Source organism: Triticum urartu, chromosome 2 (genome assembly GCF_003073215.2).
Source record: "Triticum urartu cultivar G1812 chromosome 2, Tu2.1, whole genome shotgun sequence".
Lineage (NCBI taxonomy): Eukaryota > Viridiplantae > Streptophyta > Magnoliopsida > Poales > Poaceae > Triticum > Triticum urartu.
Window position 1 is genome coordinate 17,684,853 of NC_053023.1, and position 72,089 is coordinate 17,756,941.

At 44.5% G+C, this 72,089-nt stretch overlaps 3 protein-coding genes across 4 annotated transcripts; all 3 read left to right on the forward strand.

Moving 5' to 3' along the window:
• Positions 1–19,090: 19,090 nt before the first annotated feature.
• Positions 19,091–53,832, forward strand: LOC125535201 (putative disease resistance protein RGA3). Its single transcript, XM_048698242.1, has 5 exons — positions 19,091–19,240; positions 19,391–19,531; positions 48,431–48,567; positions 50,243–53,240; positions 53,352–53,832. Exon 4 carries the CDS (start codon positions 50,244–50,246, stop codon positions 53,235–53,237), a length of 2,994 nt encoding a protein of 997 aa, XP_048554199.1. The 5' UTR covers positions 19,091–19,240; positions 19,391–19,531; positions 48,431–48,567; position 50,243; the 3' UTR covers positions 53,238–53,240; positions 53,352–53,832.
• A 6,942-nt stretch (positions 53,833–60,774) lies between these two features.
• Positions 60,775–63,590, forward strand: LOC125535202 (rhomboid-like protein 19). The gene is made up of 8 exons (XM_048698243.1): positions 60,775–61,040; positions 61,412–61,530; positions 61,630–61,690; positions 61,981–62,147; positions 62,420–62,534; positions 62,668–62,870; positions 62,961–63,071; positions 63,207–63,590. Exons 1-8 carry the CDS (start codon positions 60,945–60,947, stop codon positions 63,292–63,294), a joined length of 960 nt encoding a protein of 319 aa, XP_048554200.1. The 5' UTR covers positions 60,775–60,944; the 3' UTR covers positions 63,295–63,590.
• A 4,458-nt stretch (positions 63,591–68,048) lies between these two features.
• On the forward strand, positions 68,049–70,967 carry LOC125535203 (eukaryotic translation initiation factor 3 subunit M-like). 2 transcript variants are annotated; one of them, XM_048698245.1, is made up of 9 exons: positions 68,049–68,392; positions 68,523–68,661; positions 68,784–68,996; positions 69,115–69,259; positions 69,767–69,917; positions 69,994–70,103; positions 70,180–70,277; positions 70,366–70,435; positions 70,618–70,967. In XM_048698245.1, the coding sequence occupies exons 1-9, from the start codon at positions 68,164–68,166 to the stop codon at positions 70,705–70,707; spliced, it is 1,245 nt and encodes a 414-aa protein (XP_048554202.1). In that variant the 5' UTR covers positions 68,049–68,163; the 3' UTR covers positions 70,708–70,967. The 2 variants fall into 2 exon arrangements, with proteins under 2 accessions (XP_048554202.1, XP_048554201.1); XM_048698244.1 differs by having other exon boundaries at positions 68,050–68,392; positions 68,514–68,661.
• The last annotated feature ends 1,122 nt before the right edge of the window (positions 70,968–72,089 follow it).

Genomic DNA, 72,089 nt, shown 5'->3' on the forward strand with positions numbered 1-72,089 from the left:
AGACTTCAAATGCAAGTGTGTATTGAAGCATTTCTGACGGGACCAGTACATTCTTAGTCACCAGGATCAGGTATGTTATGTTTGTTGTATATGGTATGTTATGTTTGCTTGCCCTGGTAAATCTGCAGTTAGAGTCTTGGTAACATCATGTTAATATTTAGTACTTTTATCTTTTTTACCCTGACATTGTTTGTTATTCATGTCATGATAAGCTCTATCCTGCACACTGGCAACTCTGACCTTTATGCCCTGATAGTTTTTTTCTAGTTGCCTCCCATGTGAATTTCATGACCATTTGTTATCTTGGTAATTTTGTTTCTTTCTCTCCTTCCATGCTTACTGCATTTTAATTTTTTGCAGCTGATATTCCCTGCTTTGCAAAAGTTGGGCCTTGGTCCAAATGACGGGCATTGGTATGTGTTGTCACTAAATCTCAGGGCGAAGCGGTTCGAAGTTCTAGATTCATTGCATGAACAAGATAGTCCTTCTCTTCTCGAGCATGCGACAAGATACATGAACGCTATAAAGAAGGCTTGGTTGATAAATTACAAGGACTCACATAAGCAGATTCAGGACTATGAATTGTGTACATTGATGTGTTGAAACGGGATAATGGGTTAGTTGTGGATTATTCACTCTCTTTTTAACACCCCACTATATGTTCTTATCCCTGTTTATTGACCCGGTCGCAAACTCCAATTAAACTGATTGTGTGTTGTTTTTTTCATCACAAATGTTTCAGCATTGATTGTGGATTTTTTTGCCTGCACGTACCTTGAGGTCTGAGATGGCAAAAATGTTCCGGCCTTAACTAAAGATCAAATTCCAGCTCTCCGGGAAATTTTGAAATTGAGGTGGTTAGATCATGATCAAAACAAATGCAAGCAGTGGTGTTATCATCTGTTTGGCAGTGGGTGATGAGGTGATATTTTTTTTACGACAGTTTGTTAACTTCTACCAAAATGTGCTGATAACTTTTTTTCATGAATCTGTCATGACAATGTCATGGAGCAAAGTGTTGACATGTTGTTTTACTATAGTACACACAGTCCAAAGTCACTGACCAGATGATAAATTCACTGTTGTGATTATAATTTGTATCACATTTGATTTGATAACTGCAATCATCTTCTGGTTAAAGACCAAGATTACTTGATTCTAATTTTTAGAAGGGCAAGCAGGCCTCATTTTTTGTTCATAAGTAATACAATGCAGTGCTAGTAGCCTTCAAGAAATGTAGATATAAAAATTTTGGATTTACAAATCTATGTCAATTCCATCATACATTGCTGGTAACTAGCATAATAGGGTACTGATAGCTTGCATAATAGGGTACTGATAACTGGCATAATAGGGTACTGATACATTGCTGGTAACTGGCATAATAGGGTACTGATAGCTTGCATAATAGGGTACTGATAACTGGCATAATAGGGTACTGATACATTGCTGGTAACTGGCATAATAGGGTACTGATACATTGCTGGTAACTGGCATAATAGGGTATTGATAGCTTGCATAAAATATAAACTATACACTTTTTTGCATTACAAAGCCATGATACAACGCTAATAACTGGAATGTTATGGGGCTTGTAACTTGCACATTATGGTCCATGAAAAGAATGTAGCCACCATCTTCCCTTTTAATAGCACCTTCTTCATTTATCTTGCTAGGGGAGATTTGCATTTGCGTTTGTCATGGTCCATACTCCCGCACACACCACATTTCCTTTTTGGCTTGGGTTTTGCAATCTCAAAACCTGACTGCTTTCTTTTTGACTTTGGCCGCCCCTTCGTTGTAGTATTGGGTGGGTCTAGTATCAACTTTGTGTTTGAGGATGGAACTGCATCATGATGTGGGGGCTGTATGATAAAAGCATGATTGTTTTTGCTAGCATGTATCGTCACACGCACACTTTCTTGCTGTGTGGCAGGGTTACCCTGTCGCTACACATTAGTAGCACTTTCTTGTTGTGTGGCGGGGTTCTCCTGTCGCTGCACATTAGTGGCACTTGTTTGCTGTGTGGCTGGGTTCTCCGGATGTCTTGCATCGGGGGCGTTTTGGTGCTGTGTGATGGAGTTGTCTTCATTCACCCGCCCCATAGGTATGGAGCAGGGATCCGGCTGTCCTTGAAATGATCCTTTTGCTTCTTCCTTTTCTTTCTTGCTTTTTTAAGTTGATTGTTCTTCAGGGTTTCAAGCTCCTCCTTGAAATTATACAGGTGTTTTCTTGCCAATCTTTCCCCGTCATCTGTTAGGCAAGCTTCTTTGGCTGATGCCTTAAATTCTTTAAGAATTGACGTGTATCACATGACGCTTTTCCCCTCCTCTAGCATCAACTTCTTAACTGTTGGCTGTTCCAAATCAGGTTGAATAAGATCCTCCTCTAGATCCCAGGTCCACCTCTTTAGGATGTACTTCTCAGGTATCTCGTATACCCCAATTTGGTCCATGACTCGTAATACGTGTGCGCACAGTAGCCTGTCACGATCAAACTTGCAGCAAGTACAAGAGTATGTCTCTTCATCCATGTTTGCTTGCACATGGTAGTCCCTGTCTCCATATTTTGGTATTATCCCCCGCACTGAGCTGACCTTGAAAGTACCATCATCCAATGCGTCGCATCTGTAGGCTGATTTCACCTTCATCTCCACCTGGAACTTGCAAAACAAGTTATGTGTGTACAGCCCCTGCACCTACATCTCCAGCGGGTTCATCGAGTACATTTCAGTTTCTTTGTACACTGTTTCCAACTGCTCTTTTGACACGCTAGCCATCACCTTATCCTGTATCGCAGTGTATTCTCGTGCGAATTCGACCAGTGAGTTGTTTGGGTTGACATACTTCTTGAGCACAGAGTTAAAACTCTCGCTTCTTGCCGTGGTCTGCACGAACGGGGAAAAATCATGCATATAGTATACTGGGACCCAGCACTTCCTGTTCTCCCACAGCCATTGGAAATGCTTGTCATCGGTCTGGCCATACGCTTCCATCATCACCCACCACTTGTGCTCAAACTCCTGAACTTCATTCATAACATAAACATGGTAACATCAAGTATTGAAGGATGGTAACATTGGTTCAAACATATTGGTAACTAGGAACACCACTGCTGTTGATAAATCTGTCACACGCACCTGGTTACTTTAGTTCAAGCATCATGGTAAGTACTTTGCACACAGAATGATTTTTTTTCCACAGCGAATACCACTCTGTGTGTGTAGTACAAGCAACATTTTTAACTAGCAACAAGAAAGATATTCCTATCAATCAGCACTAGCTGGTGATTGAAAAGTTTTGTTGTAACTTGTGGGGTGAACAAATGAATTGTATTCAACAAACATGAACATGATAGGGGTAGTACAGAAAATAATTAATGTAGGAAATTTTGTTATAATCCTTTGGTAACTTGTCACCTTATTACATGGCAACTGTTGATATCATGCATGTAAACCCATTTCTTTGTGTTTTAAGTTAGTGAGGGTGGGAAGTAAAATACCAGTCAGGCTGTTGTCAACACAATCCTTGAATGCATTGTTTAGTGGCTCATCGTCAGCCATCAGCTTCCCAAGCTTCTCCTGTGCTTTTTTCATTATATGCCAACGGCAATTCCTGTGTACTATCCTAATGAACACCTCATCAATAGCACTCCTCATTGCAAAATCTTGATCCATTATTATGTTCTTTGGCGCAATTCCACCCATTGCATGCAAGAATGCATTAAACAGCCACACAAAGTTACCAGATAGTTCGTTTCGAACAAACCCACAACCAAACTGGATTGACTGCCCATGGTTATTAATGCCAATGAAGGGCGCACAGGGCATTTTGTACATGTTTGTCATGTATGTTGTGTCGAATGAGATGACATCATTGTATCTAGCATATGCCCTGCGTGACGCACCATCCATCCAGAACAAATTTTCCACTCTGTCCTCATCATCAAGCTTAATTCTCCAATAGAAATCTGGATCTTGTGCCTTCGTATCTTGGAAGTATGAGATTGTGCTCCCCACATCAGCATGGCGGTACTCCATCCAAAATTTAGCTCGCTGGTTTGCGATGTCCTTTGTTGTGTATGATACATCTTTAGGATTCCCGTAGAACCATGACATTAGTTGCATCTGTCTTGCTGTCTCTATGTTGCATCCGTGCAATATCTTCAAGAAGTCCTGCTCATCTTTTGGAATGTTCCTATGTGATGATAGGAACTTTGTCAAGGACGGCTTTCTTATTAGAGGGTGGTTGTGGTCATCGTTGAAGCGTTTGACTCTCCACCATGCATCCGTGTGGGTGATGTAAAGGTGGGCCGGACATCCCGACCTCACAACCTTCCCTCTTTTCCTCTTCTTCACGATGCCTTTTGGGTCCTGCACATCCTCTGTCTCCTCCTTGTTTGTTTTTGGCTTGCCGTATTTTCCACAGACCAAGAGGACTCTGCTTACAGTATTGTCTTTAATTGTTTTCTGTATTCCAGTCTCATTCCAAACCCATGTCTGAGTGCATATTGCTTGTAGTGATCATAAGCTTCCTCAAAAGTATCAAACTTCATAGTTTCATCAGGAGGCTCCGGTGTGGAGTATGCCTCGGTGTTTTTGTCTCCCTGTTCAGCATTCTCTCCTCCTGTTTCTAGACTCGCTGGCTCGCTAACTGAATGATCAAAGAAGCTTTCTCTCCCCCCTATGCTGCTAGTAGTCGGTTCTTTGTTTGTCTCTCGGACCATCGGGTTGCTTCTAGATGTAGCACCTGTAATGTTTTTTAAGTCATTTATTTGTGTTATATTTCTGCATGCCAAAACTAGTGGTAACTTCTACTCCAATTGTTTGGTAAAGTTTGCATGCATTAAGATGTTTTTGCAGCTGTAAAGTGAAAGCATGTAGTTCCAATTGTAATACAGATTGCATTGATAATTCGTATGCAGTAAGAGTGGTAATTCTACCTAACTTCATGGTAAAAAAAATTGTGCATTAAGCTTGGTGAATTGTGAACTGATTCATGGTGAATGTGGTAGTTCTAAATAACATAGGTGGTAGTTGCAATTCAAGTATGATGGTAACAAGTCTGTGTATAAAAATGTAGTAGCATGGTAAATGTTTTTACCTTCATCTGTTTTGTTGTTGTTGGCAGAACCAAAGCTTGCGGTGTGTGCATATTCACACTGTTGGTTTGTCCCCACACCACACATCATGATATCCACATTACCCCCGTTGTCATGCGCCATTTTTTGTGTTGCAGCACCTGCTAGCACATACAATTGCATCTATCAATTCCACACTTACAAGCACTTTTGATTTTTTTTTTGCAACAACTATATTTTTTTCTTTTTCTGCACTGATTACTTCTTTTTTATAACAGGTATCATTTTGGGAGTAACCAGCGTATGGGAGTATGACAGCGATAGTTCCTATCAACCTCATTTAATCAACATCATTTCTTTATCAAAAAATTCTAGTTGCAACAATGTAAATTAGCACATGGTATTATTGTTGTGTTTTAGCACCTTTGGTTACACTAGTAGAAAAGGGGGCAAAGGTTCAGGCCGAGTAAGCCCATTAGTCCCGGTTCAGTCTAGAACCGGGACCAATGGGTGCATTGGACCCGGTTCGTGAGCCCAGGGGGCCGGCCGGGCCACGTGGGCCATTGGTCCCGGTTCGTCTGGACCTTTTGGTCCCGGTTGGTGGGACGAACCGGGACCAATGGGCCTGGCTCCTGGCCCACCACCATTGGTCCCGGTTGGTGACATGAACCGGGACCAAAGGCCCCCCTTTAGTCTCGGTTCATGCCACCAACCGGTGCCAATGGTGGTGCCTATATATACCCCCTCGCGCAAGAGCAGAGCACACTGGTCTTTTTTTTCTTGCCGAGGGGGAGAGGGCTTGGTGGTGCTCTAGCTCACCTCCTATGCACGCAAGGTGTTCGATGGAATGCCCGAGCCACACTACTTAAGCTTTCTCCTCTCCAAGCTCGACCTCCAAGCTCCATTTTCCTCAATATTTGTCTAGGTTTAGCGGTCTGTCACGCCCCACCCCCGTCTTCACCGCCGTCGATCACCCGCGCCGATCTCATCACCGGCACCACCGTGGTGAGCCTCTTGTTCTTATCTTCTTTCTGAAAGGAAAAATGTTCTTACTTGTATGTTTAGATAGATACTTGTATCATTTTCTTACTTTTATTATTGCATCTTATATAGTGCGATGGTTTTGGTATCCGCCCCCGTCGGCCCTTGTCCTGTCTATGATTCGGATGTGGTATGTATTATCTTTATAACTATTGGTTCATTTATTGTTTATGAAAATTATGCCGACCAACGTGACATAGATTTTATTTATCTAGGAGGTATGTGAACCGGAAATTCCAACCGACCCTATTATTGAGAGGTTAAATTTAGTTGAAGAAGAAAATAATTTCTTGAAGGAAAAAATAAAAAAATTGAGGAGGAGAAGATGATATTGGAGTTGCATGTTGCGGATGTCGTCGATGATCACAAGATCAAGATGGATGCAATGCGCTTGAAGATTAGAAAGATTAGAAAATATGCCGTTCATACCGACGCTTGCTATCATTATGCCGTTGGATCAATTGTTACCTTGGTTGCGATTATGATCGCGTTTGTTTTCACATTGAAATGTTTTACATAGTTTCAATGTATGGTTTAATTAATTAGATGCTCTGGAGAGCTATATGTTGTTAGATGAGAACTATGTATGTACTTTGGTTTTAATGTGATGATGAACTTATATTAATTTGGTCACTTAATTATCTATTCATGATGTTCTGTAATGGTTTTTGACACACTTAATTATATATAACGCACGCAGATGAACCGGCAATGGATAAGGATGGCAATTTTGTCCATGGACATGGATATCCATGGATATCTGACCCGAATGGATAGGGTTTGGATATGCTTTTGTGTCCATGGGCGGCGCCCAAACCCGAGCCGATTGTTCGTGGGTAGGGCATGGATATAATCTTGTACCCATGGATATACCCAAACCCGACCCGATAGTATGACTTAATGGGAAAAAAATCTGCCATCCCTGCCCCATGGTCACATGTCCCACGACAATTTTACACTTTTTTATCTAAAACATGCATAAGAAATCACACAATCCCCATCATAACTTTTATAAGTTGACAGTAAATCCCCTCTATAACATACTCCAACACCCCTTCCCTAATTTTTATGTCCTTCTTAAATGACTCGTCATTCTTATCTATTAGAAAAATACTAAATGATCTTAGGTTATTATTGGATGTTGATTTACCATAAGTGAAGCCTAGCCTGCCATGAGGTGAATAATGGAAGAGTTTATGTTAATATTGTGTTAAGTTTTATTTATATGTCTCGAGAGGACCCAATGGATATCCAGTGGATATGGGTATCCATCGGATTTGGACATGGACACAATTTTTCACCCATGGATTTTTTCATGGGCGGGCAAAGACTGTCTTCATGTATATGGATATGGATTTGATATTGTTCAACCCGATCCAAATACGACCCATTGCCATCCTTAGCAATGGATGTACGGTGACAGACACACCTCCGAGTACATTAAGGGCGTGCATGAATTTCTCGAAGCGGCTGAGGCAAACAAGCAGAATGGTTTTATGTGTTGTCCATGCCCTAATTGTGGGAATACGAAGTCTTACTCTGACCGGAAAATCCTTCACACCCACCTGCTTTACAAGGGTTTCATGCCACACTATAATGTTTGGACAAGGCACGGAGAAATAGGGGTTATGATGGAAGACGGCGAAGAAGAAGAGTACGATGACAACTATGTGCCCCCTGAATACGGTGATGCTGCAACGGGGGGAGCTGGTGAAGATCAAGAGGAACCAGACGATGTGCCCAATGATGCTGCAATGGGTGAAGCTGCTGAAGATCAAGAGGAACCAGACGATGTGCCCGATGATGATGTTCTCCGCCGGGTCATTGTCGATGCAAGGACGCAATGCGAAAGTCAAAAGGAAAAGTTGAAGTTCGGTCGCATGTTAGAGGATCACAAAAAAGGGTTGTACCCCAATTGCGAAGATGGCAACACAAAGCTCGGTACCATACTGGAATTGCTGCAGTGGAAGGCAGAGAATGTTGTGCCTCACAAAGGATTTGAGAAGCTACTGAAAATATTGAAGAAGAAGCTTCCAAAGGATAACGAATTGCCCGACAGTACATACGCAGCAAAGAAGGTCGTATGCCCTCTAGGATTGGAGGTGCAGAAGATACATGCATGCCCTAATGACTGCATCCTCTACCGCGGTGCATACAAGGATCTGAACGCATGCCCGGTATGCGGTGCATTGCGGTATAAGATCAGACGAGATGACCCTGGTGATGTTGACGGCGAGCCCCCCAGGAAGAGGGTTCCTGCGAAGGTGATGTGGTATGCTCCTATAATACCACAGTTGAAACGTCTGTTCAGAAACGGAGAGCATGCCAAGTTGATGCGATGGCACAGTGAGGACCGTAAGAAAGATGGGAAGTTGAGAGCACCCGCTGACGGGTCGCAGTGGAGAAAAATCGAGAGAAAGTACTGGGATGAGTTTGCAAAGGACCCAAGGAACGTATGGTTTGCTTTAAGCGCGGATGGCATTAATCCTTTCGGGGAGCAGAGCAGCAATCACAGCACCTGGCCCATGACTCTATGTATGTATAACCTTCCTCCTTGGATGTGCATGAAGCGGAAGTTCATTATGATGCCAGTTCTTATCCAAGGCCCTAAGCAACCCGGCAACGACATTGATGTGTACCTAAGGCCATTAGTTGAAGAACTTTTACAGCTGTGGAATGGAAACGGTGTACGTATGTGGGATGAGCACAAACAAGAGGAATTTAACCTAAAGGCGTTGTTGTTCGTGACCATAAACGATTGGCCCGCTCTCAGTAACCTTTCAGGACAGACAAACAAGGGATACCACGCATGCACGCACTGTTTGGATGACACCGAAAGTATATACCTGGACAGATGCAGGAAGAATGTGTACGTGGGCCATCGTCAATTTCTCCCGACCAACCATCAATGTCGAAAGAAAGGCAAGCATTTCAAAGGCGAGGCAGATCACCGAAAGAAGCCCGCCATGCGTACCGGTGATCACGTACTTGCTATGGTCAATGATTTACACGTAATCTTTGGAAAGGGTCCCGGCGGACTAGCTGTTCCGAATGACGCTGAGGGACGCGCACCCATGTGGAAGAAGAAATCTATATTCTTTGACCTACCCTACTGGAAAGACCTAGAGGTCCGCTCTTCAATCAACGTGATGCACGTGACGAAGAACCTTTGCGTGAACCTGTTAGGCTTCTTGGGCGTGTATGGGAAGACAAAAGATACACCTGAGGCACGGGAGGACCTGCAACGTTTGCACGAAAAAGATGGCATGCCTCCGAAGCAGTATGAAGGTCCTGCCAGCTACGCTCTTACGAAAGAAGAGAAAGAAATTTTCTTTGAATGCCTGCTCAGTATGAAGGTCCCGACTGGCTTCTCGTCGAATATAAAGGGAATAATAAATATGGCAGAGAAAAAGTTCCAGAACCTAAAGTCTCATGACTGCCACGTGATTATGACGCAACTGCTTCCGGTTGCATTGAGGGGGCTTCTACCGGAAAATGTCCGATTAGCCATTGTGAAGCTATGTGCATTCCTCAATGCAATCTCTCAGAAGGTGATCGATCCAGAAATCATACCAAGGCTAAGGAGTGATGTGGCGCAATGTCTTGTCAGTTTCGAGCTGGTGTTCCCACCATCCTTCTTCAATATCATGACGCACGTCCTAGTTCATCTAGTCGACGAGATTGTCATTCTGGGGCCCGTATTTCTACACAATATGTTCCCCTTTGAGAGGTTCATGGGAGTCCTAAAGAAATATGTTCGTAACCGCGCTAGGCCAGAAGGAAGCATCTCCATGGGCCATCAAACAGAGGATGTCATCGGGTTTTGTGTTGACTTCATTCCTGGCCTTAAGAAGATAGGTCTCCCAAAATCCCGGTATGAGGGGAGACTGACTGGAAAAGGCACGCTAGGAGCGGACTCAATAATATGTAGGGACGGGCATTCTTGGTCTAAAGCACACTACACAGTTTTACAGAACTCTACCTTGGTGACCCCGTATGTCGATGAACACAAGAATAGTCTGTGCTCCAAACACCCGGAGCAGTGCGACGACTGGATTACATGTGAACACATCAGGACTTTCAGCAGTTGGTTGGAAAAACGTCTCAGAGGTGACAACACTATTTGTGATGAGTTGTACTTGTTGTCCAGGGGACCATCTTTGACTGTATTGATTTACAAAGGATATGAGATAAATGGGAATACATTTTACACGATTGAACCAGATCAAAAGAGCACCAACCAAAACAGCGGTGTCCGCTTTGATGCAACAACTGAGAAGGGAAAGGACACATATTATGGTTACATAGTGGACATATGGGAACTTGACTACGGACATGATTTTAAGGTCCCTTTGTTTAAGTGCAAATGGGTCAATCTGTCAGGAGGTGGGGTACAGGTAGACCCACAGTACGGAATGACAACAGTGGATCTGAAAAATCTTGGGTACACTGACGAACCGTTCGTCCTAGCCAATGATGTGGCACAGGTTATCTATGTGAAGGATATGTCTACTAGACCGAGAAAAAGAAAAGATAAGGAAGCGAATACATCATACGATGAGCCAAAGTGCCACATAGTTCTTTCAGGAAAAAGGGACATCGTGGGAGTGGAGGGCAAGACAGACATGTCTGAAGATTATGAAAAGTTTCATGAAATTCCTCCCTTCAAAGTCAAGGCTGACCCAAGCATCCTGATAAACGATGAAGATTATCCATGGTTACGGCGCAATAAGCAAATGACACAAGCGAAGAAAAAGTGAAGACTTTCTCCCACAACTATTATGATGATACCATGCTAACTTTGTAACAGACGAGTATGATACCATTCTCCGTTTTGTACATGCACATGCTATGCCAACTTTTTCAGAGTTCATTTCAAATGCTTTAATGTCTTATCGTTTGGCCCTCGTAATACCATTAATCCCGGTTCACTCTTGTCAACAATGTTCTCACCAAGAACTCTCTCAAGAGGGCAACAAACTTGTGATTCACACAAATTTCAAAGAATTCAAATTTTAACTATTCTAATTTGAAAACTAATGGCACTAACAGAAAGTTTATAATTTTTCTAAAACTAAAAGCAAAAAGAATTAAAAAATAAAGCAAAAAACAAAAGAAAATAAATAATGCAGAAAACAAAACAAAAAAACTGAAATAAAAATAAAAATAGCAACAATAAGTATTTTGTTGTAAGTATAAACAAAATAAAATAAATAAAGCAACAAAGAAAACAAAAAAAGTGTTTTCAAATTTGAAAACTAATGGCAATAACAAAAAGTTTATAATTTTTCTAAAACTAAAAGCATATGGAATTAAAAAATAAAGCAAAAAACAAAATAAAATAAAATAAATAAAGCAACAAAAAAACAAAAAAGTGCCACCTACTGGGCCCCCACAGCCTGAATACGACTAGAAACCCATCCATGGGCCAGGATTCAGGCCCGCAGGAGGCCCAGTAGGCCCACAAGCATAGCAGTGACAATTAGGCCCGAAAGCCTGCAATGGAGAGAAGCTCGAGAGGGGTGCGGCAGTGGGGCTTATAAACCACTGCGCACCCCTCTCAACTAGCGAGGTGGGACTAAACTTTCAATGCGGGCGCAGCAGCACAAGGCCTTTGGTCCCGGTTGGTGGCACCAACCGGGACTAATGCCCCCCTTTAGTCCCGGTTGCTGCCACGAACCGGGACTAAAGGCTCTGCTATATAAGTCCACGCTTAGGAGATTTTAACTCTCATCTTGCAGTTGCCGCCCCCGACGACGCCGACGCAGCCAGGCTGCCCCGACGCCGCCCGCCCCGGCCCGCCCCCGTCGTCGCCGTCGCCCGCGCCCCTGCCCCGACACGCGCCGCAACGGCCCGCCCCCGTCGCCGTCACCCGCGTCCCTGCCCCGACGCGCGCCGCCCCGGCCCGCACTCGTCGTCGCCCGCGCCGGCCCCTTCCCCGACGCGCGCCGCCCCGGCCCGCCGTCGCCCGCGCCCCCTACCCCGAGCGCGCGCCCACTGCCCCGTTGCCATCCTCGCCGCCGACCCCGCGGTCCTCCTGGTCCGGCCGGCGCCCTCCCCTAGCTAGCATTTTTTTCATATATATGCTTGTTTTATATATATGTATATATGTTCTCTCTGTATATATATGTTCATGTATATATGCAAAAGATAGTTTTTTAGAAAAATTAGGATTTTTTTCTGTTCATAGATTTTTTTGGTGATATTAATTATTGTAAATATGCAAATGTTTGTATATTCATATGAACAATGAATTAGGCAATACTACTTCATGTATTTTTAAGAAGGAAGAAGAAGAAAAAGAATGAGAGGAAAAAGGAAATAAGAAGAGGAAGAAAGGAGAAGAAGAGGGGAGAGGAAGAAGAGGAGAAATAAATAAGAAGAAGAAAAAAAAAGAAGAAAAAGAAGAGAAGAAGAAGAAAGGAATAGAGGAGAAGAAGAGAAAATAGAATATTCTCTTTTTCTCCTCTATTCCTTTCTTCTTCTCCTCTTTTTTTCTTCTTTTTTTTCTTCGATCTTCTCCTCTAGCTATTCCTTTCTTCTTCTCCTCTTTTTATTTCTTCTTCGTTTTCTTATGTTTTATCGGGTCTGTCATCGTCGATATACGTACCCCTCCCGATAACTTCAACATGTGGGGGGGGGTCGATATACCCCCTCCCCGATAACATTATTTTCCCGTGTATGTATCTCATCGTTGTCGATATTACCCCCTCCCGGTAACTTCAACACGAGGGGGGTCGATATATATACCCCCTCCCGATAACTTCAACATGTGGGGGGTCGATATTACCCCCTCCGGGTAACTTCAACACGAGGGGGGTCGATATATATACCCCCTCCCGATAACTTCAACATGTGGGGGGGTCGATATACCCGCTCCCCGATAACATTATTTTCCCATGTATGTATCTCATCGTTGTCGATATTACCCCCTCCCGATAACTTCAACACGTGGGGGGGTCGATATATATACCCCCTCCCCGATAATATTATTTTCCCATGTACGTATCTCATCGTTGTCGATATTACCCACTCCCGGATAACTTCGACAGTGAAAACTCTCGAGGAGTACACCCAAACTAATATATCCACGTGTTGTCATGCTTGTGTAATAATTGCCATGTTGTAATATATATTTGCAGAAACAATATGGAGCACGGACGAGACGAGGAAGCAGAAGAGAGGTTGCGGGACATAATCTTAGACGGAGGTGATGTCATGTCGTGTTTTCTTAACGACAATGATGGTCTGGAAGAACAGCAGGGTGAAGAAGCAGGTCCGGAAGAACAGCAAGGTGAAGAAGCAGGTCCGGAAGAACAGGGTGACGGCTCCGGTGACCGAACAGAGTCCGGCCAGGTAAATATATTAGTTAAGCATGTGCTGAGACTAGCTAATTGATGCATTCATTGTTTTGGTATGTACACATATTAATTAACTCTCGTCTTTCTTCTTTTTTCTAGCCCTCCGGATCGAGCACAAATTCGGTAAAGAGACGAGGCCCAAAGAAAAAGTTGCGCGAGGATGAAAGGTTTGAGATCACAGCAATCGCGCGCGACGGCCTACCGATTGAACCCAGCCGGATGAAGGATGCATTTACTGCTCAGTGCGGGGTTCTTGTTAGGGACAAGATCCCGATCAGCATCCACCAATGGTTTAAGCCGGCTGAAGAAGACCCTGGGGTGTCTTATGTCAATGATATGCAGAAAGATGATCTTTGGAAGGAGCTGAAGGCAAATTTCACCCTACCGCCAGAGGAGGATCCGGAGAAGCCGGTTATAGAGCAATTAATTAAGTCAGCTGCTCTTAAGAAGATGGCAGAGCTATTCAGGAGGTGGAAGAATGAACTGAAAAGGTTTGTCGACAAAAAAGAGACACCAGAATTCAAGGGAAAATATGAGAAGATCAGAGCTCAATGACCCACATTTGTGGCCCACAAGACATCGGATAAGAGTAAGAAGATGTCGGAGACAAACAAGAAAAATGCTGCGAAGAAGATGCTTCACCATCGCACGGGGTCAGGTGGCTACCTCAAAGCCCGTCCTAAGTGGGCAAAGGCTGAGACTGATCTACTTGATAAAGGGATCGAACCAGAGAAAATGAACTGGCCAGACCGTTGCCGGACTTGGTTCTTCGGGGCTGGCGGATCCTTGGACCCTGTAATAGGGAAGTGCATTTGGACGGATGAGCAACTTGACATACCCTTGAAGAAGCTTCGGTACTATATCGATGCAGCACAGAAAGGGACGTTCCTTCCAGACAGAGAGAACGACGAGCTCACAAAGGCCCTTGGAAATCCTGAGCACCCTGGACGGACACGAGGCACGCCAAGCTCCATTCCGTGGAAGGCTGGGTTTCCGGACGCAGACGGTTACAAAAGCCACGAGAGGAGGAAGAAAGTGCAGCAGACCGAACTGCAGGCGCTGCACGCAAGGGTACAAGCGATAGAGGAGCGAGAAGCAAATCGTAGCAAACGACTTGCCAAAGCTTCCCCTGAAGCTACCCCGCCATCTCAGCGGAGAAGCAGCGTGGCTTCCACCGAGCTGCTTCACCCGGAGCATGCCTTGACGGCTCCTGCCAGCTATCCCGTGGATGCTATCACGGAGTCTCAACATTGCCACCTTATGACGCAATGGATTAATATGAAGGTCAAGGCGGCTGTTGGCTCTGTTTTTCCTAATGAACCCGGCGCAACTTTTCACTGCCGGCCGATTCCAGAAGGATATGCTAAGGTGATGGTGGATGAAATAACGGAGGGATTTGAGGACCTCCCGCTTGACCACCCTACCGGGGAAGGGGAGACTCGGCTGGGTTCTTCTCTGGAGACTCCATGCCTATGGCGGAAGGAGCTCATCAACCTTCCAAACTGGACGCCTCCGCCTCCTCCTCCTCCTCCGGCGAGTCAGGGCACTCCGCCTCCTCCACCGCCTCCTCCTCCGGCGAGTGACGATCGGGGCCCTCGGTCGGCTCCTTCTCCGGCGCGTGGCGGCACTCCGCCTCCTTCTCCGCCTGCGCCGGTGCGCCCGAGCAGCCAGCCTCCTCCTTCTCCGCCTTGTCAGCAAGGGCGGAAGAGACCCGCCGCCGCTCCGGCAGCTGCTCCGGCGCGTCGTAGTCCTTCTCCTCCGCCTCGTAAGCAACTAAAGAAGACAGCCGCTCCGTCTGTTTGGCCGGCGTTTAGCAGTACAGCCAGAGGCGGGAGGACATACAGATTCGGTCCTTCTCTGAAGACTCCAGAGAAGTTACCATACGAGAGGACCCCAGAGGAGAACGCGAAGATCGCGCGAACCGAAGTGGATGACTGGTTTCAAGGGTTGAAAGCCAAGAGACATCCACCTCCGGAGGAGAAGGTAGATCCGGTGAAAGTGAAGCGCACTCTGGCTGCCCTGGCAAAACCACCCAAGTCTCCGCCGAAAGGCAACTATGAGCGCATTATTGGAAAGACATGGGCCGAAGTGGAGCGGTTGGGAAGTACAGTCAGTGATCAAAGGATGAAAGAACGACGAGCAGCTGGGAAACAAATTGCCCAGCTCGGCGAACAAGGGAATCAATCGTGCCCCCCGCTCAAGGTGCCTAGCGACATCGTCGATCCGAGGATGGTGCCCGGTTATAGCAATCTTGAAGATTACCTGCCCGACGATGTACATTATGATTTCTTGGAGGTGCAGATACACAGATACGAGTACGGGAAGCCTCTCGTCAAAGATGAAAAATCTCTATCAACGACGATGCGAAGATTGCATGATTGGTACTTGAAAATCTGCAGAGAGTCTGGGGGGAGGAATACTTTGTATGTGAGAGTTAAAAAGGAGCATGACCTCATTGGAATTGAACTGTTGCCTGTTCCATTTGAGGAGTTCTTTCAGTTTTTCAATCAATTGGCCCTCGATAAAGCAACGGTCACATGCTACTATCTGTAAGTAGTACTACTTCTGTCATTAAGTCTCTCTATATAGCTCAGCTCTTTCATTGCATGTATTTATAATTATCCTCACTATATTAATTATGCAGATTGAAGATCGTCGAATTGAAGAAAAGACAAGTCGGTGATATTGGGTTCATTAACACAAATCTCATAGATGCAACTGAGGTTGAATTTCATGCCACAAATACCGAGGCCAACTTGCTACGATTATTCAAAATAAATGAAAACAAAGATATAATACTCTTTCCTTACAATTTCAAGTGAGTGTTACTGTCTTGTGTATATTCAGTTTCCCTTATATATTAGTCAAGGTTATAGTAATGTAATTGATGAGTTATGCATGCGTGCGCAGGTTCCACTATATTCTCCTAGAGATTAAGCTTGAGCAGGGAGTAGTAACTGTCTTAGACTCGAAATGAAAAGATCCCCAGGAGTATGCGGACATGACTCAAATGCTCGAGAAGTAAGTTAAATCGATCATTATCCACCATATCAGCAACTTTATTCATTTCTGATATCAAGTAATTGTTTTGTTTGTCTGGCAGGGTTTGGAGAAAATTCACCAAAAAAGCTCTGGGACTGCCGAAGAAGCTGGAATTTAGACACCCGAAAGTAAGTACTATAGTAGCATGTTCCGTGCATCTCCTAGCTAGTGATTCAAGCGCTAGTTTCATCATACCATTTGCCATTCTTGCTTATCAGTTTGATTGACCTCTATTTCTTGTAAAGTGGTTGTGGCAGGAATAAGGGAATGATTTCTGTGGATACTACGTTTGCGAGTCCATCCGCCACACGACCTGTGAACGGGGCGGCCGGTACTCTGACGAACAATATGAAGTGCGTAAATAACAATATTCACAATTTTATTTTATTACCATCATTTGTGTTGAGTTTCATTCATTCATATATATATATATGTATGTATTAACCCCCTTTTTCAAATTAGATGTTTCGGATGCGGGATGAACTCCTAGCACCAGATCGCATGCGAGCAATTCAAGAGGAATTGGCGGCATTCTTTCTTGACCACGTGATCGCTGAAGACGGAGAATACTATGTGGACCATGCGTCCGTAGTTTAGGAGATTATATTTGTAAGAGATAATCATTGTATATATGTAGTCGGTAGTGTCGGATAGATATACGAGAACTTGTTGTTCGACCAATCTCTCGGAGAAGGAGAGGTGGTCGATATCACTTCTCTCTGTATGCATATATGCTAATCATGACGATCTTCTGTTTCCTTCGTTTGCTTACTAGCTAGCTAGCGTGTCTAGTCCTCTCTATACGTATGTATAGTACGTAGCGTCGACCAAGCACGGACATAAGAGAGGACACTTCTCTCTATTAATTAGCTAGCTAACACAATATATGAAATACCTAAATTAACCCCCCAAAACCCCCAACCCCCCCTTCAAAAAAAACAAAAACCCCAGTCACAGAAATCTTGACGCGTGGATGCCTATTGGTCCCGGTTGGTGCCACCAACCGGGACCAAAGGCCCTCCTGCCTGGGCTCGGCGCACAGGCCACGTGGAGGCCCATCTGTCCCGGTTCTGGTTTGAACCGGGACTAAAGGGTCAGGGCATTAGTAACGACCCTTTAGTCCCGGTTCAGGAACCGGGACAAAAGGCCCTTACGAACCGGGACAATAGGCCCGTTTTCTACTAGTGTTATGAGATTTCCTAGTAAATTGTATTGAATTGGCCTGATAACTTGTTCAATAAAAAAAGGATCTTTTTATGTTGAATAAGTGTTAAAGGATGCTGATTACTCAATGCACACACTCTGGTAATCTATATTCAATCGAAATGGCAACTCAGTTATTAATGAGAAATTTCATGAATGTAGTTCTAACATGCTTCAAAAAAGATAGCTTAATAGAGTGATGATGATAACCTATATGTATTTATGATGGTAACTTAATGATGAGGTAACTCAATGATGTAATCTGTAAGTAGGAACATGGATCAATTTTACCAAATTTTTGGCTGTAAAAGAGGAAAATGTATCAATCTTTGTTGGTAACCTGACTGAATTTGAATGGTAACTCAATTACAACCGAGGAATTACACACATGCAATAAAAGGACTACCTTTTTCTGCATCCTTTTGGCTTTCTTATTTAGTTCTTGTTGTTCTTTCCACATGGTTTTCCCCTTGATTTTATTGGTATGAAATGCAAATGCAGCATGTATATAGAGGTTGAATCACTTACTTCCTTTCTTTTTTGCCTGATTATGGCGAAATTGAGACGAAGTTTTCCCCTAGTAGCACGCGATAACCCGTGTGATGTTGTTGTGGTAACACAAGGATTATGAGGAAATCCTTGTGTTTTGGTAGTGTTTTTCATGGGTTTTTTTTGGTGGATCAGATCTGGGGCGGAGGTCGCCGGCGATGGAGGCGCGTCGGGGAGAGAGGAGAGAACAGATCGGGGCAGGTGGTTGTTTCTTGCGATGGAGGTAAGAAACTAGGTTTTGAGGTGGTAAGTCGCGTGCGGTGGAGAAGGTGGGCCAAAGGGGTTGTGTTCTCTGTCGTGGGTCTCATGCGTTGCGCGTGGTGGGCCTCGTGAAAGAAGGCTGGGTCGTGGATGGCTCTGCCGAAGTAGGTCACGCGGGAGGGATGCGGTTGTACGATCATGTGGATCTGATGTCTATCGTCGAGTCGACTGGTGGTTAGTCCTGTCCTTCCTGAAAAACAAATAGTGAACAATTTTTATCACCTAAACATTTTTTTAAATATATGGCCGCCTTTTAACTGCATAGCCTTTTTTCTTCTATAAATGTACGAACACTCTTTTTGAAAAATAAAAATAAAAATAAAAATAAACGAATGAACACTTTATAGAAGTACTTGTACAAATATATTTTTTAAAACAATTGAGAGAAAATGTGAAGAAAAAAACGAAAGGGGGGAGAGAAAACTTTGCGTTGGCGTGGCGCTCCTGAGACGCGTGCCTCGCGTTGTTGGGCCTGGCCCATACGCGGGGCAGCTGGCTAGTCAGTCCTTGGCTAACGCTCCCCCCGTGCGTGTCTCCACTCTCAAAGGCCGGCCGGGAGGGAGGGAGGGAGAGGCAATCGGCGCCGCCAGGCTCTTCCACCTGCTCCGCGCGGCGCGGACCCTGCGCTGCTGAACCGGTGGCGGCGACCACGGCGCCGGAGTCGACGAAGGCGGGCAGCTACCTTGCATCCCCTTACTCCTTGGGTACGTCTTCCTCAGTTCGATCTCCTGATTGATCTGTTGCCATGCGCTCAAACCCTAGGCCTGCTCTGCTTGCCGGCATTGATCGATTTCGAACCTGCTGCCTGCCGATCTTTGATTCTCGGGGTATAATTGGGGTTGTTATGGGTGCAGGCGAAGCCGGCTCAGATCTACGAGGCAAGGACGACCCCGGCCCGAACGGCATCTTTGCGTTCCAGTTCCACGCACGCGCATCGGACGCCGCACGCGTTCCAGTTCCACGAGGTCTCTCTTATCCTGCAAAACAGTTCCTGGGTTGGTGGTTTCTACCTCTTCCTAGCTCTCATCTTAGTTTTCAGCACTTTTGCGCACTCAACCTACGCAATTGGGCCAAAGTGGCGTTATGTATCTCAAGTGGTCAATAGGGATATAATATAATATAGACCCTAGCTGAATGAATATATGAGGGGTTCGTTATCAGATGTCCTTCATTTTTACCCTTTGTATCTGCTTCTTGGCTGGATGAAATGGACCGTCAGTTAATTAGTTGCTGTGCTTGCATTAATGATTCCATGTGTGCATTATTAACCACTGAAAATCATTGGCTTATCATACAAGATGCAAATCCGTCTGCTGTGGCTCTAATGTAGTACCACTTCATAACCTTGCTTCTGTTAGTAAATTGAGACAACCATTACTATGCTTAGTCGTTTGTATCGATTCTTTTGTGGCACCTAAACTCTAGTCTAAATTCTGGTATTCATTTCATTGTGCGCTCCAATATGCATGTACACGTTGTATATACTATACTGAATCTATCTTTCATCATATATATTGCATGAGGTGTTTTACGGTGATTGGGAAAGTACTGGCAGTACTTTCGAGTACTTACCCCTCCGATTTTTATTGGCCGTCCGATCTGGTGGGGGATTAAAAATGAATTAACTTAATTAGTTTAATCAGAGAAGGGCATAATGGTCCAGGGTAAAATATTCTGTTTTGAACCGATCACGTCCACGACGTCTAGATCCAGTCCTCGTTCTCATCAAGTTCTCATTCCTGTCCTCTTCCTTCTGTCCGACGAGCCCGGCGAGAGGAACCAACACCGTCGGCGGCGGCGTCCTCGTCCTCCACCTCGTCCCATTCACTATAAACGACGTGCTCGGCTTCAGGAAAGAAGATTAAGGCGCGACATCTGCGGCGGCAGTGTCGGCGGCGGCACTATAGGAACTCGCCCCCGCCGATCACATCGCTTCCGGGCTTGCATCCTAAGGTATGAATCGCCCGAATCTCAAATCCTCCCCATTTGATTGGCCCGCTGGAAGTGACTATTGGCAAAAACTCCAACTTCCTCGTAGATGGATCTATACTCTGCGGTTGGCCCCTCGGTTAGGCCGCCGGGAGATATCAATGCTTGTTCTGAAAGTAGGCTTGTTTTTCTTGATGCAGCAGGAGATATCAATGCCTGCAGGAGATAGGCCATAAACTTACTTTGTTTCATAGCCTACATTCCTACTTTGATTTTTTTAGTCATCATCGATTTAGGTTTCCCTAGTGCATGCAATTCAATTTAGAATCCTCCTCCGATCTATTCGTCGCCGCTCGCCGCTCCTGACCTTCTCCGTCCTCGACCTGCCCGGCGAGAGGAATAAATTCATCGTCCTCGTCCTCCACCCAACCAACCCCAGCCCCCCACGCCGTCACCGAAGAAGAAGAAGGCCGGATCTGCGCCGGCTGAATCGGCGGCGACCGCGGCGGCGATCCCATCTCTTCGCACGTACCATCCTTAAGGTATGAATTCGGCTTGGCGTTCTGCTCGTTCTCTTGGCCGTTGCGCCCCTCCACCGTGCATGCAGTACAACCTCAACCCCACAAGATCCGGGTACGGACTAGAACAACGAATGGAAAGCTTCATCGTGGCATAGTTTCTCTTGAGCTAATTGCATCATGTTTGTTTAAGTAAGATGTTGACGTTTGAGATGAGATATAGTAAAGGAAGATGAGATACTGGTTCCATAGTTCACTTAATTTAGTTTATTAAAGTCATCATCACTTTAGGTTTGCATAGCGCATGAAATATAGTTTAAAGGAAGACGAGATACTACTTGTTGGACGTTGATGATTGGTTTCCCTCACATGTCAAACCAGCAAAGTCTTTTCTATGCACTTTGTCTTTGCCTATGAGCTATTTTACACCTGCAACATTGATAAACAGAAAGATGTTGATGATTGGTTTCCCTCACATGTCATATGCAGGAAGACATGGCGTATGCAAGTGATGAGAGTATGTTCGAGTATGTAAATGTTGTCAGCAAGATGTTTGATAGTGAGGCTGAAGGTTATGAATTCTACAACAAATATGCTCTTGGAAAAGGTTTTAGTGTGAGGAAAAGCTACGTTGAGTGGGATGGATCCAACAAATACATAATTTTAAGGAAAATTGTGTGTAGTCGTCAAGGGTTTCGCGATGATAAGCACATGAAAAGAAAGATGGAAGATAGAAAAAGGAGGCCACGAAGTTTAACTCGTGTTGGGTGTAATGCTAAATTGGTCATTACGAGACAGGAGGAAACCGGTCGGTGGTTTGTCAAGGATTTCGTCGATGAGCACAGCCATCCTCTAGCCCCACGGGATCTTTCTTGTCTGCTGCGTTCGCACAGACGAATTAGCGATGAGCAGAAAGCGGACATTGCGGACATGGAAAAATGTGGGATCCGCAAATACCGTATTATGGATATTTTGTGCTTTCAATACGGTGGATTTGATAAGGTTGGATGCATAAAGAGGGACGTTTATAATTTCTGCCATGCTAATAAGCAGGAGACAATCAGTGTCGGTGATGCTAAAACGGTGATCATGCACATGATGGCGAGGCGAGAGCGAGATGTGGATTTTTTTCTTCAAGTACTTGGTAGACGAGCATGGCCATCTGAAGGGACTGTTCTGGGCTGATAGTCAATCGCGACTTGACTACGAGGCTTTCGGAGACGTCATTGTTTTTGATAGCACATACAGAACCAACAAATACAATCTGCCATTCGTGCCTTTTGTCGGGTTGAATCACCACCGCAGCACTGTTATATTTGGCTGTGGTATAATTTCTCATGAAACAAGCCAGGCATACGAGTGGATGTTGCGGACCTTTTCTGATTGCATGGCACAGAAGCATCCGATATCTGTGATCACAGATGGGGACCTTGCAATGCAGAGAGCAATAAGGGTGGTCTGGCCAGACTCAAACCATAGACTATGTATATGGCACATTCAGCAGAACATTGTACGCCATCTGCATGATGATGACGTAAAGGAGGAATTCAGATCTTTCATTTATGATACTTCTTCCATTGAAGAGCATGAGATAAAATGGATACAATTCTTACAACGAAATAAAGTAACCAGTGAGGAGTCTTGGCTGCATCAGGTGTATCAGATGAGAAAGTTGTGGTGTGCTCCATATCTTGAGGGGCGTTGTTTCCTAGGATTGAGCAGCAATCAGAGGAGTGAGAGCTTGAACTCTGTGCTACATACGCATCTTGAGGGTAAGATGTCGTTGTTTGAAATGCTAGAGCACTATGAGCGTTGCCTTGCGTCGCGACGGATTAACGAAGCTCTCCATGACGTCGAAGCCTTGCAGTCCGTTCCATTTACAGAGGAAAATGCTTCGCCGCTTGACAAACACGCCGCAACAGTTTTCACACCTAGTGTCTTTAAGATGGTCTTATGGAGCATAGATGCTGTCAGCAAATGTCAGATTAGAGAGATACTAGATGGATCAGAAGATTCCACTTATGTTGTGTCCAAGCAGGAAAGAATGGATAAAAAGTTTGGAGTGCGCATTGAAGAGCAAGGAGGTCTTTTGCACAGGGTGAGTTGTTCTTGCCGTAAGCTGGAATGCGCAGGCACACCATGTTCCCACATTTTTTACATATTGGGGATTTTAAAACAAACAATTCTGCCCGGTTGTTGCGTTCCCACTAGGTGGACTATGAATGCAAAATGTGCATACGCACCTACCAGAAAAAACCAGATGTATGACTATTCGGTAAGCCTGCAGAGGTACCGCGAGTTGCGGAATTGTAGTCATGCCGCAAGTTTCCAGGCATGCCACTCTGATGAGGACTATCACCGTCTAAAGATGCTTTTGCAAGCACAACATCATGGCAAGCAATCTAGTTTTGAACAAGCTGACAGCAAGGAGTCAACTAATGCTCAGCATAACAGCATTAGGTTTGGCCCGTTGATGCCGCACTCGCAGAAAGTTGATAAGGTTCTGGATCCTGTGCATGTGCCAGGACGAGGTGCACCGAAGAAAAGGCTGCAGGCAAAGACAAAGAAGTCAAGATCACAGAATATCTGTGGCTATTGCAAGAAACCAGGTCACAATCGACGTAAATGCGCTAAATTGCTAGAGGTACGAAATATGTTCATATTTTTTTTGCATGTGTTTTACTCATAATTGATGTCCATGTGATTTATTGTATTCTTCTGTGTAGGATCTCGAGGCTGAACTGTGATATCTACATACAGCATGAACCGACGATGAGCCAGAGAAAGTCGTGTGCCATTCAGCTTTGTGTGACGTGGTCTTTACATTCTATTTCATCGTGACAGTAATTTAGTGAAGTGCGGTTATACTGCCATGTTACTGTATTAGTTCGACATCTTTCATTTCCATTTTTTGTGCGTATCATTTGATGTCCAACTTTAAGAATGATGATGTATTTCGACAAATTGGTCACTATGATTCTTCACCCTTACTATGGTTGTCATGCATATTCATAATCATCATGCATATTCTTCATTTACAGAGCAATAATGATTGACGTATTTTTTAAATAAGCGGGGCCCACTGGGGTGTGCTTGGAAATCTTTGAAAAACCTCCATGCACGTTCATCTTCGCTGCATGCAAATCGGGCGGCAGCCGCTGTGCCAGTAGCTGTCAAGGCCTTGATGAATCACTATTCACATGCAGGTCCCCGACTCTTGCATGCAGGTCCCCGACTCTTGCATGCAGGTCCCCGACTCTTGCATGCAGGTCCCCTTGAGGCATAGACTGATATTTTCAGCAGTCAGTCTAGAGGGCATTATAAATTCAAAAAAAATCAAAAACTTGGAAACCTAGTTTTGTTTGTGGAAGAGATAATGTGTGCCAAAACTGAGGTGATTTGGAGGTGGTCGAAAAAATGCCCGCATTCCCGGAGGGACCATTTGGTCTAACTTAAGCCAGTTTTTGAAAAAACGTGAATTTTTCCACCACCTCCAAATCACCCAAATTTTCTTGTACATGGTCACCCACATGTGCAAAACATGTGTATGCAAGAAAATTTTGAAAAAAATTATTTTACAATGCCCCCTTGAGGCATAGACCGATGTTTTCAGCAATCAGTCTAGAGGGCATTATAAATTCAAAAAAAATCAAAAAAATTCAAAACCTTGGAAACCTAGTTTTGTTTGTGGAAGAGATCATGTGTGCCAAAACTGAGGTGATTTGGAGGTGGTCGAAAAAATGCCCGCATTCCCGGAGGGACCATTTGGTCTAACTTAAGCCAGTTTTTGAAAAAACGTGAATTTTTCCACCACCTCCAAATCACCCAAATTTTCTTGTACATGGTCACCCACATGTGCAAAACATGTGTATGCAAGAAAATTTTGAAAAAAATTATTTTACAATGCCCCCTTGAGGCATAGACCGATGTTTTCAGTAGTCAATCTAGAGGGCATTATAAATTCAAAAAAATTCAAAAACTTGGAAACCTAGTTTTGTTTGTGGAAGAGATCATGTGTGCCAAAACTGAGGTGATTTGGAGGTGGTCGAAAAAATGCACATTTCTGATATTTTCACAGGTTACAAAATATATTATTGGACAGAATATGAGTGAATAGCAAAAAACTACCACATTACGGGCTATCGTTCCGAAAAACTACCACTTTTTTTAATTTTTCAAAAAACTACCACAAAAGTGGCTGGCTGTTCCAAAAAACCCAAGTGGCCGAACGGTTAAGTTTTAACTGGGGTTATGACATGTGGGGCCCGCCCGTCAGGGTTTTGTCGGCCACAGTGCTCACGGCGCGTGGGTGACGGCCGTTAGGGCACACGGGCCGTCCCGACCAGGTCAAACGGATCCGGCCCGCCCTCACTCTGTCTTCCCCCTCTCTGTCTCCCTCTCTCTCATGCGCGCCTCCCTTTTCGATGGCGACGGCGGCGAAACTAGGCGATGGCGGCCATTCAACGGGTGGAGGTGGAAGGGGGGATGGAGGCGGCGAGTTCTCAGAGGTTGATAACTGGCTGGGGAGTGGTAGCTTCGCAACCCAGCCGGCGGCGCCGCCGCCGCCGCAGCGGACACCACAGGCTGCAGCTCTGATGCAGGCTCCTACGCCACAGGCTACACCGTCGTCGCCTGATGATTGCCAGTTCTCGCTGGAGTACAGAGCAGCGAGGTCTCTTGCTAGCGCTGTGCAGGCAGATCCGGCCAACTCCCAGCACTGGGCCTCTGCATTTGGAGGGGTGGAGTAAGTTTTTTTTCCCTCTTATGAGCTCCTTCAACAGTTTCTGCATTTCTGCTTGTTCATTTCAAACAACATAGCATAATTTAGTTATTTTTTTGACCAAACCCTAGGTTGATGCTGCTGTGATTCATCTTAGAACATGAACATGCACTGAATAATAGTTGAGCAAACACTCTGTGGCATGTTTTGGATGCAACAGTATCACTTAGCACTGAAGGATTAGTTAGATTTAGTAGAAATGCATGGGATTCAGATTCCTTACTGTACTTTATAGTTAGTGTGCACTGAATTTTTGTAGCAAAAAACACTTAGTTAGTTGGGCTTTTCAAATAACATATTATGTAATGCAGGCTGGATGATGAAATTTGGGAGGTTAGGCTGCATTTCCAGGGCAGAGATAGTATGGAAAGGAGGTTTTCTGTTTCAGACATCACATTTCTGAACTTGATATCACTTACTGAGTCTGAAGGCTATGGGTCAGATGACGTAATGCAGGCTGGATGATGAAATTTGGGAGGTTAGGCTGCATTTCCAGGGCAGAGATAATATGGAAAGGAGGTTTTCTGTTTCAGACATCACATTTCTGAACTTGATATCACTTACTGAGACTGAAGGCTATGGGTCAGATGACTACATGTACTGGGTAAAAGAACAAGGGATTGGACAGGAAGGTTTATTTCTTCTGGACAGTCAAGATGCAGTTGAAGAAATGATAGACCACTCAGATTTCACAGTGCTCAATATCAAGGATGGCAAGAAGCAAGGCAAGAAGCAGACAGCTAGGAGAAAGGGTGAATTTGAGGTGCCAGCTCCAAAGGATACATCAAGGATGGGCACAATAACATGCAGTAACTGTGGTCTGCAAGGCCACAGGTGGACAATGTGTGGAGACAGACTTAAGGCCAAGTTTATGACAAGGAAAAACAACCACCAGGCCACATCATCAGGTCCAGCTCCAGCTTCAGGTCCAGCTTGAAGATGAAGCTCGGCTGATTTGTGTTCGCAGTGAATATTTAGATTATCCACTATATGTTGACCTCATCAGCTTGCTGAAACGGGTGTGGTCTGATGGTCATGTTTCCACTCAAACATGACTCTGCTTAGACAAGTTAAAATGCCTTGTGGTACAAGTTATTGCTAAGATTGGCAACAGACTGAATATTGACTGTGACCTTGAACTCCTTGAACTGGCTATCCATAGTGAATCTGTGGAGGTTCAAAATGAGGCTCTTATGTCAATGCCCATTATTGTACTGTATTCTGGTCCTATGATGCTTGGAGTGATGTTCAAGAAACTTGAGTGAGTAAATTTACTTTACCGTGATTTCAGATTATCATTTTACACTTTGCCTTTTGTTGAAACAAAACAGTTAATTTCTCGTTTGGTTATGATTACCAAATATTATTGAAGGCATTCCCTTGGTTGAGGAATATAAATAAATTCAAATTTGCTTAGACCACAATGCACTTAATTTGTTTTATAGTTCTTCTGTAAGATCTGATAACCTTGAGTCGGTTTTTCTTCTTCTTCAGGTTATTTGGTGATTTAGGATCTGACAAAGTGTGGAAATGTGTTGCCTTTTCACTCGGTTTCCTATCTTGTTTAAATGGAACAACTGATGTTACTGACAAAGCGGGGAACAGTTGCAAGCTGTTCATGGACAAGGACTCTAAGCAACCAGTCTCGACATTGGATCTTCTCTTGAAAGGTTTCTGGTACCCTCACTGTGATAACAGAACTGTCAATACTAAAGAGCAGATTTCTATTGTGGACATGGCAGTACTAGAAACTGAGAATGTTGCCTTGAAACACAATATTTTGACCAAACCATATTAGTTTTTCCCATATTTAGATCAAACCTAAAACAACAAGATATGGCCATCTGACCAAACCATAACATATCTAACTTAAAACATCAAGATCACCAGATCAATTCATTCATACATACAAATATAGATAAAAGATTCACTCATAAATTGCATCATAGACAGATTGATTCATCACATAGATAGATCATTCAACATTTTTCTTTCACCAGCTTCATACATTGCATTGCATCATAGACAACTTGATTCGTCACATACATAGCTCATTCAACATTGTTCTTACACCAACTTCAAACATCACATAGATAGAAAGACAGATCTAGAAACACAGATCTACGTACAAAATCCTAGTCCACCTTTGCCTGGTGACCTGAAAGGGATGGAAATTTGCCCTCCTCCTTGCCTAGTAGATGATATCATCAGCACTAGGGTTGGAACCAGGGGGGAATGCCTCCAGGAACTGCTCTATGTCCTTGCGGTTGCGTGCTCAAGGATCATCTCAGCAAGTTGCCTTCTCGCCCTCCTCCTTGCATCTTGCGCCTGGCTTGTCTGGGCACCTCTTCTTCTCCATCTATGACCTCTCCAGGATCCATCTCTCCCTTGGATTCTAGGGTTTCTTTGGCGGCTGGGGGGTTGAGGAAGGGTGGGGATGGGGGGATTGACTGCGGTTTCACTCAAGAGGTGGGCTTTATAGACTACTAATGGTTGGTGGTAGGTAGGTGGAGTAATAAAACAGCCCAGTCTAGGCCCACAATGTGTACATAATGGTTTTAGGCCCAAAAATATACTAGTTCAGCGTTGCTACTTTCAGGAAAACAACCTAAAGAAATAAAACAGTTCTTCACTGCATTACTTAAGATAGATAACATAAGCCAGACTTAGCAAAGGTTCTTAACAGTACAATAACATAAGCCAGACTTAGCAAAGGTTCTTAACAGTTTGTCTTCACATTACAAGTCGATATCGATCATCTAAACTACCATCACATAGAAGAGAGTTGCGGTCATCACGATGAGCATCATCGCGATGAAACTGGTCTTCATCCGGTTCCTCCAACGCTCCCTCCTCTCTCCCGCTAGATAGCGGGCGTATCTAGATTCCGCCTCCGCCCTAGTGGTGTACCCTTTGTAACTGTTACCGCTGAAACGGTGAACCTGTCTCCGACACTCCTCCCAGTCGTCGTAGACTCCGGGAACCTTACCCTTGTACACGACATACGACGGCATCTCTATGCACAAGCCAAACAACAGACAATACATAAGCAATAAATAAGTATGCAACAAAAGGATCGGAAGAGAAAAGCAAGACATTAATAGCACAATTCATGGTCCTAGTAATAAATAGCATCGATTACATCTAAGTTGAATGACTGTCCAAACCAAAGAGACATACAATTCATTAAAGTTTAATTACAACATGAGCCAATCAATGTTTCAGAACTACACATAGCATCACTACTTTCGACTCGACTCATAGGACCGGAGCGTGGATGAAGCCGCCGTCTGTCCTGATGGTCATGAAATCGCGGGCGTTGTCAGCCTGCATTTGTAGCGTTGTGTCTATCTCACTGCACAGAACACGGAATGTTAGAAGAAATAAAGAACGATCGATGGATGCATTTTTTGTTGTTTTGACTGATGTTGTTTTGGTGCTGTTTTCGTGCCATTTAGGATGGCTGCAGTGATTTTTTGGTGCCATTTTTGATCTCTTAATATGGTTGCAGTGAGAGCAAAATATGGCTGTTATTTTTTTGTTTTGTTTCAGAAACAGGACAAACCAAAGGGCACACGTCTCCCCTCCAGATTTTTTGAGGGCCAAAGGGCAGGACGTTTGAGTTTTCAAGGCAACTCCCCACGTCTCCCCTCCACTGGCAACTCCCCACGACTCCCCTCCACTGGCAACTCCCCACGATGCAGGGAACTCCCCTCCTATTCCATTGCCGCTCAATCTGCCTCCCTCTGCCTCCCTCCTCATTCCATTGCCGCTCCATCTTCCTCCCTCTGCCTCCCTCTGCCTCCACCATCAAGCAACTCCCCTCTGCCTCCACCATCGCTGGCCAGGAGGGCAATGGCGGAGGAATCGTGGAGCAACTCCCCTCCGTCTGCCAAGAGAATGGCGGAGGCATCATGGAGCAACTCCCCTCCGTCTGCCAAGCGTCACCAAGGTGAGGCGTCTGGCAAGGAGCCGCTGGTGGTCGACGACAACGTTCCGGTCCCCGGGCAGAAGCAGGACTACACCGTGCCGCTCATGGTTGATATCCACCTGAAGAAGGAGAAGCTGGATGTCGTATGCACCAGCAATCCAGACGAAGCCGACAAGAGGATCCGCAAGATCAGGAGGAGGCTCGGCGGCATGCTTTCTCGGTCGATCGGTGTTGATGTCGAGTATACGAGGGAAGATGAACCTCCGCAAAAGGCTGCAGTTCTACAGTTATGCGTGGAGGATCTCGTCCTGGTATACCACATCACCGCGGCAACCAAATGGTAAAAACATCCATTTCTGAAGTTTCTGAAGTTCTGACGTTTCTGTCTAATTAGTAGTTTCTGAAGTTTCTGAAGTAGACGCAATAGTTCTGTAGTTCTGAAGTAGATGCAATACTAGTTCTGAAGTTCTGAAGTTTTTGAAGTAGATGAATTTGATGCACCAGATTAATTTGATGCAGGCCCAAGGAACTCCGCCCGCTCCTGCAGGAGAAGAAGCTGTACACCTTTGTTGGCTTCTCCATTGGAGGTGACAAGGAGAAGCTGAAATTGTCTGGTTTGGAGATCAACCCCGACAAGTACGTCGACATGCAGCGCAAATGGAGAGTTCCAAACAATGGAAAGAAGTGGCAGGCTTTGGCTGAGTTTGCAGCCAGCCTCATCCACCCATCGTACAAGGAAATGAAGCAGAAGATCAACAAGGAATTGGACCACAAACTATGGGGGGACAGCCCACTGCCAAACAACCTCATCGAGTACGCAGCGAAAGATGCGTACGTCACCTACGAGGCATGGAAGAAAATCGAAATCGTCAAAGAAGGTTTGGAGTACTGGCAACAGGCGGAGGATCATTGGGATGACCCCTACTACTGGGGATATTGAGTTGTTTGTGGTATTATGTGTCTCAGTTTGCACTTATATGGTTGAACAAGTTTGCTTTTGTAATGCTGAACAAGTTAGCTTTTGTTATGTTGAACAAGTTTGCTTTTGTAATGATGAACAAGTTTGCTTTTGTTATGTAGTTATGTGATTGTTATGATGCTGGTGCAGAACACTTATGGTTGTGATGTGATGCAAAATCCTTCAACTTTTGGTGATCATTTAGTTCAAGTTTTGGTCAGATCATACAGAATGTTGTCTAGAAGTTTTTGTGATCATTTAGTAGTTTTTTATACAGAAGCCTTTCACTATAACTGAAAAAGCTAAAGTTGTCAGCATGAAGAATCACACAACACAGCACCTACATTATGATGATACACAATCAACTTCAGACCTGAATGCATCGAATTCGGCCTTTCCCAAGCAGTGATGGTAACTGAAAGTATAACAACTAAAAACGCAGCTCTAATGTATGTGTCCAATAGTGCCATCATAACAGAACTTTGAAAAGTCCTATATTATACAGTAGCAAGCATCACAAGTTTCAGATGGTTTTCTAGCAAGTATTTTCCAGAAAAGTGGATTGGTGGCACAAAATTGCTACACTCAGTCGATCTACCTAGCATTATCAGCATGGATACCATTGAGACGTGAACAGAAACTGGGGTACCTGCGCTGTCCTGCGGTGGTTGAGGAGATGGATCCGGCCGATCCCGTTCGGGGGGCACGGGGGCGGCGGGGGTGGAGTCGCCGATGGCGTGCAGGGGCGGTAGACAAAGGGGGACGAGTGGGGGATCTGGCGATGGAGGGAGGGAGGCCACAGTGCGAGGGGAATAGGTGGAGTGCGGGGAGGGTTCTGATGGCCTACTTCGGATGGGCCTAATTCGGATGGGCCGTCTCGTTGTCTGCGCCTGAGGCATGCATGCATGGGAATGGCGGCGACGTGGGTTTGCATGCGCGGGTGGCGGACGTGAACTTTATCTATCCGAAATATGTTATGATTTCTACCCGAAAACAAGCTCGCGTGCGACGCGCTCCCGTGCGACGCACGCCTCTCGCGTGATACGCGATTCCGATGCGACTGCGTGCCAAGTTTTATAGATGGAAACTTCTTTAGACACAATGCCATCTCAAAAACAACTCAGAAACAACTGTATGATTGATCATAAAACACATGCATTGTTGTTCAAAGAACTGTCTCATGAATAAATTGTACCATAATTGTGAACATAGTGTGAAACAGAAAACAAAATGTTTGTTTGCAACTAAATAATCCTGGTTTGAAGCTTAAACTGGTTGAAAAACAATTGAGCCTACTCCATATTGTCTTCTGCACTGCCAAAATCCAGTGACCTGTTGCGTTGCGTCATTGGCGACGACCCATGTGCTTCAATCTTTTTCTCTTTAACATCAATGTAACCATACAACTTAAGTTGTTCTTGGTCTTTCTCTGCCAACTCTCTAGCAAGACCCTCCATTTCTTGGATTCTCACTTCCTGTAGAAAACCATAGGAATTGTATTAGGAAGAACTCAAAAAAGACGTAGCCATAAACTAGATGCATGTAACATGTAAAATTTGAACCTCGGAATCAATGTCATACTCGGGAAAATAACCCGTAGTTCTATTGTACACAATGTACAGGTGACATATCTTGCTGCCATTCAGATCAGAAAGCATTTTTTGTACATCATCTGGTCCTGCAATCAAGAACATTCCTTCTGGCAGCTTCCACGCAGACCCGGGTAAGAAGTAGAACAGTTCTGCTCCCAGTTTGCAACCAAAAGTATCTCTCATTTCACTCATAATGAGATCATAGGTCACTTTGGCGGGTTCAAAAATTCTGACTTCTGCCGGGTGTTCATCAAAGTATACTCTCGGGACATGTGACATATCATCATCCCTACTAACAAAAAATTCCATGACCAGCACCTAGTATCTCACATCAGAGTTAATACATTTAATGAGTAAAGGAGCAAACGTAATTTTTTATGTGCATAGCAACATTGCGGCGTTGTTACCTGCTTTTGTGGAATGTATCCTTCATGTGGAGTGACTGGGGATTGTGCCATCTCAAACCTTCTCACCTTGTTATGTGGAATGTATCCTTCATGTGGTGTGACTGGGGACTCTGCCATCACAGGTTTCTTATCCTGCGTATGAAACGTCGATAGTGGGTTTACACACAAGTTTTGAAAGGTCATACCATATCTTGGGTATGCATCGTTGCGAGGTACTTACAAGGGGAGAATTGACGATATGTTGTTGGGGTGGACTGATGTGGCATTGAACGGGTGACTCTATCGCAATGTCTCGAGTGAATGGCGACTGTGCCGTCTCATGATGCTTAGCCTACATACAATCGCCGACATAAGGTTGCCACAAATTGAAGATGTTTATCATAGAATACGTAGGTCCTTAATATATAGAATCGGTGCGAGATACTTACAGGGGGAGAATAATTGAAGACATGTTGTCGGGGTGGCCGTGAGATCGCACGGTCTTCTAACATATGTCCTTCCAAGCGGACCTTCTCCAGCATGGCCTTATAATCCATGTCCGACCGCTCCTGTAGCAGCTTACTGTCCATATCCGCACGTGCCTGCAACACATAGGCATCCATCCTGACTCGCTCTGTCTGTATAATACTGTCCACAAGCTTCCGGTCCTTCTGCAACGTTTGATGCATTTCCTTGTAGCCTAAGACAAACTTTTTTTCCATGTACTCACAGTCCCTCTTATACTTTTCTTCAATCTCAAGACGCATCTTCGCCATCTTACGGGAAAACTCCTCACGCTCCTCCTTTATCATCCTATCCACGTATGAACGTTCTTTTTTCAGTTTCTTATCTACCTCAGCGCGATCCTTTTGCACCTTCAAGTCGATCTCCCGACGCGCTTCATGCAAAGACTTGTCGTACTCCGCACGGATGTTATGCGCCTCTGAGACCATGGTCCCTACAGCAACACATATACCCATAGTATGAAAATTGTATCCACACCCTCATCCAACTAATTCGAAACAATATGACCGTGAAAAAATATTCATAATCAGTTCGTACGATCAACTAGTACAAACTATCAATCAAAAAGCTCTTGCATGACATCCTGTACTCGAATCACACCAGAACTACTCAACTATGGCAAAAGCTGGATTTTCTAATCTCTTCGGAAATTACTTGTTGGTTGAATCAATGGAAAAAATAATGAGCACTGCAATCGAAGATGAGAGAAGCCGTGGAGGAGACCTTTTTAATCCAGCGTCGGCGTGGTCGCTTGAGAAGCGATGGCGCGATCCCGGCGATGGCTATGTGAGGAGAAACAAGGTAGATGGGGTGGTTAGGATAGGGTAGATATGCGGTAGAATGGGAAGGTATATATCCGTGATTGTAGGGTTAATTAGTTATTTTGAAGTAATGCGCTTCGATGCAAGTTTTTTTTAACGAGCGCGGTCTTTCCGGGGCTTCGAAAACATGTGCACTGACCGCGGGTCGAACCACATATCACACAAGCTCGAGCCATCGCCGTGCCCGTGCCAACCCGCCGCCCACCATTCTAACTTATTATTCTCTAAAAAAGGAAGAGCAATAAATTCAGTCCAAGAATTTCCAGATATAATTGTCAACCCATTTTCGTTCGTAATTACGAGATATGTTTGGCGCAATTAGTGGCTAACTGGGTTCTTTTTTTTGAGGAATAGTGGCAACTTGGTTTGATACATGCCAAACGTTACGTTCAGATTAGTTGCATTATTTCGTTCATTTTTTACCAAAAAATTCTATACAAAGTGTTAATTGGACAATGTGAACAATGTGGCACGAAGGTTGTCGGCCCAGCCACTGGATGGAACGGATGGTACATGTACACGCAAGTACGATCTCTGACACGCGCATTTCGGGTCCCTGTACATGTACATGTAAACCAACCCAACATTGATCCGGTTCAGTGGATGCATGCATGCTCTATGTGGCACGAAGTATGTCGGCCGAGCCAGTCGACGGACCAGATCGATGCTACAGGAGGGACTCCATTGTAGACCAATGCTCCATCAATGTCCGGTGTGTGTGCTACGTCCACCGTAAGACAAAAACATAGTTCCGTCAACCCTAAAACCCTTAAACCCTAAACCCTGATAACCCTAAACCCCCACCCCCTCCCACTAAACCATAAAAACATTCAATTTTTTGCCCCACATGGAAACCATTATGCAAGCATTCTCTATGTGGTCATGGGATGCCATGAAAGATTTTTCGGATTATACACGCAAGTACGATCTCTGACACGCGCATTTCCGGCCTAGCATGTCAACACCCCGAAAGCACTAGCTGGGTTCCTCACCTGTATGAAACCAACCAAACATCGATCCGGTCCAGTGGATGGATGCATGCTTTATGTGGCACGAAGTTTGTCGGCCGAGCCAGTCAACGGACCGGATCGATGGTACCGGAGGGAATTCATTGTAGACCAACGCTCCATCAATGTCCGGTGTCTGTGATACGTCCACCGTAAGACAAACATAGTTCCGTCAACCCTAAAACCTTTAAACCCTAAACCCTGATAACCCTAACCCCCCCCCCCCCACTAAACCATAAAAACATTCAAATTTTTGCCCCACATGGAAACCATTATGCATGCATTCTCTAAGGGGTCATGGGATGCCATGAAAAAAGTTTGGGATTATACATGCAAGTACGATCTCTGACACGCGCATTTCCGGCCTAGCATGTCAACACCCCGAAAGCACTAGCTGCTTTCCTCACCTGTATGAAACCAACCCAACATTGATCCGGTCCAGTGGATGGATGCATGCTCTATGTGGCACGAAGTTTGTCGGCCGAGCCATTCAACGGATCGGATCGATGCTACCGGAGGGAATCCATTGTAGACCAACGCTCCACCAATGTCCGGTGTGTGTGCTACGTCCATCGTAAGACAAACATAGTTCCGTCAACCCTAAAACCCTTAAACCCTAAACCCTGATAACCCTAACCCCCCCCACTAAATCGTAAAAACATTCAAAATTTTGCCCAACATGGAAACCATTATGCATTCATTCTCTATGTGGTCATGGGATGCCATTAAGAAAGTTTGGGATCATTAGTACATATACATGCAAGTACGTTCTCTGACACGCGCATTTCCGGGCTTGCATGTAAACACTCAACCCTAAACCCTGATAACCCTAACCCCTGATAACCCTAAACCCCTAAACCCTAATAACCCTAAACCCCTAAACCCTAAACCCCTAAACCCTAAACCCCGTAAACCCCACACCGACTTCACAAGATTTTCTTATTTCTTTATATCATTTATCCAAATCTCACATAACTCACGCGGCCCACCCCTCCCTAAATCCCGCGATTACAGCTCCGCATTCTAACCACCCGGGCCATCCGCACCTCCCACGACCGCTGCAAGATCAGATCGGAGACGCCGGTCGCCCACGGAAATACAGGAGTCGGCGGCCAGCACTCGCCGCCCACCGCCAACGTGATCTGAGGGCTCGGACGTCAGTGTTCTTCTCGCCGCCTCCTCCTCGCGTGAACGCGTCATTTTTCCTTTGCGTCGTCGACCGCGCTATACGGCCGGCACTTATGGTTTCCGACGCACTAACCGCCGCCAGCTACTCGGTGGCACCATCTTCGAGATAAGGTATTAGCTGATCGTAACTCTTTATAATCGTTGTCCGCCGATGCTTTAGTTGTTGAACCCTCATAGGTTTTGCACCCAAATAGGTTCTGTGCTTAAACCCATAAGTGGATCATATGTTAAATGACCCAGTTAATTTTGTTAAAATTAATTCTCTGCTAATTTTGTTATACATTTTCCAATTTTGTTCAGATTAATTGAGCCTGATTTTATCATTGCATACGAGGCAGCAATGTCAGTTTCAGATACGAACCTTAATAATGGAGAAAAGCCCATCTCCGAAATTACCGATGCGGTAAGTAATTTACTGTTTGTGTACAATCGTTTCGTACACATAATTCATGTGTACTCAGTAATATTTAATGGCGTGTAACAGGAACTCGCCGAAAAGCATGGTCATATGAAGTTAGTATGCTCACAGACAAGGTTCGGAAAAACCATGAAACTGTTGTCACAAGACCACAAAAAGTACATCATATCAGAAACCAGTCTTGGCGGTCTAACCCAGACGCATGAAGTGACTCTACGGCGCATAATGTTGGTTAGACTAGCCAAGAGCATAGATATGGACACGCAATCCATTACCATCGGTAAAACGCCAATTCCTATAACAAAAGAGGATGTGCAAGGTCTATTTGGCATTCCAATAGAAGGGGAGGATATAGAGCCACATCTGGAAATGCAAACCGACACAGAATTGTTTACCGCCTATGCAAACAATGGGCAAATTTTGATTTCTGACCTTGAAACGGCGATCCGAGCTTCCAAAGCCCCAGACGGCGATTTCCTGAGGCGGTTCGTTCTGTACGCAATTGGTACTGTTCTAGCACCAACAGCACAACATTATGTGGACTCGAAATTTCTCAACCTTGTTACAGATCTTGAAAACCTTCGGAAATTTAACTGGGGATGTTTCGCACTTAATCACTTCTTCAAGTCCGTTCACAAGTTTAGAAATCGAGATCACGTAAATCTACAAGGAAATCTAATTCTGCTCCAGGTTAGTGATAGATCACTACTTAATGTCCTTTAATTATTGTTCTGTTGCATATCTGTATGGTGATGAACTAATTTATTGTGTAGTATTGGTACTGGGAGCACGTGCGTAGTGGCCGATTAATGTATGCTTCTAGACCCCCTCCATTGATCGCACGATGGGACGAAATGATGGCTACTTTAAGAAGCGATGCTTACGAGAAAGGAGGTCTTCATAACGGGCTGGTACCTATCTACAATTGAACTTTCTATATCCGATTTTTTATTTGGTACTAATGGTTCATTATATTTTAAAAAAATAGGCTGTCATGGAAATTTGTGCTCCTCAACGACCGTCCGAGAATTCTATTAATTTTCCAAGAAAAAAAGATGAACATGTGCATCAACATGATTCGTATCGAGCACCATCACAAGGACAGCAATTTAGTAGCCAGCAAGTATGTACTCCAAAGACTATTTGTTTTTGCAATATCACAAATAGGTGTCATGGAACCTCATTCATTTAGCTATTGTTATCAACGGGGTTTTATTTTGTTTACACAGACTGAAATGGTAGTTGAAGTCATGAATGCATGCATTGCTGATCATGAAAAGAAGGTATGCAGGAAGTTAATGGAAATTGAGCACAGATTTGATGTCAAATACCAGACTCTAGGTGAAGACTTGATCGACATGAAGACTAAAACTGGCACTAATCCTAGGTTGTCGAAGGCCGAGGACGAAATTAAAGACTTAAGGAGGGAACTCCATGTATGTCATACTGTGCATTTTGTATTTTTTATGAATATGTTCCTTCATGTTCATTATTGTTTGCATTGTTACAGGACTTAAAATACGAATTTACAAGGAACCGACAATCAGTGTCACAGAAAGGAGGCGTGCAGGTGATCAAAATTTGCCCAACACGTTAATATCTAAAATTAACAAACTAATGATGAACTACCTTTGTTCATTGTAGGATCAAGTCAATGTGTGCAATTCATCCCTGACAGGAACTCCTAGGGCTAGCCAATTCACGACAGGGACTTTGAGTACACCAAGTGCAAGACATGTGACGGAAAACAATGAGGAACCACAATTAACTCCGATGAAGCCTGTCTTTGGTAATGATTACAAGTTCACGGATGAGGACATAGAGACAGCCGTTTACATCTGCGGAACATATGACCCTGTTGAAATAGCTAGAATCGGAGACATTTCCCTCACAGCAGAAAATCTGAAGCAAAATTTGGACGACAAATACATTTCTGGTGATGTAAGCCAATTATACTCTATTCTACATCATTACTGCAACAACTGTCTTATTATTGTATGATTGAAAATTTGGCAGGTTATTATGGCATATGCTCGCATTAGCCAAATTGAGAATGATACTACCTCAATCATATCCCCTCAAGAAACCGAAAAGCTCTTACAAATGAAGGGGGTGGTTTCTGTTGGATGTGCAGCCTCATGGTTAGCTCGTGTAGCAGGAAAATTTGTAGGGCGCCGAAAGGTACACGTTTTCCACACTTTCATAGTTTACGTACACACTGTACACGACAAATTTCGGTTCTCAACCCAGCCCAAATTTTACTGCAGGTGCATGTCCCACTCAATGTACACCAAAACCATTGGATGCTAATGATGTTTAATTTTAACAAAAAAGAAATTCAGATTCTGAACTCCATGAATTATCATTGCGACAAGACCAAGGAAGATTCTCTTGTAAGTGTTCTCTTGCTGCCTCTTTTGATCCGCATGGAACATGAGCTCCCAAAGTACCGTAACCATATGTATAACTCGTCATACCCTAGGTGTACTCAATTCAGTTCTGCATTGACGAAGCTGTCAAGAAAGGGTTGATATCACCAGCTAATAACATCAATTTTTCCAAATGGACCAAAAAACGCTATGAGAACATACCACAACAGACCGATGGGTACGCATGGCCTCATAAATTATTATGTGCGTACACGAATAAGATTACTGATCTTTAACTAAACATCGCATGACTTCCTATGCGGTTTGGACACTGCAGTACATGTTGTCATGGAACGGGGATGAAATGACTGACATTTTGAACCAGGTAATTGAATGCCTAATTTAAATTTGTACTTTGTTTAGCTTGAAAGCTATGCTGACGTCAGTGTCGATTATCCAATATAGACAAGGATAGATATTTTCAGGTGGAAAATATGTACAGCCTTACTGCATTCAAATTGCAATGCGCTTCGTCTCGAATCATATAAGTTCCCCATAACGGTTAGCGCTACATGAAGAATATATCATTTATTTCATAAGTCTCATGATTAGAACTAACGCAGCACTCTCTCTTATACAGAAGGAGGTGTACGATGCCCAGCAAGCAGTTCTACCTGATGCTTCAGAAGAGGACATACAATTAGTCAACAATCCTGATGGTTCCAACGAACCTGACACATCCAACTCCCAGAAGGATACGGTGCAGCCAACTCCCCCAATAATGGTGCACCCAACTCCCCCAAAAGGAAGAGAGCAGGTGGACGCCCGAGAAAGCTAGTCGATCCCGAGCAAGCAGCAAAAACAAAGAGTCTTAAAGAACTGAAACTTAAATTTAACAGCAAGACCATAGCCAACCAAGTGTCTTTGTTACCATCACGGTCACGCAGAGAGCATAAACCAGCACCAGCTTTATTGAGCCCATTCAAACACAAATAGGTAGCATCAATTGATACATGCTCATGCTCATGCTATACTTCTAGCATCATTTGATACACGTTTAGTTCTTATCAGAAAGCGGAAATAGGTACTTTTGGCAATCATGAGCATCCTCTACTTATTGCAATATCTAATGCATTGATACATGCTCATGCTCATGCTCTACTTTTAGCATCATTTGATACACGTTTAGTTCTTATCAGAAAGTGGAAATAGGTACTTTTGGCAATCATGAGCATCCTCTACTTATTGCAATATCTAATGCATCATCAGTACAAAGCTTGATTTGGCAATAGGTGGAATCAGCAATCATTTGCATGCTTTCATTTTGTCAAAAATTAATGCATAGTTCAGTTGTAATTGCTCATAGATATGGTAGGAACATGCTGAGTTATACACTAAACATAGTCATGCCAAGCTATAACTACCATAGTCATATTATGACAGTTCCTAGCATGCATCACCGTACAGCAGAATAACACAGCAACCATAACATAGACCACCGTACGATACTTGAGTTGCTAAGGCCTTGTACAATGCAAGGTGCTTAGGGGAGTTGCTTATAGAAATAAACCAGGCTTTTCTTAAGCACATGTGCTTATTTGTACAGGGTAGACGCATAACTAGGCGTCTCTCCTATAAAAATAGGCACTGGTGCTTCAGAAATACCCTGTTTATTTTTCTAAGCACCACCCTAAGCATCTAGCATTGTACAAGGCTTAAACATGCATCGCCAAAATAGTATTAACAACTAGGAACACTAAACCAGAGTAGCAGCAAACTCTTAACATAAACGGCAGATCAACCACCGCTCAGCATAGGTTCAGACACACCATAGGACATCAGTTTTAGACTCCAACAACAAACAAACATACATAACATAACAGGACACGGCGGTCCTGGGGCAGCAGCAGCACTCTAGCAGCACATCACTTCTCTCCCTTCTTCAATGCATGTTGTAGGGCTCATTGACTTTGACAATCTCGAGGAAGCGTGCGTAGGCAGCATGTTTAGCCAGAGTACTGGCGTCATGCTTCTTACCATGTCCATTGCCAGTGCTGAAGGCGTGCTGGGTCATGCCATCTATGCCGCCACCGATCGACTTGCAACAGAAAGGGCACCCAATCTTGCCGAAGAAACGGTACTTGATCTTCCCAGCAATCAGATGCCTCAGGGTGTACCGGCTCTTGCTGTGCCTGCTGTCCATGCTGTAGTCCACGTCGTCGTCATCCTCCTGTGAATTTGTGAATTAGTACACATAGAAGAACTCAGCTAATCTATTATGGTACATTGACTTTAATTACAATGTTTTGAAAGTACACATGTGTAACATGGCAACTATCTATTTGCTAGAAACAAGGCGTATGTGCACATACATAATTGAGCCAAAGAAACTGACATGCATAAATATGGACGGTGGAATAGTTGCATTTATAGATTAGTGCACAAGTAGTACATAATTAACACATGAAAGACTTCATGAAGTGGCTTGGTTTAATGATATTTGATACTTGTTACAGGTGTAATTCTTCTTGGAATCAGAAGAATGGCTTCATTATACTCCTCCATGCTTCACACAAGGGGGGTTTGTTCTATCTACTGGAATGAAGAAACCATTATTCTATCTGACAGCGGCAATACTGCTTCTCCAACATTGTTAGACCCTGATAAGTTTCAGAAGGAAATTGGTAAAGGAGCTATGGGGTGTCTCACTGCTCATATTGATGAGAGATGTGGCTGTGATCATCTAGATAACATACTGTGGAAAATTGGCTAGATGAAATGTTTTGATTTTTTGGTATCCGGTGGATATGTACTATCAGCCCATAATTATTAAGGGAGCGATCACTTCCTTTACAAAATGGAAAGATGTATAGAATTTGCAAATGGATCATCTATGAACATGTGTGCAAACTAATCATATATGAACATGTGTGCAAATTAATTCATCTACATAAACTAAAATGAATCAGGAACTGCAGCATTTTGTCACTGCCCTTGGGAAGCCAATGGAGAATCCTGCCATATATCCATTGTTTAACCCACTTTTCATTAATGTATCCCTGCCATGAACATTTTCTTGTATTTGGGTTCATTACCCCACTTCTTTCATTAATGTATCTCTTGTCAAACTTATGCTCATCTAGTTAACAAGACAAACCCCAATGCCATGAAAAAAAACCAGAGTATCTGCTAGAATCAGAATGTGAATCAGATTTAAAAATCCACATCCAACATGAAGATCTATGCTAGATCCCTACAATCCTACATACGTAGAACTAGCACGCCCAAGTGAAATTGATGCTCATCTAGTTTACAAGAAAAACCTCAATGTCATGAAAAAAACAGAGCAAAAAACAGAGTACTACCTCAGATAGCTCGTCGATGGCATCCTCGTCGAAGTCGCTGCCCTTCCTGCTATCTAGGTCGAACTCCTTTATGGCGTTCTCCTCCATGAGCTCTTCGATTTCGCCATGCACCTTCCGCTTACGCCTTCTCATCTCCTCCTCCTCCAGATATTCCCCGACCTTGTGCTCGCCGACGGGTGCCTCGACGGCTGCGATGGCAGCGGGAGCAGGCACAACGGTCGCTGCACCGCCAGCTTCCGCCGCTACGGCGGACTCAGCCGCTGCACCCATGGCTACAGCCACGGCAGCAGACTGCTGTGCTCCGATGGTTGCCTCCGGCTCGTCCGCCGCATCTTCACGCCCGCGCTTCATCGTCGGTCGAAGACAGGAGGAGGGAGGCGTAGGAAGGGAGGAGGGTGGTGAGGAAGGAGGAGAGGGTGGTGAGGTGGTGACGAAGGAAGAGAGGGTGGGGAGAGGACGAGGGTTTTGGGGAAGAAATGCCCTGCTCCTGCCTCTTGGAGTTACCGAGAAGCCGCGGGTGCCGATTTGACTTGACACACCCACCCGGCCGTCCCCATTCCACGTGGGGACGTGGCGGTCCTGCACCTCCTGCGGTTTGCCATCAGTTGCTATCGGTCTCACAAGTGGGTCCCCTTGTCATCCACACAACCGAGCCACCACATGTATCACATTTTTCTTTCTCCCCGTCTCGACCACTCCACATTTTTCTTTCTCCCCTTCTCGACCAGCGCCGCCGCCGTCGCCGCCATCTCTCGACGACCCCTCTCTTCGCTGACGGTGCGTGGCCGCCGCCAACTCCGGCAAGTACGTGAGATCTCCCCTCTTCTTCCCTTCCCCAACCGCGTCTCCCTACGGAGGCGGATTTGAGCCGATTGGTTTGGATTGAAACTTAGTTTTTGGATTGGATCTTGATTTGGTTTCTATGGTTTGAGAACAAATCAATCAATTAGTTTGAGCCACCACTACCACCTACTACTGCTTCAAATCCAAGAGCCGCTGTTGCTGGCCGGAGCTCGTCGCCTCTCTCGAGCTTTGACGCCATGTCTGATCTAGATTCATGATGTGCCCTCGCGTATGGCTTTGTCCACGGTTTGAACCTTTGGATTCAATCCAAAAGTTGAAAACGGTTTGGACTGGGTTGGATGACGAGCATGTATAGTTCGGTTTGGTCTAGATTCTAAATGAAAATATCTGGATTGGTTTGGTTTTGATGTGTGCTGTGGATTGGACTGGTTTTAGTTTGGATGCCGAACTATTCCCAGTTTTAGATGAGACGGGCATTGCCATTGTCATTGGCATTGCTTTATTATGTAGATGATAGAAAATAGATTGATTGGCCATTGCCAGTATAGGTTATCACTATGATTTATTATATGTATGATCTTTGTATTGTACTATGTACAATTCAACTTAGAGTTCAACACGTTCTGTGTAGAATGGAGGAAGCACAATGTGGACGATGCAACTCATGGTGCCGGACCAGCCTTTCTACTGCCACGCTGTTCGGCATCTACTTCCAGCCTTCTTTTGTTTTTGCAGCGGTAACAATTTATATGAACCTTCTGACAGTACATTCTTTTTTGTTTTTTGCTATTTCCATTAATGTATTGTGTGTGTTATTTGTTTTTATCTTACATAGATCGTACCATGCAATGTGAGATTGGCATTCAATGAGCTCGTCGCAGACACCATGACCTTCGATGCTCTTGGGGGCCCATACACTATGCAGGTCGAGAAGGGGCGAAAGATAACCCAGATAGGAGGAGATGATTGGGATCGTTTCATCGCCCGCAACCGTCTTAGTGGGGGTGAATTGATCAGCTTCTCCTTCAGAAAAGATAGGCCCAGGATTTCTGTTATCTATCTAAATTTGATTCCGGATAGTGAGGATGAAGTTCATGAGGAGGAAGATGGTGCTGAGTCAGATGATGACGATTCTGATGATGATGAGAACCCACTTGTTGAATACATGTATGCCCAAGGACTCAGACTGGGCGACGAGGAAATCGGCAACCTCTGGGACATGCTTCCGCTACGTGAAGACTACCTAGGGAAGCCATTCGTGACCCGCCTCACAAGGGCGAATGTTAAACGGCATATCATGGTATGTTACTTAGTGTGGTAATTACATGATATACATGCTTAGTTAGTGTAGTAGTTCATATGATATGCATGTTGTAGTACTGTGATGAGAGGCCTAGTTTAGAATTCATTTAGTGAAGAATTTTATGACATGCATGTAGTGTAGTAATATGCGATGATATGCTTAGTGTACGCAGTAATCTAATGATATGCCTAATTACTGTAGTAATTTGATGCTTGGCGTATAGTGTACTGATGTGATGACATATATGCTCAGTGTTGAATCCAATGATATATGTGTCTTGAAGTGTATGCTTTGTTGATAATTGCACGTGACATGATCATATATCATGTCAACTGTTTTGCTATTTCCACTAATGTATATGATCATGTCAACTGTTTTCAGAAATTACCTAAGAAGTTACTTGATAGCTGTGGCATCGACCCGGACGAAGAAGGCATGGCTGCTGGACTACGCCTTACCAGAACGGGTTCCATCACCAGCTGTGCCTATGCAGTGGACACGGACGGTCGCACTGTCTTGAGCAGGGCAGGGTGGAAGAAGTTCCTTCGTGCCAAGAATCTTCGGGTAGGACAGGCCATCCTACTCACTGTTGCGAACACCCGTCGCCATGACTTGAGGATGATGATCACCATCCACCTCATTTAGAACTGCGGTGGGCCATGTATCAATCTGAAATGAACTTGTTATGTTAGCTCTTGTTTGCGAGTACTTGTCGTGTATTACCGTACCTATATGTACTCATATTAACTGGTACCTAATGCTCTACTAGCTATGATTATTCCACTGTGTGATGTTTTATAGGCTGCAGTGTGACATGGTAACTGTTATATATGGTGGAGGCTTGTCTCTAAGACCTTGTACAATGCAAGGTGCTTACGGATGTGCTTCCACTGTGTGATGTTTTGTACATGCCAGGTTGTAGTATAAAATGCTAACTGTTCTATATGGTAGTGGCTAGTCTCTAATTGGACCGACATGTTGAACTAGTATCAATGGTAGAGGCGTTTCGTTATGCGCCACATCCAACAGTTCACATAATTAATTATTCAAAGATTAAGGTATGAAACCCTTGGTCATACATAGCAACATTTCGTTCCTAAAAATTAAGGTACTTCCACATTCAAACTAACTAATACTACAAATTCGAAGGAACTACTTAATACATTAACAGCACATAGGGAAGTAGCCCTGGTCCAATGGCTTGAGAAATGACGAACAAAAACTGAAAGAAGAAGGATCAGCCAGTAGCAGCACCATCAGCCTCCCAGCCTCACAACTTCAGCCAGCCTGGTGAACTCCAGGTTTTTTCCTGCAAAACACACATGTGATGTTGGAAGCAAGAAAATAAATATGCCAGGGGTCTTGTCATGGCATCTAATCACACGGAATGCTAGTACAAATGATGGAGAACAAAACATCCAACATGAGCAAATTCATAGGAGTTCTAGATCCATGGATACCATCAAGAAAAAATGCTCAGTTTTAATTCAGACACAAGGCTAGGTGAAAACATGCATATGTCATATCAGCAACATTGATATGGCATCTTTGCAAGCTTGGGTCAGTGACTTGTCTTGTGTTTCATGGCATGAAAATAATTTTAACAATAAATAGACATGAAATTGACCCAAACTCATGTACAAAGTTAGGCCATATGATGCATGGATTAATTCACACATAAATAATAAAATGCCAACTTTGTATAGAATTTGCAGTACTGAAATATTTCAGTGTGTACCGGTGTGTACTGAAACTGCAGTAGTGAAATAATTCAGTGTGCATCGGTGTGTACTGAAATTGTAGTAACGAAATATTTTAGTGCCTACCGGTGTGTACCGAAATATTTCAGTGTCTACCACTACAACATTACAAATTTTGCCTAGGGCAGTACCGAAATATTTCAATGCCTACCGGTGTGTACCGAAAAATTTCAGTGTCCACCACTACAACATTACAAATTTTGCCTAGGGCAGTTCCGAAATATTTCAGTGCCTACCGGTGTGTACCGAAATATTTCAGTGTCTACCACTACAACATTACAAATTTTTCCTAGGGTTCATATGATGCCTAGGGTTCACATACATCATAATCCATCCTCCAAATCCATGTATTCAAATGTTCATGCAATTCATTGAGATTAAAATGCCATCTAGCATTCCCTCTCTGAACTATTATGATCAGTATCACCACGATGTAAGCACGAGCAGTAGAAAGATGAGGAGTGGGGAAGCTTACTCTAAACATAGCTACCGCCGCCGTTCAGACGAGGAGAGCGGCGAGGGAAGCGTGGAGAACGGCGGGGAAGCGAGGTCGCGACCATTGTCCTCCTCATCTTGCGCTTCGAAGTCTCCGGTGACTCGGTTGGAGGCTGCACAATCTGCAACGGCACCTCGTGCACGGTGGGTTCCTGATCCAGTGGATGCTCTACCCTGGATCTGAACGCCCACCACCTCCGCCTGGTCCACTTGCTGGACGAATTGGCCTGCTCCATCACCCAGAGGAGGATCTCGATCTTCTGAATCGGTTGCGCGGGCTGGGGAAAAGCTTTGCCATTGCCGTCCAGCTCATCTGCCTTGTGTTGTCAAACCAAGAACGGATCTTCCTCAACCTGGCCAACTTGACCTGGTCGCCGCCGGCGATCTCCACGAAGTCGGTGTTCTCGTCGCCGGCGATCTGCTCGATCTGCTGCTCCATCAAGGTTCTTGCATGGATGGAAGAGGGGGCTGGATGTGGAAGATGAGAAGAGCAAAGTTGCGGCCGCAAGAATGAGGAGAAGGCTAGGAGATGGTCGCGGTTGTAATGGTGATGGAAGAGGGGAAGGACCACGGCGGCGGCTTTGCGTTGGACGAGAGGGGCGGCTGTTTTGCATTGGACGAGAGGGGCGGCGGTTTTGCATTGGACGAGAGGGCCCCACCTTGTCATATATTTCCTAGGACTAAAATGCCCCTAGACTAATTGTACTTTCGAGTACTTTCGAGTACTTTCATCTACGTACTTTCGAGTACTACGTATGTATGCGCCGTTAGATCAAGACAAACGAACGGCTCCAAAAAATGCCAACTACTGTAAAAGTTGTAATATTGCATGACCAACTGTTGGATATGTTTGTAAAATCCTCTCTATTCCGGATCGGGGAATTGGTACCAAGCTAGTATTTCTATTCTGTCATTCCGGATCGTGGAAGGTACTACTTCATCTTGATTAGTTGTGGGTTTCACTTGATTAGGCTTAGTCCATGAGTGAACTTGCTATGTACATATCGACGACCAGTGATGCGGCTTGCCATTCAGCCGTGGTGCGTGCTGCTCCTTGCTACTGTCTCCGATGGATGGATGGATGGATGGATGGATGGTTGCTCTTAGCTTAGCTCTAGTCTATCCCTTTCTTTCAGACTACCGGCACCGCCGCCACCGCTGCTAGAATGGTAGCCCTAGTCCCATGTTCTTGTCCTGGATCGCCAATGTTAAAGTTCCTAGTCATCTAGTCTGTAGGATCGGAGTGACTGCCTGCTGCCGTTTGCTTGTGTTCCATCTTTGTTGAATGTACCTACCATCATACCTGTGGTGTTTTAAGCATCTTGGATCTCAATATATGGTGTCGAAACTGTTGAAAGAAAATGATGTGAGAGTTGTCGTGCTTGTTTTAATTATTTCCCTAGATATGTTTCTCTGTTTAGCTTTCTCGCTGGAATGGCGCTCTGCTTTGTGATGCGGAGCTTCTGAATCTTTGTGGTGGAATCTTGTTATTTTAATTATATGTCATTGTATCTCATATTTCTGCACTTTTTCTTCTGGAGCAGAAACATTAAGATTCTACTGGGTCTTTGCATTTTGAAAATTGTGTGTCTAACTCCGAACTAGTACGGTGCACTATTCAGTTGTAGTTGGTGTGCACAGTTGCATCGCTACTTGTAATTTTGCTTAATAGTTCGCTGTAATTCTGAATGGAGTTGTATTTTTGCTTAACAGGCCACTATAATTTTTGCTTAAACCTGTTTCAGGCAAACCAAGGTTGATGAAGAAGTAATGTCCATCAGGGCTACTGGAGGAGCAGTCATTTACCACACAGAAACATTACTGAGCATTGATTTGGGAATCATCTGACACTGTGGTGGTTGAGTGTTGTGCTTTCCTCAAGGTTTGTTGCCCTTATCTTGTTATAATTCGTTGATTTGTTTTTTCCTGGACTCCATTTTGCCTTATGACTAAGCAGTTGACTGATTTGACTCCCATGTTTTTTGCCTTAATGAACAAATCCATTTTGTATGTTGGGTTATCACCAAGGTGTTTCCACTGAGGCTTTTACGGTTGTAATTCACTGAAGTCAAAGTATTTAGTTTAATTGTTTTTCATGTTGGCCTGCATTTTTGAATTATTATTTCTTTATCTCTCTGAATTGCTGCTGACAGTCTATAGCTTATTACAATTGCATAGTTCTTAAGTTTCAGTGTACATATTGGCAATGTATTTTATAGCTCTATATTGTACGTGAGTAATGGTTATTTCTTTTATTTCACTTGACTGCTGTTTTTCAGTTGAACATATTTTTTGTAAATGTTTGGGATTATGCTTCGAAGTCCTGCTGTTACTGTTGTATTTGTGTGGTACTTTTAGTTGAACAAATCCTGTAACTGTTGGCAAGTTCTGGGTTGAATAAAATCATTTCCCTTGCAATCGTAAATTGTGTTATGTTCTGAATTTTTACTTTGTCCTCGAAGAATTAATTGCTAATTTACTATTACTAGTGTGTACTTCCTCCATTCCTAAATATAAGTCTTTCTAGAAAATTTCACTATGGACTACGTACGGAGCAAAATGAGTGAATGTACACTCTAAAGTATGTCTATATACATCCGTATGTAGTCCATATTAAAATCTCTAGAAAGACTTGTATTTAGGAACGGAGGGAGTAGTTTTTACAATTCCAGAGAAAGGGAGGTGCAATTTTTAGTTGTTCTAAATCACGTTATGTAATGCTGGAATTGTTTGTATGTTAGCTTATCTCAGTCATAAAGTAATATGTGTTGCAGTTCTCATTCTTTGCCTGCAATTTTGAACTAAGCGAGATTAGTAGCGCTCTTATTCTTGGCTTAGAATGTAAATTTCATGTAATATTTGTTGTGCAGTCATTCAAGCGGATTAGGGTGCTCTGGTTGTACGACTGGCTACCATGCCTTTCTTCCTCTGATTTATGTCCACTTTCAGGGAAAATTTAAAGGCCTTTATCCTTATATTGTCCACGTAAGGGCAGGAGTTTTCTGCTGTCAGCATTTAAAAGATTTTTTTCCAAATGGTCTAGTCCAAAACCGTTTATCCTCACTACTAACCACTTGGCACGGTCAATTAGTACTATCATTTGTACTGCACATCTGATAAACGTCCATTTAATGGCCACTTCAAAATAATAAGGAAATTTAGTTATTTATGAAAGCCGTTGGTTCTGTGTCTGTTTAACACATTATGTTGTTTCTTGAAACTGTGGTTGATAGGTGGTATCCTCGTCTTCTTTCAGAAGTTTATTTTGTTACAGTACTTGTATTTTGTTAGCTCATTTATCGAATTTTCAATGCATATATAATAACAAAATGTTGGCAGCCCTCCCGCTTATTCATGGAAACTTGATACTGAAGTATAATATGTTGCAGCCCACCAAGTTTAGCATAGTCAGGTTTCATAATTTACCTACTTACATCTTTGGTCACCAGGTTATCTACTGTTTCATGGAAACTTCATGCTAAAGTATAACTATATATTACTTGTTTGTGATATGTTGCATGACGACAGAGCACCTGAGAAAGCTTTGTATTGCACAGGATGGAAGGCGAATTAATCTCGACCATCAAGACCGTTGTCTCAACCACCACGGAAATTATCTCTGGATTCAATGATTGGGTGGGATTCTTTCAATGGCTCTGTCCTGACAATAATCAAGAGTCCAAGCAGCAGCACGAGGAGCTTTGGAAGCTCCAAACAACTCTCCCACTTATGCAAGTGATGATTGACAGAGCGGAATGGTCAATCCATAAGGAAGGTGTTCCAATACTGCTAGAAGAGCTAAAGGATGTGACTTATGACACAGAAGATCTTATTGAAGAGTTCAAATACTTTAAGATGAAATCAGAGATGGATGGTCCACAATCACTAATGAAGCGATCATTAGATTTTATCAAGAGCGACATCTCATCTAGCTTTGACAAAGTGAAGCTTTTACAACAAAGAGCTGAACATCTGATTAGTCAATTGAATGCTACGGATTTGCAGCAAGAAACTCCACACTTTGATAGGTCAGTCAGACCTGAGACAAGCTCTTTTCCTGATTCAAAGGTCTTTGGTCGCCAGAAAGAAACAGTGGCACTGAAAGTATTGCTTGGTGTACCAGTATCTATTCCTAGTGGGTCAAAACGGAAGAAAGGTCACCCTGTAGCTGCTGAGGCCACTGCACAGAAGGATTGTATGGATTATCCAGTGAACAATGCTGTGTCTGTGTTGCCAATAGTGGGGATCGGAGGTGTTGGCAAAACTACGTTGGCACAACAAATATGCCAGGATCAACATGTGAAAGCTTACTTTGGTCAAATACTTTGGACATGTGTTTCAGATGACTTTGACACTAAGCAGTTAACCAAAGAGCTGGTGCATTCCTGTGGAGAAGAAATAGCGTCCGATAATCTAGACTACCTTCAAAATAAGCTGGCTAAAGTTGTGAGATTGAAGCGGTTCTTGATAGTTTTGGATGATGTGTGGGATGATTCTGTGAAAGATAATGGGCAAGAATGGCAAAAGTTTTGCGCACCTCTAACTACTGGAGTTCAGGGAAGTATGATTCTGGTGACCACTAGATCCTCAAAGGTAGCTAAGCTTGTATGCACATTGAATCCTTTTCAGCTGCAAGGCTTAGAAGAGGATACCTTTTGGGAGTTCTTTAAAACATGTGCTCTGGGCGGAAAGAGCTCCACTATGGATGTCAAGCTTGCAACTATTGGTAGAATGATTGTGCCAAAGCTGAAAGGTTCTCCGTTAGCTGCAAAGACACTTGGGCGCCTTCTAAGAATGAAGATTGACACTGTTCATTGGACCAATATTCTAAATAGTGAGCTGTGGGAACTAAAGCAGGAAGTAGGTGACATTCTTCCGGCCCTTAGATTAAGTTATTTGTATTTACCACGACATTTGAGGAGGTGCCTATCATTGTGTGCGATGTTTCCTAAGGATCATAAGTTCGAGCAAACAGTTCTTGTTGACCTTTGGTCTGCTCAATGCTTTGCGGAAACTCAAGATAAGATCTGTATGCATACAGCTGGAGACTGGTGTTTTGAAGAACTTGAAAGTCGCTGTTTCTTCCAAGAAGTCGTTCCATCATCAGCGTCACAAATATCACCAAAAATTAAGAAGTATGTGATGCATGATTTAATTCATGACATGATACAACTAGTTTCTGGAAATGAATGTTTTGTTATAAGAAATGAAATAGATCTGTCGAATGTACCTGAAAAAGTTCGGCATGTATCATTGTTCACAAGCAAGGGTTTTGATTATCAAAAGCTCGTGGCATTAACAAGGTGTAGGAAGCTGCGGTCTATTCTGAGCAGGGAGCAACTCGGGAAAAAAATATTTTTCCCTCTAGTTAATTCTTGGTCCAAAGAGCTAAAGTATTTGCGTTTCCTGTCCTGTTGCTTCACCAAGTTAACTATGTTATCGGAGGCCATTGCAAACTTCAAACTTCTTTGCTGCTTTAAGGTTCACTGTCCCAGGCGTTGGACCATGGACACATTTCCAGAATCATATTGTTCTCTCTATAACCTACAGAAGTTTGAGGCTAAGAATTGCACTTTTAAGAGCTTGCCAAAGGAGTTCAGGAAGCTTGTTAACTTGCAGTCATTCGAAGTAAGAACTTTTGTTCATGGCAGGAACTACACTAACTTTTGGGGAATATCTGTGGAAGTGTTGAAAAACATGCATCTCCAAGGAGAGATGTATCTGAACTTGTCACGTGTGAAACTGGCTGGTTGTGCGGAGCTTGAGTTGAGGAAGAGGAAGCATGTTGAGATGCTAACTTTAAATTTTTATCATACCCAAAACACCCAAGATCAGGAGCTGGAAATGCTTGAGCTTCTTTGTCCACACTCAGGTATTAAATTTCTGGAAATCAGTGGTTTCAGAGGCGATTCTACTCCAACATGGCTTCAGCCATCATATTTGCAGAATTTAGTACAACTTCGGTTGATACGTGTTCATTTTCTCTCAATGGCTTGGGTTGATAACAATGCATTCTTATTCATCAATGATCTGTACATTTCTCGCTGTCCTAGATTATCATCTCTTGAAAATATTTTGAAGTCAGCTAGTCTTCCAACGGTCAGATCTATTTTCATTGAAGAGTGTTTAGGATTGTCATCTATGCGAGGTGAAAGATTTGGCGAGTTGAGTTGTTTAAAAGAATTGAAGCTAAGCAAGTGTCCAAATATCTTGTGGAATGGATTAGTTCTTCCATCGTCTCTTCTAAAGCTGCATCTCGAAGACTGTGGAGATATTTCGAATTACATTCCCAACTGCTTGGTTAACCTTGAGAATTTGATACGCATGTCCCTGGTAAAGCTGATCACCATCAGATCCATTCCAGCGGAAATCTGGTATGATAACTTGTCAGAGTTACAGACACTTGAGATCTCTGGCTGCCCTGACCTGATATCAATAGGTGGACCAGAAGCAATTGAGCATATTGAAAATGCCTTTGTCGAATCTTGTGCAAAGTTGACGGGATTGACGCAACCTCTTGAAAGAGGTCGACGTCCTCCTAAGTCAGCTTGACAGGTATGGCTGTTTCCTTTTTTCTGCTTGCTCACAGCCATCTCATGTGAATTCTGATGGTTGTGATTACATATGTTTTGTTTTGGTTGCTGAATTCATATGTATCTCAAACAGGCCCCTGCCTGGAACGGTGAGACTCACTCAACTATCTGAAGGCCATCCTAGCTGGATCCTCTACAACCTGAGTTGTTGGACCCTTATCCATGTTGGGGAGATGTTCAATTCCTTGCCTGAAGTTCTTCGCTGTTGTTTGATGTGGAGATCGCTTGCTACCGACACAGAAGCTCTTGTCATGAAAACGTGTTTCCTCGCCTGCATGCATGCACTCATTGGAGGTTTTTTGCCTAGTTATCTGCTTGTTATGTTAGTCCAACACGCTGTTGTGGCTGTGGTGCCATGTGAAGTGTTTCCCCCTGGCACTTTGCCAGTTGGGTGCCATATTTCGGTTAAGGCTTGTCAAATTAACTCCGTGATGTGACCATGATTGAAACATACTCTTTTTTGAGTCACTTTCTTATTATTATGGTGGTCGTTGTGGTTTGCTGCCCAGTTTATGTGGACTGGTGACTGAAACGGCACAAATTTCAGATTCGAAGCTTGCGTCGGCAGAGCAGTTTTACATTGATGCTTCGATCTCTTCCCTGACCTTTTATAGTACTACGTATTGTCTTGCTTATTAAGTATTGTTGTTGTTGTTTTTTGTTGCCTACTCGATCGATGGAAGAAGCATGCTAAAGATGATTTCCATCTGACGCCGTGCTGATACCTGTAAACTCCAGACGTTCTGTTTTATTGCGCCGCCGGAGCTGAATCGCGTGAATATTGTTATGTATAGACAGAGGCAAATATATCTACCTACCTACCTACACTGAAAACAACAACAAGCATCCACGTGCTGACTGCTGGCTACATCCAATTGTTCCTTCCCCTAACCTTGGATTTCAACTAAGGCCTGTCAGAGCAAACAAGTTTTGTTCTTGGACCTGGGTGATTGATGTTTAATCAAGTCAGGAGGACAGAATAAATGGAGCATAGTGATATTCAGCGTATATTTATCTTTCTTTAGACTAAATACAAACGTTCACAATTTTTTTTTTGGGTCCGTATCACATGCATCCTTCTCTCTCTCCCTTCCAGCTGAGCGAGCTGACACGGATCAATTGGTCGTTGCCCACTGGCAAAGAAACAATCGAGAATCATAACCTGCTTGGGTTCATATTAGGTAGGCGTAGGCCAACAAGAATTTACATGTAACTCGTTTCTTTTCTTTTAGCATCTCTTTCGATGGGATCCAACTTTGTGATGGCAATGTGTTGGATCTGACATGATTTACTACGGTTGGTTAACAGCTTTGGTTTGCTTGCGCGAGTCCAAACACGATCCCAAGCCCTCTTCTCACCGCACTAGCCCATCAAAAATCTGCCCCCGCGTCAGCTGCCCGCATTCATGCCGCCGTAAAACGGCCGCTCCCCATTGAAGACCGGACGGAACCTCTTACTGGAGTCGGCATTGAAGGGGCGCGCCAGCCCGCCGCGACGCGCCTCTGGTGTCCGTGCCTGTTAAATGCCGGAGACCGTGACTGGACGAAACGGGACGGATATCTACCACGCCCATTCAATGCCGCTGTCCGTCCATATGATGACACTAACTAGGCTCGCTGGTCGAGAAACCTACTCCGGCGCCGCGCATTGACGAACCTGGACGCCTCGCCTCACTGGAAACCGCAATATAAAGGCGGCCACATCCGGCTAACTCCACACCACCACACAAGCCCCTCCCCATCCTCCTCCCTTGCAGTACATCCGCCATGACTGCAGGCGGCGAAGCTCTGTGGGAGAGCGTTTCCATAGGGATGAAGCACGTCGTGGCCGCCCTTGCCGCCGCCTGGCAAAGCCGTCGTGCCAGGCGGATCGAGGTCGGCTTGCCGACCAGCTCGCACGAGGTCTCTAACGACGAGGACGGGACCACGATGGAGATGGGCTCCGACGACACCGCCCCTGCTCCCGTGCCTCCTGTGCATTCCGGCTTCACAATGGAGCAGCCGCTAGCGCACTACGACGTCGTCATGGCGAGGTGCAGCCTGCGCCGGCGCCTTTGTCGGCGTTCCGACAGGCGCAGGGGGAACATCGTTACAACCTGCTCCTTCTAGAGCGGCACCAACCGGCGAAGGACTAGACCTATGGTGAGCGGGCGAGCGAGGAGGCCGTGGCGACCATGGCCGCGGTGAACCCCAACTTCATCGAGGAGCAGGGTGCCATCTACGATGTCGTCCGCGCTTAAACCACCGCTCTCCAGGAAAGCGGCCGCCGTTGAGGCGCAGCTTCAGGCGATCGCGGAGGAGAACAACGCCAGCTGCACCTCCTACACGCCGCCGACGAACCATTAGGCGGCCCGGTGGGACGAGGACAACGTTGGCGCCACCATTTCCATCATGGACTTCACGTCCACCGGCGATGAACAGGTCGCGGACTCCTCCGAGAATGAGTAGACTACGGGAGGCGGCAGGGCCTGGTGTCCCATGTGGGCCGGTCTGTCTCCTGTGTTCTGCTCTTCCACGCCAGAGACCACACCTTCACTTCATCGGTCTTATCGTCGGTGCTTATGGAGACGACAGATGGAAGACGACACGGGCTTGGACGTTGGGTGCCGCCACAATAGAATAGGTTTAGGGCCGGGTCTTTTTTTTTGTTCTAGATGTTTGAAATGTAATGAAATCCGCCGTGTTTGTATGAAATCCGTCATGTTTGTATGAAATCTGGCCGTGTTTGATCGAATTCCGTCCGGTTGGTTTGAGTTGTTGTGAAAATATATGCGATTTGCGTTGCATGGCGTCCTCCGGTATCCATGTCCGCGAATGAATGTGCCAGAAAATTTGTGGGTTACCGTTGGAGATGCCCTTAAAGGATAACTGCCACCGGGGTGTGAATTAACAAGTGACGTCAGAGGCATGCATGTGGCGTGGTCACATCGGCCGGCCGGCGGTGGCATCGTCTCGCCACTTCCTTTCGCACCAGCGAACGGACATGAACAATCAGGACAGACTGTGGCTTCTAGAGAAAACCTAGAAAAAAGAGGTCCAAATTACAACGTTGAACTACCACCGAACTCTAATATACAACTTTGAACTACGAACCGTCTATTGTACAACTTTGAACTATCAAGACCGGACAAGAAAACAACCCTAGACTAGTTTTTGACTGGTCAACATTCCAATCAGCCACAATGCCACCAATGTGCCAAAAATTTAAAGTTCCCAGAATTTCTTGAAAAGTATTCTTAAAATCCACACTACCCTTATATTCAATCTGGTAAAGTTTCAACAAGTTTTGCCGAATATAAAAAATAATAGAATGAAAATTCAAATTCAGAGCAATTTTTGTCAAAATTTGGCCAAACAATTAAAGTGCCCTGATTTTTTTCAAAAAATTAATGAAAATCCACACTATCGTTATATTCAACCTAGGAAAGTTTCAACAAGTTTTCCTTGAATAAAAAATGGAATTAAAATTCAAACTCAAATTCAAAGCCATTTTGGATCAAATTTTGCCAAAAAAATGAAAGTGCCTAGATTTTTTTGAATTTTTTCCCAAAAATCCATAGTACCCTTATATTCAATCTGACAAACAAAAGAAAAAAACTAGTTAGGGTTATGTGGGACATGGGTGACTTGGTGGCTAACTGGATGCTGACTAGACTGTTGACCAGCCAAAAAGTAGTCCAGGACAATCGTCCCTGAAGGTGTCTGGCAGTGCTGCCTCTGTTGCTCCGGGTCTCGGCACCTCGCGCATTTTTAGATGGAGGCAAGGCTGGGCGAGGCCTAATGTCGTTGCGTGTCTGTAGTTCAGGGCACCTCCTCGCCTAGATGTAGTCACTTGGTGAGGACAGTCGTGTGTGTGTGTGTGCGCGCGCGCGCGTGCGTGCGTGCGTGTGTGTGTGTCCCTCCTTCCTGGAGGTTGTACCTCCGATATCTTCTTGTTCAATGCAATGAAACACAAACTCTTTTGCGTTTTCTTGAGAAAAAAGAAGCAGTCCAGGGTTGTTTTTGTTCCGGTTTTGATAGTTCAAGGTTGTAAAGTAGACAGTTTTATAGTTTAGTGTTGTATATACTTTGGTGATAGTTCGAGGTTGTGATATGGATTTCTCTTCTGTTTCTAGGGGAAGAAAAAGAAGAGATATACAGTCTGTAGAGTAATTTGTCAGCTTTGTCTGCTCAAGCAGCTCAGTTGTTTTTGTAATCTGACAGATTTTGTCAAAACTGTCTGAGATCGACAACTATTTGCTTCCCGGATGTGTTCCGGCAGAAAATCAGAAGAAAAAATAAATAAGAAAGTTGTTTTGTCCTTCATAGGAACACCACTGTTGCATTGGTGTCAGGCAGCAGAGAGTATAGTTGTTAGCCATGTGAAAATAAACTATGTAAACATCAGCTCTTCGTTGTTTGCCCGCCAGCGACAGTTTCAATGCATACCCATCAATTTCTTCTCCTCCTCCTTTTTGTTTCTGGCAACACTATACATTTTCAATGTTCTTCCTAATTTCCCCATGTGAGTGGGTACTACATATATTCTACCTTTTCGCCACCTCCAAAAAATACTTATTTATTTTGGCCTATTAATATTGATGATGCATTTGTCTGTCATCATTCAAAAATCTTTTGTTTGCGAAGAAGTGAACTTCTAGTAGTTGAGAAGGAACCAACATCAGTGTCATGTAGTAGTGGGTTTTCAAACAAAGTCATAGGAAATGATACTTTTTTGGTGGGACGCATGCTTCATCAAAAACAGGTGTGTGGAAAAAGTGTGTACGGTTAGGATCGGGAAAGCAACGCATGCCCAACTCTCACTGGACGTCTTTCCATCCGTGTTTAGTTACCCGATTTTTAAAGCTGTATTTTTTTCTTAATTTGTGTGTGCATTTTCTCTAGTATTTCAGCTCACGTTATTGTTGTGTTTACTGTTGGTAGATGATCTAAATGTGAAACTCAGGCTGCAAGTGAGAACGGGCCATCCGCGGCTCCGCTTAATCAAGCCCGCATAACGTCATTCGTGGACGCCCACGGTTGAGGAAGAAAATACATCGGATTTGCGGACCATCCCGCCAGGCCCGCATCTAGCCCACATAACCCACATAATCCCTCCTCGATACAAACACTTGACGCTGGGTTTTCTATGAGGGGTGCCGCCAGCATGGAAGCACTGACGGCGACGGCTTCTCCGACAGCGCGATGGTAACGAACGTGAAGAAGCGGCAGGTGATCAGGGCTTCCATGGCCGTGCCGTAGCGGCGGGACTTGACGTGCTGCGACCACCGAAGTGAGGACATCCACATCATCATGAGAAGCACTCTGTCGGCTAGCTCTTCCATGGCCGAAGAACCTCCCGCCATCCCCTCTGCTCCATGACCATCTCATTCTCTAGCACCACTATCACAATCTAAGGGCAAGAGTGTGATGAACGGTTAAATCTAGTGACCGGCGAGGTATCAAGCAGCGGCTAATTGAAGGTGAGCAACAACAATGTCTAGGATCTCGACCAAATTAACAAGGTCCGCATGAGCAGGTTGTTGACGGCGAGCTCCACAAAGCAAAATCCAACCCATAGCTGTGTTGGGAAGCTTTAGTCTAACGATTGATCTATTATGCCTTCTGTCTACAAGTTATGTGGGCAAGCGATGTACGTGAACAAGACATGTAGTTTTTGTGGGCAACCCACTTAAACCCACATAAATACATGGGCAGTCGTGGCGTTATGTGGGACTCCCGCAGGCAGTCCCACTTACAGCCTGATGTGAAACAACACTTGCCTTTCTTTGTCCATAAATTTACACTATTACGTGATCCCCCCCCCCCCTCTCCCAATTAGATCTATCATGGTGAAAGTTTCATAATAAAAAATTTAGAATAACCATGTACTCACATTCTAGTACATACAGAATATAACTACCAGAGTTGCTCATTTAAGACCGTGCAAAAATCTGAAACGTCATTTATTGGAACATATGAAGTAGGTATACCAGGGTTCAAAATTTCGGAACCAAACATATTTAGGTGCTCACCTAATTTTTGAAAACTTCAGAAAAACTGAGAAGTACTTCAGAAAATTTTGAACCATGATTAGTCCCTAACAACGCGTAAGATCTTCCACAATTGTTCTAGTCCTTGACGTTATTATCCACGAATGTAGTCCAAAAAAGAAATGTGAAAAATTACACCCACCGAAATTTCGACAAAAAATTGAACCGTGATTAGTACTTGACAAAGCATAAGACTGACTAGATGACACGAATGGAAAAAAGGAGAAAAAAAGTGAGAGGCAAAGGGAAAAAGTGAGAAAAAATTGGACCGTGATTTTGTAGCTTTGGAAAGCTACAAAATGCGCAACTCATCACTTAGTAAGCATTAAAATTGTGTCATAGGAAGACACATAAACACACATGGAAACAAATACCAAAAAGATCATGTAAAGTGGTGAAACCCAACTATAACGCTTTAGATAGCATGCAAGTACCGGAGCTATGACTGCAGATCATGGGAGAACTTTTTTGAACAAGCATTCTTTTGTAGTTTGAATGCTATGAATTTTGAATTGAGAAACAATTCTAGTTGAACTAGATCATGTGAGAATTTTTTTGAACAAGCATTCTTTTGTAGTTTGAATGCCTATGAATTTTGAATTGAGAAACAATTCTAGCTGAACCAGGGGACCACAACAGTGAGAGTCACCGGACACTGAACGTGCCACTTTAATAGAGATGAACCGGATATTTTAACTTGACTTCACCAGCTACGATAAGGACGATGACTATGACTAGGTGGCCCTCACTATGCAACTCCCAGATCTCTGACATCCTCGAGTATAACTATAACAATGATCATGATGTAACCGATGAGCTTCCAACTATGAGGGTGAAATACACAGTCCATGCCTCTTGTTGAACTATATCATGAGTTTTCCACGTCATCCATGAGAAGTCGATAACCACCACCATCAACAATGATGATTTCATATGTGTTTTCGTCGATGACTACTACACATCGACGTCTCTCCCTAGACCTACAACATCCCTGTCTTCAGTGTGGCTCGGCTGCCTATCGCCAGGACGATATTTCCTCTAATATGCCCGTCATTACCGGTCATGGCATCGTCTTCCCCGCTTCGCACCTGGATCCAGATACGGCGGAGGGACTTTATCCTCCACGGTAGTCACCTCTTGCATCACTCACCCCCCGCATGTAGGGGTGTCCATCGAAACACAACATTTCATACCGTTAAACTGTATTTTCTTTTTTTATATATAGTTATACCATGTTTCTGAGCCAAAAGCCTCCTTCAAACCAAAACTCGCATCCGCACCAATTTGAATTCCACCACCCAAACACAACTTGAGAAAGACAATGTGGTTCACCGGTTGACTTTTGGTGCCAAGGAAGGGAAAGATAGGCGAGGTTAACGCGATTAAACGCCACAATTAAGAAAGAAGCGTGTGCGTGCTCAGTAATTACTGAGCGTTGGGTGGTCGGAAGGCGACGGGCAACCGGCGAGGTAGGCAGTGAGCCAGCAGCCAGCCACTTCTCCCCCTCCGCTTACCCGAGCTGAGGCTTTGACCCCCAACAACCTCTCCCTCCCTCGTGCGCCTCTACTAAACCAAGGAGTCGGCAAGGAGAGGCGCGAGGTAGGCAGCAGGGGAGATCTGACTGACCAGGCAGGGATGATGGAGAGCCAGCCGCTGCAGGCCCCGACGGCCGAGTCCCACGGCGCCGGAGCCGCGGACGACCAGGCCGGAGCCGGAGCTCCCCCCGCCGTCGTAAGCACCGTCTCCTGCTCTTCTTTCCTCTTGCTTGCCTGCTCAGCGTGTGGGTGGATGAATTGAGCTAGCTCGCTCGCCGGCCGTGCCCGGACGGCTGGATCCTGGCGGTTGGTGGTGGCCGGATCTCGCCGTGCCAGCGGGAGATCTGGCCGTCCGCTCCGCCATTTCCGGCAAGTTGGTTTCTTGCGAGATCTGGGAGCGTAATCCGGGGATCTCGCGGCGTTGACCGACGGGGGCCTCGATCTGGCGCCCCGCCGGCCGAGCGGGGCAGCTCATTGCGTCTATGGCTGCTCAGATCTGCGTCTGCTGGTCAATTGTTGTTGATTTTGGTTACTTACGGGTGATGCTTTCTGTTGGCGCGCGTGCAGGTTCCCGGGAAGGAGTTCACGCGGACCTGCAAGGGCCTCGTCGTCGTGCTCATCGGCGGCTACGTGCTGCTCCAGCTCCTCCCGTCCTCCCTCAACTACCTCGCCATCATCCCCGCCAAGTGCGTAAAATTCTGAATGAATTGTTGCGGTTCTGAATTTTGTTGGGTTCAAAGTGGCAGCTGAATTTCATCTCTAATAGTTTGTTTTGTGTCTCACAGGACAATTCCCTTTGTATGGACCGTCTTCACAGCCGGTTACATTGAGCAAGTCCTCCCAGGGGTGAGTTAACTAGCTAGTAGATCTCTCGCCAATCATATTCAATTACTACTCCATCATGGCTATGAAATGGAAACTTGCAACAACTCGGCTAGCTGTGCGACTACATTCCAAATAAAGAACCATTGTATTGAAAGCATCCGTCGGTCATCACTTTCGGAAAGCACAATTCAGAACCACTTTCGAAAAGCATAATTCAGAACAAGATACCAGTATCTCGAAAGTTAGACTAGACAGCCTTTGTGTGTTCCATGCGTTATGTTAACCACTTTTATTTTGTTTTGTTTTTGTAGGCTATTGGCAGTTCCCTTGGTCTTCTCTTCTGCGGGAAGGATATCGAACCAGTCTGGGGCCGCAAGGAGTTCTTGAAGTTCATTATCTTGGTCAACTCCATCTGCGGCATCCTTGCGTTCTGCATTGCTGTCGCCCTGTACTATGTCACCGGGAAAGAGAGCTTCCTGTAAGTTTTAAGCCATCAATCTTTTATATTATGTACGTAGTACATGTGACTTATTGCCATTTAGCATAGACATAGCGGCTCTACTTCTGTGCTTATTACTCTTCTGTTGGATAATCTTTATTATATGTACTTAGATAATTGAGGTACTACTGTACTATGATTGTTCTGGTTTATACATTAGTCTCTGAAAATGAGATGGCATGACGCTGCTGGCTGAAATATTGAACATTATAACCACTAGCTAGCTAACCTTGCCATCTCACGCTATGCAGTGTAACGCCACTTTCTGGCTTCCATGGCGCCCTTGCTGGCTTTCTGGTTGGCCTGAAGCAACTCTTGCCAAACCTCGAGCTCCCCATGTGCTTTTTCTGGAAAATAAAGGCTAAGGTACATTGATAGACCACTAGTACAATACAATGTTTAAGGCGGTAATTGTATTGTTGCATACTTCTTCCACGACAAGTTACAAGTTTGTTGATGTGAAGTTCTGTGTCTCTCTGTGTCTTCCTCGCTGTTGCAGTGGATGCCATTCTTTGTCATGTGCTTCTCAACTATCATGGCCTTCATTGTGCCGGATTCCATCAACTTCCTGCCGACTTTGTTGTCTGGGATGTACGTCAGCTGGCTTTACCTGAGATACTTCCAGAAGAACCCGCTGACAGGGCTTAAGGGCGACCCAAGCGATGACTTCTCCTTCCCCAGCTTGTTCCCAGATGCCATGCGGTAATTTTGAATTCCGTTGTACTACACTGGCAAAGTCTGTCCCATTGACCCAGCTTCTGAACTAATCTTTATTGTGTGTGATCCTTGCAGGCCAGTCACAGACCCAGTTGCTAATCTGTTCGACCGGATGCTGTGCGCGAGGTCCAAGCCTTCGGAAATTGCCCTCCCAGTTACCGATCCTACCAAGGCATCGAGAAGAAGGTACGGTTCACACGCAAAACACAGTATAAATGAACCCACAAAATACTAGTAGTGAAGCTGAAAACCCAAAATCATGAGTTCTTGGAAAACATTTCATTGTTCCAAAGCTCACGAGCTCTATTCTCACCATTGCAGGGAGCGTGGCGAGAGGGTTCTCGAGGAAAGGATGGCCGCGGATCATGCGGCTGACGCCGAAGCCCCAGCTCACTCTGCGGAAGATTAAGAATTTTCCCCTGTGCTACGTCGTCGTAGTGGCCACGGTCGCCTGCCTCCGTGCTTTGTAACTCCTCGGATTTGTGTTCTGGGGAGCATATTCATTTTTACAGTGGACCGATGATATGATAATACTTTACTGCCCCTTTTTTTGTTTCCTTGTTTCGAGAATATTGGTTGGTTAAATTGTGTTGTAGTTCCTGATTACAGTGAGGAAAGAAGAAAAAGGGCGGCGTCCCCTGCCCCCGATGTTGTAATGTAGAAAAAGAATGACTTGTCAGTAACAATGTGAAGTATTTTTTCCAAGTGAACTGTGATTTCAGTCGAACAATAATAGCTTGGATGGACAGGCAGTAAACTAGATGTGTTTGTGATCCTGCCCAAAGAATTCGGATCAAATAATCAATTCTCCCTGAGAATTTATGTGTGATCTGACCTGAAGGCATACTGGCAAAGAGATAAGTTTAGAAAGTAGTTACTGCAGATTATGAAGAAGAGTGTATACAAATCCGTAAATACACCCACATTAAAACGCCACAATTGTTGTGCAGATCGATTTCTCTTAACTTTTGTCTTATATTCTCCTCATAGTATCAAAAGCTGATGGTCAAATGAAAAAAAAAATACGACTGAGCCCACGAATGAATATTAGTCCATTGCGAACAATTCCAATGTCAGTCTTTTGTGTGCTTGTAAATTAATGTGGAAAATTATGAGTATCGTGCACTACCTAGAAAAGAGGTTAGTTCTTAAACTTTGCTTTTCAGGAGCCACAAAAATTGTAATTTTTTTCAAGGTACAAAAAAGTTATTTGCTCGAATGAAAAATTACAAGCACTTGGACAGCATGCACATTCTATGCAAGTGATATTTTTGTGACTTTTTTCTCTCATTTTAATTTTCTTCATGAGTTTTGTTGTTCATTTTGATTCCTAGGGCCATTTCGCAAAGTTCCTGGATGTATATACACCCTATATAGAGAAAATAAAACTAATCATTAAATAAAATTTAAAAAATCTGAAAATATTTTTGAAATAAACTTGGCCTTCCCTTGTACTTGTAAAACCCCGTTGAGCTTAGGGCAAAATACAAAAAAAGATCTGCCAAAATAGTATGAATAGTGACTTGTAATAGCAGCATTTTTTGTTTTTTTCCTGATGTCAACGGCGGTTTTTTAATCATTAAAATTTATATACCAGTACAAAAGAAAGTCAAATTTATTCTAGAAAAACTTCTAAACTTGTTTGATTTTTTTCTTAAATTTTCTCCCCATATCAGGCATATACACACATAGGAACCAAAGGGCAATTCCCCCATCGCGCCTCTCTATAAAGTTGAAAGAGGGGAGATAGCAATGATTAGACATACAAAAGATAGTGCAACATCCAAACCATGCATGTTTTCATGCTGATACATGACAACGAAAAGAGCAGAATGCAACATTTTACAAGTCGATTGAATGAAGGCGGGAAATGTTAACTACTCCCTCCGTCCGGGAAAAGTTGTCACACGCACAGTACACTGGTTTTTTTGCGAAACAAACCTCGTAATTTTAAAACAGCAACAAATAGGTCCTTCCCCCTTCTTCTTCCTTTGTCCGTCCCCGCGCGTCGCCAGTGGCCGTCGCCGTGGGATTCCGCTGCCGTGCTCCGGCGCTCGCAGCGCTCCCGCGACCACCCGCCGCCGCCCACTCCCTCCACCAGGTGCCTGCCTCCGCCGCCCATCGTCGCGACCACGGAGGCGAGTTGGTCTTCAATCCGAGGACCAGCCGGCGCCCCGCCACGCAATTCCACCGCCCGGCCGCCGTCCACCGGGTCGACCAGCCACCGCGTCGCCGCCCACCGGCGAAACTGCGCCGCCTACCTCCTCTGCCCACCTGCGGCTGCTCCGCCGTGCGAACCTGCGCCGCACGGAGGTGAGCTGCCTGGCCGCCCACCTGCGGCTGCTCCGGCAAGGCGACCACCTCGACGGGCACCTCCTCCTCGTCGCCCTGCTCGCGTCCCCGGCCGGTTCCTCACGCCCGCGGCAACTCCAGCCGCCGCTGCCAACCTCGGTCGCCGCTCCTCTCTCCGCTGACTTCGGCAGGCAGTGCCTCGCGGATCTTCCCCGCCTCCCCGGCAGCGAGACGACCTACAGACCTCTGCAGCTGCTGCCGCTGCCGCCTGCCCAATCGAGTCCCCACCCTGCTCCTGCTGTTGGCTACTGCTGATCGCCTCTGCTGCTGCTGTTGGCGACTGCAGGCAATTGACATAAAAAAATTCAGTTAGCTGTTGGCTTCTGTAGATTGATTTATATTTCCAGTTACAAGCAGCAGGTTCTTATCAAATGAAACAACATGATCTACAGATTGATCTGTAATGGCAGAAACTGAATAAAACAGCAGCAACAAGATCATCAAGCATCTTCTTATCAAATGACTGAATATTGTCAGCTGGAGTTCTAGAGCATTAACTCTGTGTATGACTGAATATTGACTGAATTCTGTGTTTGATCAAATGATTGTCAAGATTTATGCAAATGAAGATCACAGTAAGATAGCAGTATTGATGTACTCTGAAATTAACAATATTGAGTACTCTGAAATTAACAACAGCTTTAAAAAACAGAGAGACAAGATGTAGGGTTTTGACAGTAAGAATAAGAATGAAAATTCAGTGAGTAAAACATTCTGAATTTTTACATTGAACATTTCTGAATTACTAATTCAGTCTGATCATGTCAGAACATTTCTGAAATCAACTTGAAGCTTCTTGCATCTTAATTTTGCATTGAATTTATTTGTCATACTTAGTGGAAACTGAAGATTGTTCCTAAACTGAAGATTATTTAGGAACACACTTATTCCTAAACTTGATGTTGATTCAGGAACAACAATCTTCAGTGAGCGTATAAAAAATAACTTGTTCCTAAACAATCTAAATCTTGGTCATTTTGTTGTTCTAAACAACTTAAATTTGGTTGATGCCAGCTTACCGGTATAGAAACAACATACTGATGTACCTGAACCCATGCAAGATATGCCAAACTTGCAAATGGGCAAAAACCTACTACACCTACATTGTACCCATGGGCATTTTTCAGAAGTCGTGATGTTTTCAAACATCAGAAATTTATTTGCAATAGTAAGTTCCGATTCGCTTAATTTTGTCTGGGAGCTACAGCCAAGAGTAATTTGACTGAGTAAGAGAACTCAGTACAACTCAGTACACTGTGTACTCCAAATTTTCTACTCCTGTCAGTCCAACAATGCAAAGTTCAATTTTCTACTCCTATCTGGACTTAGTAGACTAGTGAATACCCCTACCAATAAATCATGTCAGGTTCATCAGGAAAATTCCTGGAAGTAGGATGATAAAATGTGTGGTTCTGAACTCGAAAATTATTCAGGTGTGGTTCTGTCCCTTTTTTCAGTTACAGCAGAACTTGAATCTAGCAGTCTGAAGAGTTTTGAAACAATGACAAATGACTTGATTGCAGTCTGAAACAAATGACTAAATTACTTGCCACATCATGAAACAAATGGCCAAGTGTGATCCCCTAGTGAGATTTGTCTACCATGTTTTGGTATCTGAAGAAATACCAGTTGCCACATCATGAAACAAGTGTGATCCTCGCAGTCTTAAGCAAATGTCAGAAACAGCAAATTTCAGTAAAAAAATCAGTTTTGACACATAAATCATGGAGGGTAATTGAAGGAGGGAGGCTTAACCTGCCAAGAAGACGCCACCGCCGTCGTCGAGCTCGCAGCATAGTATGTGAAGGGATGGTGGAGCTCGCAGTAGCAGTACAGAAGACGTCTCCGCCGCCGTCGAACTCGCCATCGAGCTTGCTGTCGTCGGGCTCGTCGGCTACGTCTCCTGCCGTCTGGCCTCGCAGCCACCATATCAGCCTTGCCGACGCCGGATCTGAAGCAGCCGGAGCAGAGCGCGGAGGTCACTAGGGAGGGGGAAGCTAGGGGCGGAAGGCAAGCTGGAGCTGCGCGAGCAGGAGAGAGACGCGGAGGAGGCAGTTACGGCGGCGGCAAGCTGTGGCGGTGGTGGAGTAGGGCAGTTGTGGCTTCTGTCGGAGGAGGTCAGAAAAATCGATGCTTCTCCTCGCCCGGGGAAGCAACACGACGGAGGAGGAGGGGAACAAGGAGGGGGAGCAGAGCAGGGACCTTCTTGCGCGGGGAATCTCCGGCGACGCCAGCAGAAGCTTCTTGGGGAGCCGAGCAGAGGGCTCCGGCAAGGGAGGAGACGAGCAGGGGGAGCCGGCGGGGAGAGGAGCGGAGATGGGGGAGTTCGTCGTTTGTCGGGAATACACTGAGGAGGTTTTCGTAAAATTGCTACAAAGACAACTTTTCTCGGATGGAGGGAGTAGCAAACAAGGGCTCAACAATGTCGACTTTGGCTTCCGTTAGTTTGTGTATATAAAGTATACCAGGTGTCGCCTCTAGCGGAAAAAAAAACATATTTAAAGCGGGTAGGTCATGCCGAGGTCGATGTGACACACACCTTCGAAAGACTGAGCCGACATATCACCAGGATTTGAACCCTAGTGGACTGGGGATACCACAGTCCCTCTAACCATCCAACCACATGTTGGTTCACTGTATGTGCCTAATATGAGTGCTTGTGACTGTACTGATGTTCAGAAAAATGTGCTATAATTTTATTTATTTATTTATAGATGAGAACAATGTGGTTTTGGATCAGACGGTTGGACTCAGGGCCTAGACACCAACTGACCCGTGGGCCCGAGGCGTCGGGTGTTAAGTTTTAGGGTTTCCTCTTCCTCTCTTTGGCTCCCTGTCGCCTCCCAATACCAATCCCCTGCTCTCCCTCCCCCACTCCGGCGGCGGCGGCGGCGTACCCTAGCGCGGAGGAGAGAAGGAGCCGACCATGGCGACGATCGTCAACACCACGGAGGAGGAGCCGATGCTGGCGGTGGTGCGCTCCACGGCGGAGCTCGCCTGGGCCGACGCGGGCGCCGAGGTCGCCGACCCGGAGGTTGCCCGCCTCTGCGCCGAGGCGCAGCAGCACGTCCTCGCCGGCCGCTGGCTCGACATGGCCACCCTCATGCTCGCCAACGCCGACCTCCTCCTCCTCGCCCCACGCCTCTCCGACAAAGGTACCTCTCCCCCCCCCCCCCCCCCCCCCCCCCCCCCCCCCCCCCTCCCCTCTCCTTCTCCATCCCTATCGATTTCTTGTTGAAAATTGCGCCTTGCTTATCCCGCGTTGCTCGCTGTTAGCGGCCGCAGATCTCGAGTGCTCCCTCACCGTCATCTGCAACCTCGTCACCAAGGCCGGATCCGAGGACGAGGCGCTGGAGATCGCCAGGCTCATCTGCGCCAAGCTCACCCACCAGCCGGGCGAGAAGCCTACGCTGCGCATCAAAGTGTAAGCGGCGGCGGCGGCGGCGACCCTCGCACCATCCCTGCCTCCCTGTATCGGATTTTGCGATATAAGTTTCCTGACGACGAATCTTGTATTTCCTCTGCCAATGTGTGGTGTGTGTGCAGCCTGTTCAGCCTGTACAACCTGCTTCCAAGCCTCTCCGGCAAGGCCTTGGTCTACAGGAAGGCGCTCGAGCTCGCCGCCGCCGGGAGGGCCGCCGACTGCGTCGTCCCCACCTTCAAGAACATCGACGCCTTTGTCGCTTACTGGGGCATCGGCAAGCCGGAGCAGAGGGACCTGTTCCTTGCCGTCACCAGGATTCTTAAAGACCAGAAGGGGTGCGGCACGCATTGCCCTTTGCTTCCAAGTTCCTTGCATTTTTTTAACCAGTGTGTAAGTAACATGACAAGATTGTATACTGATGGAATCCATTCTTGTTATGATGACGATTGACAGCATGACCAAGGAGTACTTCAAGTTTCTGAACAAGTACCTGGCCACGTTTGATGGATCGGCTGATGATGCCGACGCAATCGGTGCGGCAAAGGAAGAAGCTGCTGCAGCAATCATCGAGTTTGTCAAGTCATCTGATCTCTATCAGGTACTTTCATCCTTTGGCTCACATCTCTGCAAAAAATCTAGTGAGAGACATAATGCATGCTATGAGTTTGATTCTCTGTGAGTCTTGCATCGCTTTGTTCTTACCAGAACATGATATAACATGCCATTCTCCAATCATGTCATCAAATGTAAATTTGGTTATAACAGTCAAATATCACTATATTAAATGTAAGGCTAAACCTATCTTCTCGCACTAGCCTGCAAATGTTAATTTGTCAACCTTAAATATTTCTGGTTACTACCAGCCCGAGCCAACATTGTGACAAGATGTCCCTTACAAGCTTTCTTCTTTTGGTTTGATGGATTATTGCTTACACAAACTTGTGTCGCTGCGCATTGTATTGCCCAATTCCTCTGCTACTGCTTTGTATGTCGTTGTGCCTTGTATGCCAACAGTTGGTTCTGAAATTCTTGAGGGATTTATTTAGCAAGTTTTAACCTTGGCAAACCTTATATACCTGTATTGATGGAAATATGCTTATTGCAGTGTGACCTGCTTGATATGCCAGCTGTTGCACAGCTCGAGAAAGATGAGAAGTATCAGCCAGTTTATGAGCTACTGAAGATATTCCTTACTCTGAGGCTTGATTCTTATTTAGCGTTTCAGACTGCTAACTCTACCTTGCTGCAAGGATATGGTATGTACTGGTGAACCAATACTAGCAATTCTATGTTGCTTCAACTTTTGGATATCTAATGGTGGACCGTCTACAGGACTGGTTCATGAGGAGTGCATAACCAAAATGCGTCTGATGTCCCTGCTTGATCTGAGCGGCCATTGTTCTGGGGAAATTCCTTACTCTGCAATTACAAAAGCCCTTGAGGTAATCGGCTTACCTTGCCTTCCTATTGTTGTTCACTTGATTTAATGTCATATTGACTTTTTTAATTCTTTGTTAGATCAATGATGATGAGGTGGAATATTGGATTGTGAAAGCAATTTCATCCAAGATTTTGGACTGCAAAGTTGACCAGCTTAATCAATTGGTCATTGTCAGGTATTCATATCCACAAGACTTTCTTGGTCCATATTACAGTGTTATGCTTTCCTCTTTGGTTAATACTTGGTCTGGTATGTAATTTCAGCCGGCATACTTCGAGGGTCTTCGGGATGCCACAATGGCAGAGTCTACGTTCAAAGCTTGGAGTGTGGAGGGTAAGCCTCTACCTTGCCTTGAATTTCAGTAGATAATTTTCAGCTGCAAACAAGTTCAGTAAGAACATGCATAGCTTTCCAATTTCTTGATGAATGTCAGATGTAACTCCTACAGTGACCTAGAGAACTTATAGGTGCTTACCGAGCAACTAATCCAGTTTCCTCTTAAAATTCTGCTACAGGGAAACATTGCAAATGCTATCAACACAATCCAAGCTAACAAGGTGACTGAAGATGGCGGGCAGGGGATGCAAGGATTGATGATCCGCTGATCGGAGGGAGTCCCTAAATTGAGATTATAGCCTGAGAGATTAGACGAGCAATCCTTTTGTATTAGATGTCTTGTAATCTGAAATACTTCTGCCCTGTGACCATGCTTGGCTAGATCCTGGTTGCAATGGCATGCTAAGCAATCTCATGTTGCATGAATTTTGTAGACAAAAGCCATGCTTGAAGTCAGCAGTTACTTGTTACAGAATCGCGATTGTTCATACTGGATGCCTGTTTTATCATGATGATTGTTCTTTTCCAAGGTTTGGCTTTGGGGTTATTGAGAATTTGTATCATGTTCATTTTTATCAAGCAGCTGGTGTTTTTAGCTGGATGTCGTGTGCTGAAATCTAAATGCTTGTTTAGGACCTGATTATTTTTTCATCTTGTTCTGCAATAATTCTTCGAATCAAGTTGTGTTCTGAGTTTGTTCATCCAGTATGAGTGCATGCTCAAATAGATTGAGCGTAGTATCACCAACTGTTTGAGTCTGTCAATGAGGGCTCCTTTGATTCAATAAAATTACATGAGATTTTTTTTATGATTTGATTCTAATGATTTTTTTTGTACATACATCCACAGTAATGGAATCCTTAGGTCCTTTTTTCTGTAAAGATTGCTCTTGACTCCTTTGAGGAAAATTTCCATCCACTCAAACCCCTTGTACAAATTCTTTTGTCCATCAAACACTGTTTTGATCTGAATTCCTATGACTTTCTAATCCTACAGGATCTAAGAGTACAGTCACCATCAATTTCTCCTATTCCTGCATTTCGAAAACCTTGCGAATCAAAGAGCGCCTTTAACCTTTGTATTGAACATCTACCAAGACAATGTGCAACTGAAAGATATTCAAAGGTTTATATATTTCACCTTTTGTCATTTCCAACTCAACAAATGAATACAAATCGTGACAACATTTACATTTGCATGGTAAAGAGTCAGAGTTGCCCCACTAGTTCTCCATCCTACAACAAATACTTCAAGTCAGCTGTTACTTGGTTACACACATTCCTGATTGTTCATAGTGGATGCCTGTTTATCATGATGAATGTTTCTTTTCAAAGATTTGGCTTTGGGATTATTCAGAATTTGTATCAAGCAGCTGGTGTTTTAGCTGGATGTCGTGCTGAAATCTAAATGCCGGTCTAGAACCTGTTTTTTTTCCCTTGCGTCCTGCAAATTTTTTGTGTTCCAAGCAAGTTGTATTCTGAATTCGTTCATCCGGTAGAGTGCACACTCAAATAGCTTGAGTCTGTCAATAAGGGCTCCTTTGTTTCAAAGAAATTAATAAGATTTTTTCAATGATTTGAATTCTTATGATTTTTTTTGTACATACATCCACAGTATTGGAATCCTTGGATCTACTCCCTCCGTTCACTTT

Bases quoted from the DNA above. Each gene is read 5' to 3' on its own strand.
- LOC125535201 (XM_048698242.1), top strand. From the start codon at position 50,244: ATGGAAGGCGAATTAATCTCGACCATCAAGACCGTTGTCTCAACCACC.
- LOC125535202 (XM_048698243.1), top strand. From the start codon at position 60,945: ATGATGGAGAGCCAGCCGCTGCAGGCCCCGACGGCCGAGTCCCACGGC. The intron at 62,148-62,419 runs GTAAGTTTTAAG...CACGCTATGCAG, and splicing joins ACCGGGAAAGAGAGCTTCCT to TGTAACGCCACTTTCTGGCT. The intron at 63,072-63,206 runs GTACGGTTCACA...TCACCATTGCAG, and splicing joins ACCAAGGCATCGAGAAGAAG to GGAGCGTGGCGAGAGGGTTC.
- LOC125535203 (XM_048698244.1), top strand. From the start codon at position 68,164: ATGGCGACGATCGTCAACACCACGGAGGAGGAGCCGATGCTGGCGGTG. The intron at 69,260-69,766 runs GTACTTTCATCC...TGCTTATTGCAG, and splicing joins AGTCATCTGATCTCTATCAG to TGTGACCTGCTTGATATGCC. The intron at 70,436-70,617 runs GTAAGCCTCTAC...ATTCTGCTACAG, and splicing joins CAAAGCTTGGAGTGTGGAGG to GGAAACATTGCAAATGCTAT.